The sequence below is a fragment of the Lupinus angustifolius genome, chromosome LG10, assembly GCF_001865875.1.
Source record: "Lupinus angustifolius cultivar Tanjil chromosome LG10, LupAngTanjil_v1.0, whole genome shotgun sequence".
Taxonomy (NCBI): Eukaryota; Viridiplantae; Streptophyta; class Magnoliopsida; order Fabales; family Fabaceae; genus Lupinus; species Lupinus angustifolius.
In genome coordinates this window covers 12,315,185-12,387,273 of record NC_032018.1, presented here as the reverse complement: position 1 = coordinate 12,387,273, position 72,089 = coordinate 12,315,185, and the positions used below count along the sequence as shown (strand labels likewise).

Genomic DNA, 72,089 nt, shown 5'->3' with positions numbered 1-72,089 from the left:
TATTCAATCTTTATACAATGTAATGTATAAAAAAAAGTTTTATAAAACCCCGTCAAAAAAATTTGGACCAGTTTTTTTGTTTGTAAAAAGTGGAAGTGAGTAAGAGGGAACTTTTTTAATTGTTATTGTGATAACTGCACCCTAAAAAATAATAAAAGATGTTTAACATAGCTAAAATCAATAAATTAAATTGTTTAATACGTCAGTTTATTCTCTTGCAATGATAAAATTATGCATATGTACTTTTTATACATTCCACTGTGAAAACCTCTTGTATTGGGTTACATTTCTATCACATTAGTTTATATCAAAATTCTACTATCTTCATCATTATGTGCGAGTATCAGTGGACCATATTTTTTATCACATTAGTTTTGTATAAAAATTTTGTCTATTCATATAATTGCTCGTGTTATTCCTATGTAGCATTTAGTTTTTTTCATCAAAAAAAAGTTAAGTTATTGGTATATAATTAAAAGCAGGTTTCAAATATATATTTAATATAAAGTTGGAGTTGGTAAATTAATGAGAAAAAAGGCATGGCACAAAAACATTAGAAAATAGGCGTGTATTATTTTTGTAGCATTTTATGTGCAACTAACTTGTGCATAATCTGCTATCTTTCTTCTTTTCTTTTCTTTTTCACATTTAGATTGGATGAGACATCTATCATATTTTTTCTACCAACAGGCGTTGATTCATGATGTACATGTTTGATTCCTCTTAAGTAAGGTTTCGGGTTCGAGTCTTGTGAATGAAAAAATGTCCGCTGATAGAGTTAGCCCCACGTACCTGTGGATGTTTCCGACTCGGACAGGATTGCCTCCAGTGCGAGGATACCTGTGGAAAACCAAAAAATATTGTTTTTTTTCTTTTTCTTTGTTAATATAGAAATTTCTTATATAGGAATATCAATTATTCTTTTAATTATTTAATTCTTGGATTAATAAAATTTTAATTGCTCATAAAAAAAACTAGACACATAATCACATATATCAATCACACACTTATCAAGAATGTATAAGAGGGTTACCAAGAACAATGCTTGTTCCTCGCAGGCCCTCATGACACAATTTAAGTATTCATCTTTGACATTTTTTTCCTAAAAAGTGTATTAATCTATGTGTCATTACTTTTTATTGAACACAAAAATATTTAATTATTAATTTTTTAACTTAAATATATTTTTTCAACTAATCACAAGTAAGTAAAACATAGAGTGATACATTTTGTTAAACAGAAAATATAATTTAATTCATCTATAGATTATTGTCTCATCTTTTACTCTTACACTTTTCCTATATTCCCATTGACTTTGACTAGTTTTTGCCTCTATTTGTTTTGATAGGATGAGACAGAAATAATTAATTCATTACAGATGCTGAGAATAATTGTTCAATCTATTGAGGATCTGAAGGTAAGAATGGATAGATTTGGCTTATTAAATTTTTTTCCAACCAAAACGGGAGAAGCATGTGTAGTTCTCAAGCAATCTTTTTCCTGTTATGTAAAGTTTATTTCTTTAGCTATAGAAGTTTGAATTCACCATAGAGATTTTAATTCGTGTATTTTTTTATACTTTGCCTACTTTTTCAGGCTACAACTATTGGAAGGACGGTACGTAATCTTCAATGTCATGGGTCAAAGAAGATTAGCCATATAGCAAAGGAGGTTACTAGGTATGAATCCTGAGCCCTTTCTTGTAAATGCTTATCACTTCATTTCGAATAGTGTTGAAATGTCATTGATATATCTTTCACATATTTATAGCACTTCAACTCTTTAGGAGAATAGGGCATTAGTTGTTTCTAAAAGTTGTTATTTAGTGAAATCATAAGCTCTAAATATATGTTGGACTAGTAGAAAATAAACATTTTAATCTTATTTATAAGAATAAAAGGAACATATAAAATTTACAAACTATAGGAGGTTAAATTTACAAGTCAAGTTACTGATGCGATTCCTATAACAATTGTTGATTCTTTGAATTTACATGCATGATGATATTGGTAGACCCTTTAAAGGGGGAAAACATTGGAGGATGACATAGTTTGTTGTAGTATGGTCTATTTGGGTTATGAGAAACGATCTAATCTTTTTTCAAAAGGATGTGAGTTGTATGCATATTTTGGATTTGATTCAAGTAAGTTCTAGGACTTGGTTCCTCTAAAAAATTGGTCCAATGTCAATAGTATTCTCAAATTAGTGTGTGGCCTAAGTATTATATTTCTATGTACTAAAAAAAGGTTGCTTATTGATCTTTTCTTATATTAGGTTAGCACCCTTTGTGTTAGTTTTAATACTATTTGCTTATCGGAAAAAAATAACTAAGAAGTCACACTATTAAGTTATAGAAAAGGATAATTGAGCAGATGTTGAGATAATAGATATGTATCACTAAAAATCAATTTAGTTTATCTTGGGGAAGTCAATCATGGAGGCTATATATTAGCTATGACGATTGATGAAAAGATACCGCAGGAACCAAGTGAATCTGCAGATGGTTTTCATTGATTCGGAGATCAAATGCATGATAAGGTGTCTATAGAGGTACTTTGGAAAGGTCTAGAAAATAAAGGTGTCTACATTGCCTAAATTCAAGCAACTAAGGGTAAAGTCCAATGTGAGAGTGGAAGATAAGGTCGAAGAAGATTTTTCCTATTGTGATTGACTACACTATAGGTCAACATTAAGTCCTTACTTATTTATATTGGTCTTGGATGCACTTAATCACAATATCCAAGAACGAAGACCATAATGCATGCTTTTTGTGGATAATGATATTATCCAAGTTAGACACTTTAAAGAGAAATTAAGTATAAACTAAAAATATGGAGACAAAATTTAGAAATACATGACTTTTGTATCAGTTGATTAGTGAGACATAGTATATGAAATATAAGTTTAGGATGAGGTGGACAAACCATAATACAGAAGTAAAGATTGGAGATCACACCATATCACAAGTCACTAGATTGAAGTACATTGGGTCAATCATAAAACATGATGGAAAAATTGAAAAATATGTAAACCATAGGATTCAAGTGTGTGGATGAAATGATAGAATATTAGGTTTCATATGTGATAGAAAGATATCACTCAAGCTTAACATGAAGTTTTGCCGAATAACTATAAGACCTGCAATGTTATATGAGACTGAATATTAAGTGATAAAATGGCAACAAAAAATAAAGTTTATGCAACAGATATGAGAATATAGTGTTAGATGAGTGAACACACTAAAAAATATATGATTAGAAATGAATGATTGAGGAAAAGTTGAAGTAACTCATATTATAGAAAAAATTGTAGAAAAAATTGTAGAATCATGTCTTATGTGGTTTTGACATAGAAGATAGATCAAATGGAGGGAGTCTAGTGGAGGATAGATCAAATAGAGGGTAATCCAATTTCTAGAGGAACGAGAAAGGCAGAAAGCAAAGAAAAATCAAATACAAAATAATTAAGAAAGATTTAGAACTCAATATTTTATCAATTAACATGATTTATGATAAAGTAGTATCGTGCTCATCAATTCATGTGATTGAATCCAAATTAAAGTTTAATTGTTATTTTATTCATAATACTATATGTGGGTTGATTTTTAATTATGTGTGATTAGAATTTTCTATATATATGTATGTGTTAAAGTAAAGTCCTTATTCCTTAATAATATAAGTTGTTATTTTAGACAATTTGAGCAATTTTCCCCTTACATTGGGTTAAATAGACCATAGCAGCAAACACATATATATACTCAATCAGGTTACTCTGCATTTTTCTGTGGGAAGCTCTGGTTATGTGTGTATTACGTTACCTACATACATTATACTATATATGTTATGTTTTATATTGTATTATGTAATCGTAATTGCGACTTAATATTATGGTTTTGAGAGTTTTTGTAACAATTTCATTACCACAATCTCGGTTCGGCCACACTGACTGTATTTTCTGCAATTGCCATATATATATATATATAGGCCTATGCCAATCTTAATCTCCATCTTTTATTGCTTTTGAATTTGTGTTTCCGGTTTAAGTTACTACTGTGGTAGATTTTAAAGATCAATGGTTTAGGCGTGGAGCATTAATTAGGAGTCTTTACTCTTTACAAACTGGCCTAGGGTTAAGATGGTATAATGAAGCAAGTACAGTTTTTATTCATAACAAGCAATGGCAGTTATGTGTGGGATTTCATAACAAGCTAATGGATTTTATTGAAAGTGTAGAAATTAAAAATTGCAATTAATTATACTGAACTTAGCCAACAAAGAGATATATATAGCTTCACATCATGAAACAATATAATACATTAAAAAAAACCCTTTTTGTCCATAATTAATTTCTCACTTTGAATTAAATAGCTCTCGAGTTACTTCCCTGATTCAGTTATAATTTAGGATCCACGGTAATTAATTTTATTACTAAGTGTCTCACTATAGCAGGTTATTATTTAGGACCTATATATGCAATGAGTTATAGAAATGATTTTTTGCTGGTATAATCAAAATATTATGATGCTTGAACTTTTTTAATTTCTGCTTCAGATCCTTGTATTATTCTGTAACTCAGATTCACATATGATAATATTATTTTTACTGATCAAAACAAATAATCAAAATATTAGTTCTTAAATGAAGCTATAGCTGATGAAGTACAATTTATTTTTTTCATTTGTTGCAGTGCATTTAAGAGGATCGTAAGTCAGCATCTTGAAGATAATTTTAACCTTTCAGGTTAGTGAGATTAGCAGTAACTCTGCACAGTGGCAAGAAAGTTTTTTAGCTAAACACAGTTTATTATATCATAGTTTCTTATTCACTGTAACAATTTTTGGAATACAAGTATCAGTTTGAATAAGGATCATCTTCAATATTTAAGAGTCAAGTTCTTATTTGACTTTTTGTTTTCAATGACAAATATATTATTTCATTATAATTAGAAGAATCAACATATCATAACAGATTGTATTTCCCTTTGTTTTTTAAAGTATTTGTCTATCCGATACTAAAAATGATCTAGACTCAATAAGTTTTTACATCATCCCAACAACTTTACATGTCAAACAATAATTTGAGTGTCTCTCTATACTATATACTAGAATGTGCTTAATAATAACTTCAGTTGAAGTTACATATTCAATTTATCATACTATTGAAGTACACATCAAACTAATTAAGCTAACATTGACTAACACTGTATACAGTCAGAACTAAAGGTCATGACCCTCCTACTTCACTAGATGAATATGTATTACCTACTCCTCCAATGGATAGAGGAATTCCCATGGTTCATATACCCCCAGAGGAATTTACAACGGTATTTATTACAGATTTTATTTGCATATATAAGCTTAATCTTCTTGTATTTCATGCATGTTTTCTCTATATTAAATGTCTTTATTTGTTTTTTTATGATGCAATGGTGGTCTGCTTTTGTTCCCTGGGTGAAGTTCTTTGATGAATTAGATGATGATGGAAGTGAGTCACTAATCATAACATATTTTTGTTAATAGATTCTTTATTTATTTTCTGATTTCTTGTTACTTGGATTGTAATCCATTAAATTGTTAATTTCTTTATGCAAAGCAGATCCCATTATTAGCAATAAAATTAAGACGGTTCATAAAAATAAGATAAATCAGATAACAGAAAACACAAGAGAGATAAGATTGTTGAATACTAGTGAAGGATCTGCATTGATTGGAACCGCCAGACTCCATAAAGAAAAGGAAGAACTCATGGATAATTTGAAAAAACCAAAAATATCTAGACCTTCACAAGGGATATCTGAAGCTGAAATGAAGCATGAATATGGGAGAAACCCTTCAACCAAAACAAAGAGAAAACATGAAATTCAACCCTTAAATACCAAACATTCCTTATCACAGTGTTATGGAAAACAAAAAGTGGAGGTAGATGTTAATAATGAGAGAAGGATTCAGATGAAGAAGGACAAAGTTAATCAAAGGTCAAATTCTGGTTCAACACAAGTAAGTACAGAACTGTGTTTTTGCTTGTTTTCACTTTCCAACTTTAATATTTAATTATTTTGTCAACTTATTTTAATTTCCTATTTCTTTCCATATATAGTCACGTGGATCATCAAGTGATGCTGCAATAATGGAGGAAAAACTTGAAAACTCAAAGAGGAAACTTCATCAGGGATACCTACAACATGAAAAGGGTATGTGCCTTCTAATTACTTCCATCTTTCTTTTACTTCCAATTAGGTCATAATCTATCTAACCCTTTTTTTTTCATGTTACTCATGAATCAAATGTAATTATATTGAAATCGTGATACAACACAAAAACTCATATTAAATCAAAATTATTGTCATGGTTGTGGTTATAGCCGATACTCTAAAACCCTAAAGCATTTTACTGTTGGACTATACATAATAGAATTTTAAACATTTAAATGAAATTCAGTTTTAGTACTAAATGCATTACAACTTGCCTAGTACTTATCAGCATATATACTATAATAATTTCAATTTTATTGTCATTGTAGTTCTAACAATAACCTCTTTCTCAAAGCATTTACACTTTCTGGCTAAACACAATTTCATCATTCAAGCTATTGCTTTTCACAACTAATAACTGAAATTCATTTTCTATTTCAACAGCTAGAAGAAACACCAAGTTAATAGTTGCAGGGATTTGTGATATTCCTAAGGACAAATGCAGCAGCTCACGCTGGAGGTTTAACAACAACCAAAGAAATTATAGGAATTTATGATAAGGGAAAAAACTAAACTATTTTATTTACTTCAGATTTGGTCCTTCATCATTTATTTGTCCAAAATTGATCAGGATATACAAAAAACATAGTTACTTGATGCAGACTATGGGCATCATTTATATCCAACTTTTACATTATAGAATGGTACATGGTGAAGACCTTCATTGATGTTGCCTTGCTTATTGGATAATTCCATAATTTATATATAGATTATCTAAAGTATAATCTTATTCAATATTATCCTTTTAATGTCTCTCTTGCATCACAAGAAAAGAGGCCATCACCTAATCAAATTGCTTTTTTATAATAATAAAAAAAAATCATCAAGGATCTTCTTTAGCATTATTTAGATAGAGAGACCAGTAAAGTGAGTTTGTCTTTGATAAGAAACTTTTTCATAAATAAAAAGTGAATCTTTGATGTAATATACCAATAAATAACTATGCTATGCTTTGTTAGTGTTTGAAGTGTGATTTTATTATTCAAATGGAATGGCAATGTTTGAATTAAAATACACTGTCAAAATATATTCGATATAAAGTAGGACAATAAGATTTTATGCATTGGATTCGTGCAAGTCATAAAATATCGGAATGTTGTTCTTATTGGATGATTAAGATGCTCAGACACCATTCTAAATGGATAGGAATCTGATTTATGAAGAAACAAGAGAATAACCTATATCTCATCCCAACCTACAGAAAAACATTGAAAAGCAATGGCATTAAATTTGCGGATTCTACCAAATCAATGATAATTTTCCTTTTTTTACCAATTATTTTGAGAGTAGAATTGAAGCTTATTAATCATTTTAAAATTTAGACTAGTGTTTTATCCCGATCCAAAAGACACGTCTGAGCTGGGCAAGAGCGACAATTATCAACCTAAGGCTAGACAATGTAAATTCATTCTGGTCACTCTAGAATTTTAATCGGTCAACCAAACAACTCAAAAAGGTATGCTATTAATAGAACTTCATTGTTTGAGGAATATAAAAAATACTTCTTTATACTTGTGTTATATATATCAGCAATTAGTAATTAGATTTTGATAATTTTACCATATCCAAATATACCCTTATTAAGAATTTACATAATTTGGCTTATATCATAGTCCACTTATTATCAATAACAATACATTTTATTTATTTTTTACTTTTAAATGTTCCAGTTGTTCCATGTCAAATTTATGTAGGGCAGTAATAATCCATAATATTAAATTTATTTAATTAAAAATTAGTGATCGAATGACAAAACGCTAGTATTAATAAAAGGTGTTAACACTTATTTAATATAATTTCATAAAGACATTTAAAAGTAGGATAAAATATTGAATCTCGAAACTGTTTAATGGATTTGCCTCCTCTACCTCAGTCGTTAAGCTAGGAAAGAGGTTACTAAAGTGTTCAAACATTGAAAAAGTAAATGCTTAATACATTTAGAATTAACATACTTAATTTCCCAATATGTTGCAGCACTTTTACCCTAAATATTGTGGTTAAGAAAACTAAATTTATAAATGATAGTAGTGAAGACTAAAGAGTAATTGTAAATTTATTGAAATGCTAGGGTGTTTGCTTTCATTGTTTTCTATTTGACAACATGTTTGTATTATTGTTTTCATTTCATATTTCAAAAAACTTGAGCTTCATTTCCGGAAACATGAATTAAATAACAGAGCATTTATATGTTACTAATTTATTTTAACTTCAACCTTACGAAAAGCACTTGAAAGTGCATGATGCTAGTTATGACATATCACATGTCTATGTAATAGCTAACGATTCAGTCCAACAATTAAAAGTTATTAATATACTTTTAACATAAAATTTGTTGAAAAAGAAAATGCAAGTAAAAAATATGAAGACATCCTATAAAATTAATGATTTGATTATTTTAGTCATTAAAAATTAGACTTGAATTATTTGTAAGAGTAATTACCATCGTTTATGAAGTTTAGGAGGAATAGTTTTAAAAATAAAAATGATAATAACAAACATGTTTTGAGGAAATGAAAACATGAAAATGAAAATTGTTTTTTGAAAATGAAAATATAAATATAAATAGAAATGGAAAAAATTTATGGAAAGCAAACACATCCTTAGTTATCTCACTAATTAAACGTATCCTGAGACTATTTGAGCTATGGTCCGGTCTCAAGGTTAAATTTAACAAAAACAAATAAGTGGGGCTGAATGAAACGATGAGCCAAAATGTCATCTTCTATGAAATACTGAATTGCAAGACTAGTTTTGAAGTCTTCAATACTTGGGAATACATGTGGGAGTCAATCACAGAAGACCTGCAACATGGAAATCACTAATAGATAGACTAAAAGCACAACTATCATATTGGAAAAGGAATAATATCTTCTTCCATGGTCGAGTGGTTCTTATCATTGCGACCTTATCAGCATTACTTGTATATGTGTTATCTTCTATAAAGCGCCACAAAAAATTCAATGATAATTTCTTTGGAGTGGATCTGACAATACAAGAAAAATAAACTGGGTTAAGTGGGAGAGTGTGTCGGGGGAAACACGAGGGGAACTAGGCGTGAAAGACATATGCCTCTTCATGAATGATTATAGAATCTAAGTATGGGAGACACATAATTGAAACAATGAACAAAAACAAGAAAAGTTTGTTATGGATCCGAGACTTGGACAGATTAGACTCGAAGACTAACATTGACAAGAATTGGCTGCAAAATGATATCAAAAGGAAAATTTGGGATGAGAAAATACTAGCTTTTGGCATGATCATTGGTAATTACATTCAGCAAACTTAAGGTCCGATACCACAAGCTTTATAATCTAGCCTTGGACAGGGATGCATTCATCGATGACTTGGGACATTGGTTGAACAATAACTGGGAATGGTCTTTCTCATGGAGACGATATATTTTTGTTTATGAATCTGACTGATTAATAATTTTATGCAGGACTTACAACATGCCACTTTAAGGATAGGAACAAAAGATAGCTGAGAGTGGATCCACGACAAATCAATTAAATACATAGTCAAATTAGCATACCAAACTCTTCTCAGTAAGGTGCACGATTAGACACATCTCCACTCCAAACTTTTGTGGGAGTCCAAAGCTCCCTTGAAGACAATTACTTTTACATGGAGACTTTTCAAGACAAAGTATACATCATGGAAGCTTTGTTTAGGAGAGGAATTTTTCAACTTCGCGGAGGAACAATGTGCAAGTTCTGTGATGAAGAACCATAAACTTCTCAGCAAGTAGGATCATTTATCAACTACGACATATGTTATATAACTGGTTGAGATTTGACATCACTCTTCCACATAAATTGAGAGATCATTTCATGATGCACATGGCTCTTTCTTCTAACAAAAAGAGTAGGAAAATCTGGAGCGTCATTTGGCTATCCCTCATATGATCAATTTGTTTGTAAGGAACAACATCATATTATCCACTCAAACAAGATCACCTTTCAACAAGTTGTGGAGACCGCAAAGGTGAAAACATAGTTTTGGATTAGAGGACAAATTGATTATACATCATTAACATACTATGAATAGAACTATAACACATTTTAATACTTATTACTCATAAACTCTTATTGTATCTATGTGACTACTCACTCTCCCTTATAAATCATGTACAATTCGTACTTTTAATACAATTTTTCTTATAAAAAATATAATATCTATTCTCACATCCACTACTAAATATGAAATTATTATGGACTTTTCTTAGGGATGTAACATTGATTTATACTATTATTTTTTGAATCCATGGTTATGATTTCTCACTTCCTCCTTTTCTCGGCGATCTCGAAGAAAATAAATTCAACATTGATACAAATAAATGATAGATAATATAATAACTATATATAAATCTTTACAATAATAATACATAGATATTATATTCATACAATATTAATCAACAATCTAATACATGAAGCTCTTATGTAATAGATATAGGGGAGATAAAGATGATCCTTACCTTTCAGGAGTATGCTTAATTTTAGATGAGTTGAATTTGTACTAATAAATGTGTGTTGCGCAATAATTTATAATTAATTATTAGTTCTCTATTCTTATTTATCAATTATAAGACTTTTTTATAATTTATTTATTTTATTTTGAGTGTAATATATATATATATATATATATATATATATATATAATATTATTGGTGTAAAGATTTATAGACAATTAGTCTATTGTTCACCATTTATTGGTTTCCTTTTCTAAGAGTCAATATGATTGAAAATAAAAATTAGATAATGGACTGAATTATATAAAACTTTTACACCGTAAATACATACATTTTTTTCAAAGTTAAACTTCGTAATTTTTTTATTTGCATGAATGAAAATAAGGGAATAATTATAGAGAAATAAATAACATATTGAGAAAAAATACAATATATTTAAACCAATTAAATAAACATTTTTGTTAATGTAACGGAGATAATAGATAAAAGAGCCAAAGACCGGTAACTTTTTAATTATAAGTGTAAAATATTTCTAGTTTCATCACATTTATCTCTTCCTATTAATAAAATAATCACATTTGTATTATTATTTTTTAGTTTTTAGAAATATTTTTATATAAAATAATGAAATAGGACACTTGTCATAATTTTAGTGTCAAGATCTTCAAAGATAGTTATTCTCTTTAACTATATACTTTATTTGGTTTTTGTTATAAGATATTTTTAACTATATTGTACCTACCAATAAAAAACTATTAATGTTCTTGTTTTTTATTAGAATATTCCCTTCATTTAATATAGTTCATTATTTGATACCCTTAATAATAGAAAAAAGAGTAAATATAGTCAAATTTTTAATGAAAGGCAATTGGAAAGAATATAATAAATGTTGTGTAAAAATATATCGTAAATTATAAACAAATAATAAAAATCTTTTATAATATACCTTACCATAAATAACAGAGGGGTCGAACCTAAAATAATGATAGAAATTGTCATAAAGCACATTTATTTTTGTTCAATAACATACGTTGATTTCTTCATCCCTCAACTAACAAAAATTCATTAATATCAGTTCTTAGAATATCCCAAAATGATCCCAATATCTACCATCTCCCCTGGACTGAGAAGGTGAACAAATTCATTATCTTCTCTATTCAGTACTGCACACATTGCTCCTTTACTAGTGGAAACTCGACAACACAACACATCATACCTACATTTATCTCTAGGGGCCATCATTGGTTTGTGGTTATTATAGTTGCATTATTAGAAAATGGAATAGGATAGGATAGCTCTTATTATTATTATTTTGATAATTAAATAACTAAATAATTATTATTACACATTAATATTATAATTCAATGCACTAATATAAAGGAATGTTTTTTTTACTTGTGTGATTATTTTAGTATTAAGGTTTTATTATTCACTACTACCACTTGTGGTTGGACCTATAGGTAAAAACACACGTGCCCTCAATTCTAAATCTTAATATTTTTCAGTCAAAATCCGGAAATTCATTACTTGTACAAGTTGATAAAATTATAATATTGAGTTTATTTAAGTGTAAAATCTTACATTAGATATGAGAGAAAAATGAAAGAGCTTATAAGTGACAAATGTTTATGGAACTAATAAGTTTTGGTTCAATACGTTATATTTCACTTCATATATCAGTAACAATGGAACTCTCTGGTGCTTGGAGGCTCCTCTATCACTATCTGATCTGACAAGTGGTATCAGAGCTAATAGTTTAGTTGAGACATTGTGGACTTAAAGGGGAGGGCGAACATGTGTTAAGTGTGTGGTACCCACATTTGAGGGAGAGATTATTGAGTTTATTTAAGTGTGAAATTTCTCACATTGGATATGAGAGAAAAAGTGAAAGAGTTTGTAAATGAAAAATACTCATAAAACTAATGTTTTAATAATAAAACTCCGTTCCTATCATCATATCGTCGGACACAATGCATGCTCAACTCTCCTTAAAGTACATTAAAGACAAGTCCAATTTTTAGATTATAAATAAACATGCATGATTCTGATTTCCATCCCAAACCTTAATTTCACTCTATCTATTCACTCTACTTTCTCGACGAACATTTTGAATGTAGAAGTACAAAAACTTTCATTCAGAAGTTAATTGGGATTCCCTAAAAATGGTTTAAAGAAATGATCTAGCTTTGAAAAAGATTAACAAAATTTATAAATATTTTCCATGTCTATAGGATGAGGTGATGTTTTTTGTTAAAAAATACAAAAATAAAATAAAAAACTTTCAAAATTACACAGAAAATGACATTAGAAGTACAAACGTGAAACACAATCTAAAGGAAAACAAAGAGTTGTTCGTGTTACTCGTGTTAAAGAAACACAGTACAGTAGAAGAGCAATGTTCAGGGAGATGCGACATTCTTACTACACATCTGCATCTTATTAGATATATACCAGGCCTAAAATCAACCTTTTAAAGTTGAAGTTTTTATTAGTAGTTTACTAGTTTAGTTGGATTTTGGAAAAAATGAAAAGCTTAAGAATTATGAAACTAGGGATGACAATGGAGGTACCCGAATATGTGAGTACCCACAAATAACACTCCTAATGGGTTAGATTTGGGTCCATGTTTTGAACCTACAGGTAACTGAGACTCGAGATTTTAAGACACAATATTGAATGGGTCTGGGTCTAAGCAATGAGCTATCTAGACTTACGAGTACTCGGACCCGCTATTTCTTCCTAAATCTATATATAGTAACATAATTGTAATGTTATGGTAATCATAATTATAATGTTATATTTTTAATTCATAATTATAATATCATGTTAATTCATAAATGTGATTGTCGTGTTGTTAAATAGTCATATTATATTGTTAACTCATATGTGTAATCTAATATTATATTGATTAAACAATTTTTACTAAATCGGTTTTATATTATAATATTGAAGTAATGACCTTTTTTTGTATGTTTGGTCGAGTAAAATGAGTTGTGTTTAATAGTCAATATAAAATGTGTTTAAAACTTTAAATTATATTTTATAATTTTTTATTTTGTTAATTACCTAAATAACATTTAAGATTATAAGAAACAAACGCATAATTACATAAATTACTTGCAATTAATTTTAATATTTTTTAAATTTGTGGGCATCCCACGGGTTGGGTGAGTACCCAAGGACCTGCGGGTAACAGACCCAGCAGGTGCCAACATGAGTTTGTGGCAGGTCTAGGTCCAAAAGTGAAGCAATGGGGTAGGTTCGAGTAATACACCTCAGACTCATTCAGACTCATTGTCATCCCTATATGAAACACAATTTTGATATCAATTTGAAATTTTTTCCCTTATTTCTCCTCCAAAATTCATGTAATGGTCAATCACATTGTTATATTACGCAAAAAGGGATCTTACTTATTGGTATTGGTTAAGAAATAAAAATATAAATTTTAATTGAATTTAAATATATCATTTGCTAATTTTAAACAATTGTTTTTAATACCTTAATAAAGTATTTATCCAATATAGGCGGGTGGATTAAAAATGAAGCTATCACATTTTTAGCTGCCTGACTTCTTAGACATTATGTTAATGTAACAACAAGCAATAAGCCAATAATAAGGACATTTCTCATCTTATTTTTTTTAAAGCTAATTCAAAAGTCAAAGACAGTTGTAGCCCATTTCTTTTTACATAGGAAATTAAAGGAATTAATCACAACCAGAACTCCAGACAATCCTTGATGAAGATATTGCTTTCAGTTGTACCAAGAAGATAGAACAATATAAGCCAACTTTAGTGGGAAGCAATGTTATAAAGATTGAACTAGAATGGACAGATTAACTTGTACAGATCTATAACTCATACAAATATTTAGGAAAACAACTATTCCATATCAAAATTAGGATTATGGTGAAACAATCATCTAATCTAATAAGATTAAAGAGATATGAGATCTTGAAGATCACTAGTTACATTTTTAATATCTCATCTATATATCAATCTAATTAAAAAATATCATCTAAGTAAAAAGAAGAATGATAAAAATAGAAAACATTTTTTTATATTACTTGGTAAAATATAATTAATTTGAGATATTAAGATAGAAGTTTTTTGAGACATGTGATCCTTGTTCGAGATAGGAACCTTGTGACATGTGGCTGAAGATGGACAAGCAGAGTGACTCAAGGGTTTTAGTAAGGAAATATCTCATTGTAGGCCTAAACAATTTTGTTTACAATATGAGACATTAAGAGAATTTCACTTTTTAATTTTAGAAAAGCTTAAACCAAGGAGAAAAACTTGTACCAGCCAAGTGTGATTATAAACCCATTTTCTATCAAAAAAATGTGCACGGCTTGATGCATATTTTTATCTTCATTAGGATTAGGACAAGTCCAAGGCTCTATAAACGCTTAATTAAGAGGTACTCACAAATAAAGAGGTCCCCAAACAATAATGGAATTTGAGCTTACGACCTTATGAATTATAGATTCATTCATTACCAACTGGGACACTTTTTCATTGTTAAAAAACTCTGCTGTTGGAACTTACAAGCGTATACCTTTTTTTGTATAAGTATGTGTTGGAATTTGTTAAAAATGATGAGTTCTTGAAGTGATTTAATACACATTAATGAAGTTATTTATGGTGACTTTTGTGTATTGTTTTTAGAAAATTATGACAAAAAAGAATATGCTACAAAATATGGTAGATTCGAGTTTTAGATTGATTGAATATTTATGGAGAAGACTGTAAATAATCCCAATAAAGAAAATATATCAAATATATATTAATCTAATTTATAAAAACATGAGAGCTTAGGAAAATACAATCCACAAGGTAAAAAAATATCAGCAATGTAAAAATGAAGTAGCAATGGGGGAATAAATTTATATGTCGTGTAAAAAAATGCATATATAAAAGCGTAGGGAAAAGGAATTCTGATGTATAAAAGATTTACATGCAAGGTGCAAGAGCTTTTAACAGTGTCATTCATCTTGAATCATAGTTAACTCCTAAATAAAAGTAATATGAATTAATAATAAATAATATATTGATTATGTATAAATCTTTATATTATTATTTGTGATTGAGTGAATGATAAATAATATTATTCGTAATATATAATATATGTCAAATAAAATAGGTAAAGTGTTGAGTGATGATGGTGTTGTGACATTCGTGCGTGACCACCACACCTAGTTTTTCCCTCTTTGCTTCCACTGTTACACATAAAAACACGCCCACTTCTTGGCCACCACCTACCCATTTCTACGTGTCCCCTAAAGCATCTCATCTTCCACCTCAAAACAAACCTTCCCACTCTTGGAGCTTTTATTATTCATAATATATAATATATGTTAATATGGATATCCAAACCCAACTCGGATTCGACTCTCATTTTATAAGAGAGAGAACACATGACCAATCCAAATTAAGAGTTATGTATATTAAGTATCAACTATCAAGGAATCATATACGAATAAGACAAGATATTCATATAATGGTGTAAGGTTTCGCTAGATTTTTAGGATGATGATCAAAATGTTAAGTGTTCGAGCTACACTTATTGGGAAGAGCAGTTACGAACCATAAAAATATGAAAATAATTATTTCCTTACCACAAGGTGATGAAATATTGTAATACCAAAACTATCAAGGAATCATGATTATGATACAACAACTCACCAGCTATAAATATCCAATCTAGATGTGCTCTATGTTAACTCTAGTTTCACAATTACAAACACCTAAATCTCAATTGTGCTTTTTTTCTTGTCGATTCTTAGAGAACCTAATTTCATGTGTTCATTCTTTGAACATTATCATATAGTAAGTGTCAGACATTACCTTTGATGAAGCTGATGCATTGTCCGTTTGTCAAGAAATTCATTCCCTTACTCAAATATATATACATTCTAGCAGGATACATGTAAGTTAGTCTGTTAGACTTAATCCAATCAACTCGCTATTGATTGAATATAGCTGGAAATTAGTGTTGTTATTCCGAACTCAAATCAACGTTATTTTGTTATGGGATAATGTCATACTAAGATTATTAAAAGGAATAGTGATAATGAAGTTGTGGTTGAGAAAATTAAGGAAACCAGTTGAATGTTATGAGTTAGTGAAGAGAACACAATCGTCGATGGAGAAGAAGTAGATTTGTCAATGAATTTGATAAGCAAGGTTGGTAGCAAAGGTGGGGTTGAGAAAAAGAAATGGGTATGAAGTGATGAAACATGTTGATGAAGCAAGCATAATTATCGATGATGGTGAAGGTTACTTGTTGGTGGTGAAGCACATAGTCACAGTTATCGAGAATGATGAAGAGGACTAATAGCAATGGTAAAAGATAAGAGTGCAAAATGTGATGAGAGTCGAGAGATGCATTTAGCAAAATACTAAATTGTGAATACCTAAGTGATATTTCCAAATCCACAAAACTATGTCCTTTTAGTATTTCTAAATCCAACACTCTATGAATTTGTTCAATTTCATGCTAAGTCAAACTCAAAAATCAAACCAAGTCTAGATAGGTCTAAAGAAATGCTCAAATAACTCAATGATGTGAACTAACCTAAAAATACGGGTTAGAATGCTTGGGAAGCCCATTTCACCCCTAATTTCTAGTGAGATACTCCTCATATTATGGATATGAGAATAACAACCTAAAGATGCAACCACCCGGAAAGTTGCTTAATAATCATATGACCACATAAAAAGTCACAGAGTACCACCATTACGGCAAATTTACGGAATAGATGTACTTTGACTTTGTAATTATTATAGTAGTGTAACTTTTTTGTTTATTACCAAAGTGGTGTAAAATTGTAGAATCGTCAACAACCAAGACGTTTTCCCTTTTTTTGTCTCACCTTCACCTAAATCGTCACCCACATAGGAGGTTTATTTTTTATTCATTTTGTACGGAAATCGTCGACATTGTATGAAATTTTTCGCGGGAATCAGGAGTCTCGGAGGTAGAAGTTGCTAGTACTGGTGGTAGTCAACACTCAAGAGTATACACAGTTAGATTAATCGAAAATGGTGTGATTGTGGGGAATTTTAATCATTTAAATCGTCATGTTCTCATGTTATTGCTACTTGTGCATCATTGAACTTAGACTACGACAGTTTATATCACCAATTTATAGGTTAGAGAACTTGCAGAAGGTTTATGGATATGAGTTTCAACCCATTGCAAATGAAGAATATTGACCTCATTATTTAGGTCCAACTTTCATTCCTAATCCCCTTTATGCGTAGGAACCGTACTGGGAGACCAAAAACTACACGTATACACAACGAAATGGATCATTCTCAATCCCAACAAATTAAAAAATGTGGGTGGTGTAGGAGTGAAAGACACAATAAGAAGAAATGTACATTTAGAAGTACCGAAGTTGGACAAAGTTCAAGGCAAAACTAAATTATGTAATATTACAATTTGTGTAATAAATTATGTTTTATTCAGTATATTAAGATTTTCAGAAATTCAATATATTAAGATTACAATCATACAATGAATAAATATATTTTCCAAAAATGTAATCATTAATACAATAAACGCACTTTTAGAAACATACAATGAATAAATGTATTTTCCAAAAATGTAATCATTAAATCAATAACACAATTTTAGAAACATACAATGAATAAATATATGTTCAAAATCATGCAATCATTAATACAATAAATACAATTTTAAAAAAATACAATCAATAAATATATTTTCAAAATCATACAATCATTAATATAATAAATACATTCTAATTATATTTTATTTTAAATTGTGTTGACATATTCTAACATTTTATTTTTTTCCATTTTTTCAGTACAATTTTATCAAAATGATTCGGGATAGGTGTGCTCCTACAAATGTGTTTCCAAATCCGTTGCAGTCATTGAATGACGTCTATCAAAACTGCAATGAGATGATGGAAGCGTTTGCTCAACTACTTCCAACCGCCTTCTCCTCAACTACTTCTCAAGCTCCTCCTATACAAAAGTTTCAAATGCCTTTTGCACCTGACTATCAACAACATTATGAGAGTCAAACTCAGACGTATACTTATGGAGGAATGGATGAATACACTCAAACTCCTGCTCCTTTAGAAACAACAACAACATCCCTTTGGGTTTGACGGTTATGGAGGAATGGGTGACTACTCATTTTCTTACTTAGCATCGTCTTCGCAATTTCAAGGAATGCCATCAATGTTTGGCACTACTTCAAATACTTCATTCTCAGCATGCAACTCTCAACAATATTATCAACCGACAATGCCTTCACAAACAAACGAAGACGATGAAGATGATGACGATGATGACGATAGTGAAGACGAAGATGAGGAGCAGTCACAACTAGTTAGAGGTGGAAGACAACATCAATCACAACAACAACAACAACTAAAAGTCCAACCACCTCGAATGAGAAAGACACCTGGATGTGGAACATCATCTCATAGACGCCATTAGGAATTTTTATTCTTGTTTTCTTTTCGGTAATGTAATGATTTTCAAATTCCTACTAGAATTTATGAAATTTTCTTGTCCTCTTTTCTATGAAATTTTCTTATTAAAATATATGTTAATAATTTTCTAAAATTATCATATTCAATTAAATTTTCAAATTAAATTATCATATTCAATTAAATTTTCAAATTTTAAATTTACAAGTTTAGTTCATTTATACTACTTTTATAAATTAAAAATAATATTAACAAGAAAAATAAATTTCGTGCAATGGTAATTTTGAAATACCCCATCCAATCTCGTGTATTGGGTACACGACTATGGAAGTCGTGTATCTCATACACGATTTCACTGAGGAGAGAGAAGCTCTGTATGGAAATCGTGGATGGTGTCCACGAGTTTCCAGGGAAATCGTGCTTGTGGTCCAATATTTTGGCAAAATCGTGGATGGCATCCACGAGTTTGGTAAAAATACACCATTCCCATAATTACTTGAAAACATACCCCAAACGTAGGATAGTGTAGTCAAACTACACTACCCACGTAAATTTTCCACCACCATCATATACAAACATGATCATTACTGTTACCACCTTATCATTTTATACATTACGATTACCAACATAATATCACCTTGACCACCATTTTTACATCAATCATAACCACCACTACATCGACAACCACCACCTTATGATGGCTATTATCTATGTTATCACCACTATAACCGTAGTTTTCAATCACCACTATAATCGTAGTTTTCAATCACCACTATAACGATAATTTCAAACTTTTAAGTCAAGTTCAATGTGAACTATTTTTCAACTTAAATAGACTCAATTATAGTTCACAAACTTTACTGGGGCTAGTAAGTCCAAATTTATATTGTTGGTTAGCCTAAATGATGGTCATTGGATATATATATACACACGTATATGGGTGTGTATTAACATTTTTAAAGAGAAATTAGACTCTTAAATCTATTTATATAGGAATATTAATTGTATAATATCTATTATATTCAGATATTAATATAAAAAGTAGATATATATAATAATTATAGAATATTTTTAAATGTATATATGATTTATATATTTTATATGTATCAATTTAATTTTTTTTACCATATATATGTATATATATATACTGAAACTATCTTATAAATATAATGAGTTAAACCATATTTGGTTTGCATGAGCTTGTTTATTTAACAATATTTAATTCAAATTCAAAGTGTTTTGTCTATGGATCAAATTTATTGAATTAAATAATAAGTCGATGTTTGAACATATATTAAATTGATTTAGTTAATTATCAGGGCTAATCATATCTTTCTTTGTTGTATACCACCACCCGACATCCACCACTAAAATCTCAACCAATCCCCATGTGCAACATTGGATGGTGTCATGAGATTGTAAAGGTCGACTGAAAGAGGTGGTCACTACCAATAAATTATAGGACAAAGATCTGTTGTTTCAAACTCTGTCCCAAACCCTGTCCTAGATCAATCCTATTGTGCCACATCAGTTAAAAAAATTAAATATTCAAAACTTTATCAATTTTGCTTCAGTGTGATTGGTTAGGAACGTAGTTGAAAACATGGTTGGGAACCATCCTAAATTATAATGCTCACAATAACTTCTAAAATTTGAAAGCGCAAAAAAATGAATTTAATCTATAAACTCATAACCAATTTGACCAAAAGAAGTTGACTATAGTATAAAAATCTTTATAAGTGTACAATAATTTCTAATTACACAATTTAATTAAAAATTATAGTTTAAAACATCACATAATTTTATACATTACCAAAAAAATGCTATATTATGATATGTATACTTTTTAAATTATTTATTATGGAATACTATCTATAAAGCCAAAATATAGTTAACTACCACCATTTAATAGTTTTTAATTTTCTATTTTTCTCTAAATACTTTTTATTTCTGAAAATAAACCATATAATCTAATAACAATCCTATAATATTTATACTCAGCATTTAAAATTATAATACAGTATACACTCAATTTAAATGGATATAACCTTATAAAATGAAATATATAAAAATTGAATATTCAATACCAAAAATGAAAATGTGAGCAAGGGGGCAAAGTTTCTATCAATATGTTGATATTATAAAGACTAGTGTGTTGATAGGCATTATCGTGACTGTCAACATGTTTTCTTATAATGTGTAGTTTGTATGTCATAAATGTCAAATATTATATTTTTTATTAAATATTTGTAATCTATAGTTGAATTTATTCGATTGACGTAATGCTCAATTTTTTTAAAAATTGAACATTCATGTTCTATATTAAAAAACTGGTAGCTATAATGTAAGAAAGATGAGGTAGTTTACCAAATAATATGGAACATATATTGAGTGGAGAGGAACATTAGCTTATGTATAGTTTTTTGGCAGAAATTAGAAAATAGTGATGGGAAATAGAGAACTAGAAATTACACTATGACGAAGTGGTTATATTGGGTTTTCCCTGTAGTAAAGAAATACAGAAGTATAGATATAACATATAATTAGTTAGATTATCATGATTAAAAATGTATCATCTACTGAACCAAGTTAATAGATATAATTTATATAAAAAAAGTACAACATCCTCATATTTTAATATAAAAAAAATCATTGGTTTTAAACTACAAATATCATGTACATAGTCAATTTTATCCGAATCTAATATAATCAGTAATCTAAAATTATTCCATTTCAAGGTACCGAAATGATTTGAATATTTTTATATTTTCCAAAAAAGAACACATTTACTCTTTTTGTTTAATGTTTTTATTTATTATTAGAATTTTTAAACTAAATTTGTTAAGGAGAGATAAAAAAGTTACCCGAGCTTTGTTTAATAACTAAATGATGGTAAAAATGATGCATTCACTCTAAAAAGATGAAAATTTTAATTATCTCTTTTATCTACTAGGATTGAAACAATATATGTTACTTGAATGATCCTTTAAGATATTCTGTTTTCCCACAGCCGTATACCTCTACCGAGTGGAGACCCCACAAAAACCTTCTGCTTAGAACCTCTTCATTCCCCCTATCCTATATCTATATCGCACCACATTCATCACCTACTTTTCCAATTTCTTTCATGCTCCACTCTTTTTTTATTTTCCATTCATAAATTATAAAAAAGATATTTCTCATCAATAATAATTAAATATCTAAAATCTATTAAATTCTCAAATAAATACTTTTATCTACAAAAAGTAATATATGTCATAAAATAATATTCTTATAAGATGATTGGTTAGTTTCTCGTACATCGCACCAGAAACTAAATCATTTGTTGGCAAAATGATTAGAATGAGAATTATGATCAATGTATTCCTTCAAAAAAAAAACAATAATTAATAATAAAATATAGCAAAGAGAAAGAGCGCACACAGACTCAGTATTCCATATCTTCTCTTTGTTTTTCTACGTTTCTCTCTAACTTTCACTCCAAAACATTGTCTCTGATCGAGTCAAAACAACAGCACAGGTAAAATAAAAGAGATCACAATTCAGAACCCTCTTTTCAACACTTACAACAAACAACCCCATTCAACTCTTTCTCTCTCTATCTCTCTTTCAACTTGTCAAACTTTGGTTTTTGGAATAGAACCAAGTTTTATTCATTCATAATCATTGTCACATTACATAGACACAAAGGAGAGACAAAAACAACTACACCAACATAGGTAGATTATTAACATAGAAACATTAGGTTATATGGTTACATATAATCTACAATGTTTCTGATTTATTCTCGAGAACCCAATTTTCCATTTTTAGTTTTTTTATTCATTTTTGGTTTAGAAGTGAAAAAGGAGAAATGGGTCTTTCTTTGTTTGAGGTTTTGGTCTGTAACGCAAGAATCATCTGAAACCACGACATAACATAAGACACGACGTATTTTTGTTTTGTTTAGTTGTTATTCAAACGTTTGTGTTGGTTTCTGGTTCTTTGATTTATGTTGTTACCGAACCACAAAGCGTGTCTCTTTACCTCCCTTACCTGCCGAACATTAATCCAATCCAATCTTGCCAAAACAAAAAACAAATTTGATAAATTTACAACTTTAACCATTGATTATTGATCCTTCGTTCATCAAAATTCACCCCATTTGATTACTTTGTCCTTTTTCAGGACTCAAAATCAAATACAACAACTCTTTGAAGTTTCAAGAAGAAGCATCAAGAGAGACCCTTTTATTAACATTGGACAAATAGTTCAATGACTTCAATCTATCACCACCCATGAAAAAAACTCAAATTTGATATCTGGGTGATTGTTGGAATTCCGTTTTTGTTTTTAGTTTTTGATCTGGCTTTTGTGTTGAGGTTTTTTCGTTGCGAAAGACCATGAAGTCTTTATCACTGGATCACTGGAGGAGTTACTTCCGTTCTGCGAATTCTGATATATTTGAGATAATTGACCATGCTATCATGGTGGCTGCTTCTGATTGTCCTAAAGAGTTCAGGTTGAGAAGGGATGGAATTGCAGAGAGGTTGTTCTCTTGCAAGTTGACTCGTTGCGTTGGGTGTGATATGGTGGAGTTGGCTGTGTCTGCCGATGATGGTGATGATGAACATAATGATGATGATGATGATAGAGATAATGATGGTGTTGAGTTTGAGGCAGGTGCAAGCAAAGAGAGCAAGGTTAATTGTAGCAGAGAGGATCATGGAGATATGGATGTGAACCGTGTTAGCAATTTTAGCTTTGGAGATGCCGAGGCATTAACTGATGAGATTGAAGAAGAGTCTCAATATGTTGGTGAAGTTTTGAGAATCAAAGACATTCTCCTTCACCGTGAAGAACAAGTATATCTCTCTTTCTGATTCTCTCTCTTCTTAGTATACTACATCTGTTTTTGCTTCTTTGTGTTTCAACTTACTTGGATGTTTGATGATTTTTTTTTTGAAAGAATGGGATTTGACTTTTTAAGTGCTTTCTTGGTAGTGATAGTTGTTACAAAGGAATATGGTTTTATTGGATGGTATTTTAATTCTTCTATAAAGGTTTGGTTTTCTTGTGTCATGGTTTCTGATTCATGCTGCTTTGTTTCATGTTGGAATAGTCTGACTCTGTGTTATTTGAGTCATTGAGGAGGCTGCAGCTGATGGAACTCACTGTGGATCGTCTAAAGGTTCGAATTGAATCATTCCCTACTCATTCAATGAGCCTACTATTTGTTACGCATTTTTGGCTCTATTCTCTTACTTTTTTCCAGTGCCATCTAATTATCAGAATTTAACTTTGCCAGGCTACTGAGATTGGAAAGGCTGTCAATCCTCTACGAAAGCATGGATCAAAGGAAATTCGACAACTTGCACGAACTCTTATCGAGTATGAATTACTTTTGTTTTTCCTGATCCATGTATGTTATTTTATAGAGGATACAGGATAGATAAAGCCTTTTTGTCTTCGGCTAGCTGGATCAAAGAATAGGCTTGTAACCAGTTTCTTTGATTCCAGTTAGGGGTCTGCTATTGTCGTATTATGCATATAAGTGAAGGTAAAAACAATTGTTTACTTTAGTTTTGGAGATCAATTTGTGTTTCACTGCCATTGTATATTTTACAAAAAACCAAGCATCCTGAATTCCTTAGATTAATTCATAGATTTAGTTTGTTTGAACCTCAGTTAATCATTTTGATGAGCATCTTTACATAGGTGAGCTGCTTATAACCAATTTCAGTTCTATATAAATTATACTCGTGCTAGCCTAGCGCATTTCATCTAATTAAAAGTTAGCTATTATTGGTTCATATTAGTGTGCTTATGAGGTCGAGAACCTGATTAATTTGTTCAGCATCCATAACATCCGAGTGCTAATTGTTAAACATGTTTTTGGCTTTATGTAGTGACTGGAAAGAGTTGGTTGATGAGTGGGTCAGGGCTACCCCTACTACTGATATTGCAGGTAGAAAAATTTTATCCCCATTCTTCTCGTCTAATGAAATTTTTTCTTGTATAGCAAATAAAAATCTAAGAAGATAATTGTGCTGCTCTTCTCCATTTTTTCAATTAATTCATGTTTGAAGGTTGCTTTATTAAATATTGTAGCTTCAGAAGGCACTCCAGATTCAGTAAATCCTTCCGTTGTTGATGATGAAGAAGAAGGACTTCCATCACCTCCTATGGATGAAGGAGCTTTTTTTGTTGCTCAAGCTGGTTCGATAGAACTTTCACAGGTACTTAATTGCCTTTTTTGCCCTTTCTACTCTTACTTTTTGCAGGCTTTGATATTTCGAAACTGACTTGTATTTCTCTTCGATGTCACATATCTGGATGATGCGAAGTTCTTCGATGGCATAGATGATTATGGAAGTGAGTTGAATTTGCAATTTCCTATGCTTAGTCTAGTTTGCTTCCTCTTCATTTCTGTATTTGAATTGCCCACATCTTAGATTTTTTTTATCAGTAATGAAATCTTTATTAAACAAGAGATAAAGCACATCTTAGGTTGATGATTATTAATCGGGAATGTTGTTTCAGATCCTCGTCAGAGTGGACAATTCAGCGGGAACCGTGAAAATCGCAGAAAGCCATCTGTGAACAGTCACACTATAGAAAAGAGAAAATTGCAAGCTTCAAACGAGGAAAGGATCAATAACAAGGATAGCAAGAGTCAGCAATCCAAGAAAAATGAGGTTGCTTTGAGGTTAAATAATCATGTAACTACAGATTCTGGCCTAGGTACACCACCAAAATCAAGTATGCAGCGAAAAAGCAATGTTGAGCCGAAGATGCAGCAAAAAATAGAAAACAGTACTCTTGCAAAGAGGCCACCCATCGGTCAGCAAGATGTAAGGAAAAATCTCTTTATGGACCAAACTTGTATATTTGATGCCTTTTCTGACCTTCATTTCTCTTCTCACAGAAACCCAAGTATTCGGACGATGCTGCTGTCCAAGTGAAGCTAGAAGCCACAAAGAGGAAACTTCAAGAGCGTTATCAACAAGCTGAAAATGGTTTGTCATTCCCCATGCAGCTATGTTCTATCTGATTTTGAATATTTTTAGATTTCAACCATAGAATGTTGGACTTCGGTGATCAACTTTTGGTTTTTAGTGCTAGAGAGTTGAGAGACTAAATTATAACTAATTGGTGAATCTGTCATTTTCCATTCTTACTTGCAGCTAAGAGACAGCGTACAATACAAGTTATGGAATTAAACGAACTCCCGAAGCAAGCGGCTGTCCAGAGAAATCCACATTTCAAACCTGGAAATCACAATAGGCACTGGGGGGCTAATGCACGACGATAGAGCTACTATTCATTCTGGAGGACCTGAAGATTCTGAAGCATTTCCGGGCTTCTCGCTTCCTGAAATTGGAGGAAGAAGAGTCATAACTTCTTTTACTAGCCACATTCTGTGGATGAAGATTGATGCCCTTGACTTTAGTAAATAACAAGTCCATTGTCACCATTCTTTCTGGGATACAGTTGTTCTGATTGAGAGGGAAGTAAACTCTGAAGCACTGTTTATTTCCTAAGTTATAGAGACATTTAGTATATAGGAATTTTGTTAATCCAATACTGGATTTGAAGAAGAGTCCTAACTTGGTACTCAATTGCTGATTTGGTTTTTCAATGATTGTCTATAGAAATCAATAATTGTTGCCACCCTTTTGTTTGAGAAAAAAAATGTATACATTGACAGTGTATAAATTTTATACATTGTCACTACATTATCTATCATCAATGTTTTATCATCACTAACCTTATAATACAAATGAATGATGAATAATATATTGACTGTGTATAAATCTTTATACTGACAGTCTATCAATATTACACTTATATACCCTTGAAAAGTGCATGTCATATAGCCTTATGTAAACTTTAGATGTGATTATGTAAAGCAGGTTTATTATAAAGTTTATTTGCAATAGCATTGGATTTACACTTTTGAAGCCTTTCTCTTTTTAAATACAATGTTTTCAACAATAGAATGGACTATGTTAAAGGCTGATTAAGTAATTTCAGATGTTATATCTGTTAAAGGCTACAGAAGGAGGTAAGATTATGTTGTCAGAATAATTTATTTAAGTGAAAAAATGAATGTATTGACAGTATAAGAGTTTTATACACTATTAATTTATTATTCATCATTCATTTTCAATTATCATTGACTCTTTAAAAAAAGTAATACAAATAAATAGTGGATGATATGTTGACTATATATAAATCTTTATTCTAATAGTACATAAATATTCCACTATTTATTTAATGTGCTAGATGAGTATATTATTGTTACTGCATCATATTTGTTGACTATTAAATTAATTTTGAAGCGAATTTGATTGTCTACAAAATACCAAAAATGAATTTTGGTGCTTGTAAAACCCAAGAAGTTGGATTCAATTTTTGGATGCCATATATTTTAGAACATGTATTTTATAATTATTTGTTATGAATTTTTTCCCTGAGCCAATTTTGATATATCAATTCTAGGTCATGTTTTAAATTGTAGTTATAGTTATGGTTGAGGTTATAGTTGCAATCCTTATAATTATAGTCATTATAGTTGTTGCGATGCAAATTATGATGGTGGTGACATACAATTTTATGATTAGAAAAAATATTTTTAAATTTGACATGGTCCAATAAGTTACATGGTCAAATTCTACCTAATGGATTAAGTTATATCCTAATGCAAACGTATCATTGTGATTCAATCTTACGCTACTAGGAGATCATGTTCTTATTCTAAGGTAACCATGTTTTCATCCGGCCTCACTGCTAAAAAAGTTGGTCAAAGTGAAGAATATAGCATCTGAATAATCATAAGAGTGACCTTTGATGAATGGCATAGACAAATTGTTGCCATGGTTGAATATTCTACATTCTACACTGTTTTTTATAAATAAAAAATAGAAATAAAATGTGCAATGGAAATTAGATGCTATGAATATAATTACGACCATGACTCTGAGAAAGAGAGAGCACGTGCCAAAGATGGAGGTTTTTTTGGTGTAGGCTTACTATTTTATTCTTGGGTCTTTTCCCATTCTTTTTTAGTTATTGCTTTCTTTAAAGTAGTGGAGAGTGAACCAATTTTTTAAGCATACTCTATGGTTTTGCTTGTGTCACAATACTCAACCATTATATGCTAATGCAACACAATAATAATAATAATAATAATAATAATAATAATAATAATAATAATAATAATAATAATAATAATAATAATAATAATAATAATAATAATAGCTGTCCATTTTGACCACTTTTTTTTATTTTTGGTGAACTATATGAAGATTCTTTATTTATGCTTACATTTCTGTCACACCACCTCATCCATTGCGTTGCAAAAAGTGATCTAAATTGACCATTTTCTTAGTCTTTTTAAATTTTTTATTACAAACAAACTTAGTAAGAAGAAAAATTATTTCATTTATTTGATTTATCATGTGTCTATTTTATGAATTGAATTTTGAATGAGAAATGAAGTTTTAAAATCGTTTCGCAGATGTATTTCATAATTCTTAAACATTCATTTCTTCCCTACCTCACAAATTTAATATTTTGTCATTGGGTGTGTCAAACATAAGCATAGACAAGGTGGCTTACACATGATGAGTTAGAAACTTAGATTCCGAATAATCGCATGAAATCAATATTTTAATTATTGCGTGTGCTTAAAACTTTAAATAACGGTGACAGGAAATATATTTTCATAAAGACTAAATACTTAATTAATTTGCATGAATTTCTTCTATTATCGATAAATTACACGACTTTATTTATTTAATGAAAATGAAATATCTCATAATAAAAATGTGATACGTTTTGTCTTTAGATCCATAAAACAACAATCACATTTTAGTTGAAATGTAATTATGTTACCTACTTTCCGAACATTAATTGACATATCACGTAACACTTTTATGGCTAGGGTTGTAATGATGGACATTTCATATCCCAAAAAATAAATTACAACCACCCATAATTATGAGCATTTTTTTGGTTCATAACTCAATTTTATATGCATCTCCTCCCATGAGAGACTCACTATAAGGTTTGGTATATCTTAAAAAGACCAAAAGATTTAAGGTTTGATTTATTGGAGCAACACATGTTAGATGAGACACTCATACATCTTAAAAGATTAACATATTATCCATATATAATAAGAATATATTTAATAGTACCCAAAAACTATTGTTTTAGTGGTTTGTTTGTCTATATTAAAAGTTTTTATCACTATTGCTTTGTCGACATTGAATATATTAGTTAATGAAAAATACAAAATGGTTTAAATTTGTAATATCGTGATATTTTTTAAACAATCAATAAATGTGACTACTTTTAAAGTATGCATAATTTAGTTGAGAATGTCTTATAATAAGGATAAGAGGGACTTAATATTTGGTACAACTTGTAAAATTTGCTATTTATTTAATCTATTTAATTATAATATTAAAAATTATTTAAAATATTGTATAGTATTTTTATTAGAATTTAATATGTATATAGTGTAAGTGTTTTTTACATTTTTAACAATCATTCATATGTTAATCATCATTGACTCTTAAATAAAAGTAATACAAATCTATAGTAAATAATATAGTGACATTATAAAAACTTTGTACTAACATTGCATAGATTTTAAACTCTTTTTATTAATATATTGAATTCCAAGTTTGTTTGAATTTAAATCAAATTATTCAATTTAACGTGCTTTTATTTTAAACAAGGTAGTGAAGGTAACTTTACAAGTGTCTTTGAGTTTATTTTATCCCGATGATATCTTTTGTTTTATAATTTGCATCACTCTAGTTCTTATCAGCTATTATTAATCATAAAAATATTTAAGAAATAAAATTTTAACTTAAATACATATTTTTTTAACTAATCATAACTTATTACATATATAGTGATACAAATTGTGAGAGATATAATGTATTTTAATATATTGAATTTCGGTGCTTCTTTATGAGTTTTACACCATGTTAGCTTGGTTAAAAGATGCAGAATTTTGATTATTATTTGAATGCAATATTTACGTGTTTGTGTAACGATTTATATGCAGATAGTATATAATTTATTATTTATTTGTATTAGTTTTTTTGAAGAGATAATAATGACTAAATATGAATAATAAATAATGCAATGACAATATATAAAACTGTTAGGGCATATATATTTTTCTCTTATTTTTTTATTCTTAAAACTTAAAATGATGTATAAGGCATTTCTTCTTTTCGCTCTTCACTTTCTTTGCACCAATCATAAACACAAAACTGCTTTCGCTATAGACGTTGAATCATATGATCAAACACCATTATATGTCATTTAATTTGCAATACCAGAATAAAAAACCACCAACATTATTGAGTACTACTGTGACACGTACTAAACAACTCCATTGTTCACCTAAAATCAAATATTTAGATTCTATTGAAGAAGGTGAAGATGAGAAGGAATTTATGACGAATTTGAAGTATTACTATAACCACCAACATTTATATATTTGTATTTGTCATAGTAAGTGACTAAGTGGAAGTATTACTACAACCATCAAAATTTATGTATCTTTCATAGTAAGTCATACTAATAGTTTTTTTACATTAATAATAATATATTATTCACTATTTATATCTAATCATCATTCACGTTCAAATATAAGTAATACAAATAAATGATAAATGATATATATATTAATTATATAAAAATCTTTATATTGGTAATCATAGATGTTATACTCGCATGATATTATGGATGATAATTCAATGAAAGCAAAGGAAATGCGTTGAGATTGTTGGTTTGGTGTTGATGTAATGTGCAAAATCATCTTACGAAATTAAATGGACGTGGTGACTATTAGGTGGGTTAATGTATAGGTGTTGCATCACTCAATTTTTATATATTTTTCTTCACCAACTTTATGTGAGGTAAGTGAATCACTTTTTGTAATACAAAAACAATTTCCTTCATATTTTCCTTCATTGGGATATCTATAGGGGGTGGCATGGCACCATAGGAGAAGAAACTAGCCAAATCAATGGCCCACCAAAACAGTTTTAACTTTTAATTGTACAATTCTAACTTTTCTATCTTTTTGCCAAGGATTTATTATCCCAAATTGGATCTAAACCATGTCTCAAATCAATAAAAACATGTCATATTAATTAAAATATTAAGTATTTATTTATTTATTTTGTTTTCTTTCAATATCATTGGTTCGAGATATAGTTTGAGACACTATTTAGGATAACATACCTGGTTTATAGCCATCCATTCCCACTCACATTAAAAAGGTATTCTCTTCTCTACCCTAGTGGGAACTGGTATTGATGAAGAGGACAAATAAAAGCTACTTTATATTCCAACTATAATAATCTAATTCACACTTGTATTAAGATAAGGGTCTGAAATGTTGGTATGGTATATCATACCTTATCCTTAACCACCAACAAATATAACAAAATAAATTAATACTTTCTTGTATAGATGATTTGAAACGTGTATTTGCTATAATTTATCTTGTATACGCAATATCTGAAGCTAAATTTCCATAACACTTTATGCACATACATTTCAAGCAAAGTCAAAGTTGATAAGGTCTCAAGGAAATATACCACCGAATAATTAGGCATTTTTACCAAATTGTGTGGCATGAAGCTAATGTATTAATAGGGCTTTCTCATTTTAGTTGTGTTGTCTTAACTTGTGAATTTTGATCTACTTGTGAGCTGTTTATCTCCCTAAGCTTGCCACATTAACCTTGGTATTGTTACTTATTGGTGGGGTTATAAAAAAATGAATTTAATATTATTAAATATATACCATCAATATAACAATCATTCGTTTATATTCTTTATACTTAAAAGTTAGTATATAAATAATGAATGATATAATAAAAATATAAAAAACTATTACGATATTGGTGTATACATATTTTTATCTAGAAATAGTGTGCTGGAACAATAGATACATAAACCAAGAATGAAAACAGAAAAAATAAAGAAATCTTTTCTTATATTTTTCAATTTGAGATGTTATAATTATTTAATATTTCTAACTCAATTTACGTGTTCATTCATTATAAGAATGTAAGTATTTATTGAGAATAAAATTTATCTACTTATATAAATTTTATATATTATCACTGCATCATCAATTATTTATATTTAATTATTATTAATTATTTTAAAAAGTAATAAAAATAAATAGTGGGTAGTATATAAATATCAAATTTTTATTATTTAGTTGATGGTGACCCACCTGCTTATTGAAACCAGGGTTTAGCTGCCACACGTTCATTTCGAAACCAAAGTACATTTACTACACATCAATTAGTCAATTTAAGATTAGTTGGTAAGAGATAAGTAGAATGCAGTTCCATCAATGAAACCCTCTCCACCTATTTATTGACTTAACTTCTTCATCATAGGGTTCTATTTAATTTCTTCTCAATGGACAAAATGATAAATAATGTAAACAATTTATATTTATGAAAATCTCATTTTAAAATGTGACTTTGCTCATAATTGATATAATTTTTTTTAAGAAAACATTCATGACTTGTGTGAATGTAGAAGAAAATTTTAATTCCATATTTTTGGGTAGGAATTTCTTTTTCATATTACATTTGCCATAATGTGCTTAAAAACATTCCATAAACCAAACAGTACTTTTCCATAATAACATATTTTATCTATTAGCCATAAAAACACAAGTTGACGCTTTTTTACAATGGCAATTGGGAAGAGTTGACAAATTAAAGCAGAGAAAAGAAGGAAAACTTCAATGTTAAGGAAATGAAAAGGAGAAGAAAAAAATATATGTACAAACAGTGTATAAGTTTGATAGTTGTCACTACGTTATTCACTATTTATATTTAATTATTATTGGATCTTTAAAAAAAATAATATAAATGAATGGTGGATAATATACTGAATGTGCATAAATCGTGAATATATATTACATTCATTGAAAAATGCCATGTAACTAAGAGAAATAAAGTGAAATAATTATTACTTCATTAATGAGAGGGTTTACTTATTTAAAAGAGAATTGTCATGAAATATTGATATCTATGACGGTGTTGTATGAATTGTCAAAAGACTTTAGTTATTTATTTATTTAATTATTTTAACATAAGGTTCTTTTAATTGACTTAACTGATTCGCCATCAGCTTATGCAACGTTGAAGTTATAGTACAGTCTAGATACCTATGTATGGAGTTAACTTCTTCGTCATAAAGTTTTTTTATATTTCTTCCTAGTGGGCTATATGACAAATTTCATGAAATGATTTTATATTTCTGAATACGTCATTTGCAAATATTTTAAAAAATCAACGCTCATGAATTTGCAAACATATTAAAAATTGTTATTTTCAAATACTAAAGATTAGATGAAGAAGTGATGTTATTCAGTGCTCTTAATGAGAACTTCATGCTTTCACAAGATTCGATGAAATAAATTGGTTTTTTCCCCTTATGCATATGAAAGTTATTTTGTAGATAAACTTTATGCATAATTATGTAATGTGGATATTGATTGGAGAGGATCAAATATCAATCAAATGCATGAAATTAACTTTATTAGTCGAGATTACAAAGTTGAAATCAAATGCATGAAATTAACCAAAGCATAACATATTTTTAAAACTATCAACTACTTTCTATATGAGGAAAGTCTTAACTAACTCAACTTTTACACTTTTATCTTACTCTAGCTTGAGTTATCTTTCTATTTTAACAGTCCCTTCTAATTCAAGTCTTGGGTAGGATTCAATTCATGTGTCGAGACTACTCCACTTCGTCTTCTTAGCTTTGCAAATCTATCTGTTTTGAGTGCCTTGGTAAATCCATCTGCGAGTTGTTCTCCTGTTTTGCAGTGTGTTACTTTTATTCTCTCTTTGTTTACTAGATCTCTTAGAAAGTGAAACCTCACCTCTATGTGTTTACTTCTGCCATGGCTCGTGGGATTCCTTGATAGATTTATAGCTGATACATTGTCTATCTTCAATGCATGGCTTTTGCACATCAATCTTCATTTCAGCAAGCAATTCTTCTAACCATACTGCTTGACAAGCAGCATAACATCCATATATATATCCAGCTTCACAACTTGACAAGGCAATAACATCTTGCTTCTTTGAACACCACGAGATGGGTGCATGATTGATCAAGAACAAATAGCCTGAGGTGCTCTTTCTTTCAATCAGATCTCCTCCATAATCTGAATCAGAATAGGCAATTAGATTCAATGCAGAGTTATCACTTTCATTTGGAAACAAAATTCCATAGTCAATTGTCCCTTTGATGTATCTTAAGATCCTCTTGGCAGCTAGCATATGAGACCTTTTGGGCTTGCACATAAACCTGCTCACTACACCAACACTGAATGCTAGATCAGGTCTGCTATTGCATAGAAATCTAAGGGACCCAACTATTTGCTTAAACTGAGTTTCATTCACATGCTCTCCTTCTTCATCTCTATTCAATTTTGAGCTTGCTTCTGCTGGAGTTGATACAGCATTGCAGGCCTTCATGTTGAACTTTTCTAGCATTTCTATTGCATACTTCCTTTGGTGCATTAGTATCCCTGCAGTGGTGTATGAAAATTCCATCCCAAGGAAGTAACTCAGCTTGCCTAAGTCAGTTATGTCAAATTCTGCTTGCATGATCTTTTTGAACTCTTTGATGGATTCTGAGTTTAATCCTGTGATTAACAAGTCATCTACATATAAGCAAATGATTAGTAGATCTCCAATCTTCCCTTCTTTGACATAAACACCATGTTCAACAGTTCACTTTTTGAAGTTTAGTTTGTGCATGAAGGAATCAATCCTTCTATTACATGCCCTTGGGGCTTGCTTTAAGCCATACAAGGCTTTGTTCAATCTGTAGACCAACTGTTCTTTGCCTCTTTTAACAAAACCAGGTGGTTGTTGCACATACACCTCTTCCATTAATGGCCCATGTAAGAATGTAGATTTTACATCAAGCTGAAACATGGACCAATTTCTAACACAAGAAATTGCAATCACCATTCTGATGGTTTCAATTCTAGCCACAGGAGCAAAGACTTCTGAGTAGTCTAGCCCTTGTTTTTGTAGGAATCCTTTAGCAACTAGTCTCGCTTTGTATTTTAATACTAATCCATCAGGGTTTATCTTCTGTTTGAAGATCCACTTCACCCCAATGTGATGCTTACCTTCTGGTAATTCTACTAGATTCTAGGTCTCATTCCTTTCAATAGCATTGATATCTTCCTTCGTAGCTTGCTTCTAGACTTCCTGTTTTAGTGCCTCTGTGTCATTTAGTGGAACTGCTTCAACCATCAATGCTAGGTGAATCAAGTCACCTTCTTCAGTGATCTGATTATCTAAGTTTACTTCATAGTCACTGAATCTAATGGGTCTTGATCTATGTCTCTGTGTTCTTTGATATGGGTCTACTATTGTTGGCTCATGTTCAATTTCTTCTAGTTCACTTGTTTGCTGAGTCTCAAAGCTTGTTGCCTCTTCAATGCCACTAGGGATCACCCTCTTTAGACTAGTGTGCATCAGTTTCTAGTCCCACCTTTCATGCTCTAGAACAAGAACATCTCTGCTGATTGTGATTTTTTCTTTGATTGGGTCATACAACCTATAAGCACTTGTGGGGTGATAACCAACAAACACCATTACTTCACTTCTATTTTGCAGCTTTGTTCTTTTTTGTTCTGGGACATGTCTAAAGGCTAGTGAGCCAAATACCCCGAAATGACTAACTGATGGTTTTCTTCCAGACCATATCTCAATTGGTACTTTTCCTTCAATCTTCTTAGTAGGGCTTCTATTCAGAATATAGACTGAAGTTGACACTGCTTCTGCCCAGAATTTTTGAGGGAGATCCTTTTCTTTGATCAAGCTCCTTGTCATGTTCATTATGGTCATGTTTCTCCTCTCTGCTAGACCATTGTGTTGTGGTGTGTATGGTGAGGTTACTTCATGCTTGATCCCTTGCTTCATGCAGTATGTTTCAAACTCATTTTATGTGTATTCACCTCCTCCAGCTGTTCTAAGTATCTTTAGTTGTCTACCACTTTCCCTTTTAGCAACAACTTTGAAATTTTGGAATGCTTCAAGTGCCTTTCCTTTTGTTTTCAGCACATCAAGCCAAGTCATCCTGCTGAATTCATCAACAAATATTATGTAATACCTGTTGTCTACTAAGGAGTTTGATTCGAAGGGCCCACAAATATCTGAGTAGACAACGATCTCATACACACATATACTTTGAAGGGATTTCTGGTTTGCTTTCCAACCAAGCACACTTCACATATATTTTCAGATAGTGAGGTGATTGGTAATCCAGTCACCATCTATTTGATCCCTAGATTATGTAGACTTCTAAAGTTCAAGTGCCAATACCTTGAGTGCTATAGCCAACTTTCATTAGAGGCTTCCATCATGGCTAAGCACTGTACTTCAGCTGCTTTGATGTCAACCTGGAATGTTCTGTTTCTTATTAGTCTGCTTCTAATGATCAAGTTTTTGTTAGTATCAAACAATTCAAGTTTGTCATCCTTCATTAGAACACTGAAGCCTTTTTCCACTAGCTGACCTATGCTAAGTAAGTTACATTTCATGTTAGGCACATAAAGAACATTTGTGATCATTGCCTTGGAGCCATTCTGTCTCTTGATTATTACATTGCCCATTCCTTCCACTTCTAATGAATTATCGTCAACAAATTTCACTTTGCTTTTCTTTGATGAATCAAAGTTGGTCAACCATTCTTTATGCTTGGTCATGTGAGTTGAGCAACATGAGTCTAAGTACCAAGATTCAGTTTGTGAGTCCCCACCACTTGTTGTGACCATGAGGTTTAGAGGTTCTTGATCTGAATCTTCTCGTGCTGCATAGACTTCTTCATTGCCTCTTGCCTTCTCTGCATGGCACTCATAGGAATAATGTCTCATCTTGTGACAGTTGAAGCACTCCACTTTCTTCTTATCAAACCTTTTTCCTTTTTTATTCATTCTTGACCCTCCTCTAGAAGATTCAGGCCAATCATGATTTGGTTTGTTCTTTTCTGATTTCAGAGGCCACCTTTTCTGATGATGTTGTTTTCCCTTCCATTTCTTGTCTCTCTTTCTATCATCTTCTGTGAAGTGGCTAGCCTTTAGTGCTTGTTCTGATTTCTTGATTGGATTTCTCTCAAGCATCCTCATTTCATGTGCTTCAAGTGAACTTTGCAGTTCCTTAATCTTCATTGCATTCACATCTTTTGATTCTTCAATTTCTACAACTATGAAATCAAACTTTTGAGGCAAATATCTCATGATCTTTTCAATTATCATGAGATCTGTTACTTGTTCTCCAAACCCCTTCATCTGATTGGTGATATTTAACACCTTAGTGAAGTATTCTCCTATCCTATCTCCTTCTTCCATGTACAACAATTCATATTGTCTTCTTAAGGTCTGAAGTTTCACCTTTTTTATCTTTTCTCCCCCAGCATGACTTCGAATCAGAGTGTCCCAAGCTTCCTTGGCAGTGGTTGCATTCTGAATCTTTTCGAAATGCACATCATCCACACATTGGTGAATCAAGAACAGAGCTTTATTGTCCTTTTTCTTGGCATCTTTGAAGGTTGCTCTTTGCAGCTCAGTGGCTTCCATTTGTAAGGGAGGAATTCCATCTTCTACTACTTCACTTACTTCTTGAAAACTGAAGAGCACTTTCATTTGTGTTCTCCATCTATCCCAATTTTTCTCTGTGAGAATTGGGAGCCCTATTGATGGCAGATTGTTGCCATTTCCCACCATCTTGGATTTTGTCGAGGGATTGTTCTTCAATTCGTGAATCTGTCATTCACCTGCAACCTTATGGACTTCACCGAATTGCTTCACTCACTGATTCCTTCGAACTGAACCAAGAATCATTCACCTTATTGTGAATCTTTTCCTTTTGGCAGGTCCCTCTTTCGTATTGCTCTGATACCAGAATTTGTTGGAGTTGTTAACAGAAAGAAGAAGAAGAGAGTGCAGAGAGGAAGATGAATTAGAGAATATAAGTTGTATGAGTAAAAACATAGAGTTGATTGTATTGATTTAATGTATGTTATTTATAGTAACCAAGACATAACAGATTTTCAAAACTATCAACTATTTTCTATATGAGGAAAGTCTTAACCAACTCAACTTTTACACTTTTATCCTACTCTAGTTTGAGTTATCTTTCTATTTTAACTGAAACCACAACTAGTGTGTGACTTATGGCAGTCATAAATTGATAATAACAACTTGCATAACAAATTTCCTTCTACATGCTACAAAGATCAGTGCCTCACCATACATGTTACAACTCACAAAACACGATAATGTGAATAATAATCAGAAACAACCTATGAAGACATACATATAGTTGAAGTTTAAATTTATATATCTCAACGTTTTAACATTTTATAAGAATTAACTTTAACTGTTTCATCGTAGGTTTTAACAGGTCTAAGCAATTTTTCACCAATTCATCATTAGGTTTTCAAAATGGATTTTTTGATGGTTGGTTTAGGGCTGAAATGAACCGATATATGGTTCAGTTTAGTGGTTGAACTGACCCTTCTATTTAGTGTTTTTAGCAATGCTTTTTATTCAATAATATAGTACACTTTTAAAATTGTATTTGCAGTTATCTTTTTTTGGTAAATAAATTGTATTTGTATTTATTTGTTCTTAATTTTGGAGAAGATAACTTATATCTTAATATGAGGAGATATTTTATTCTCTTAATTAAATTAAAATTTGAAGATCTAAAGGTAAAAATATAAGCTTTCACCTTGAAGTTACATTCAGTTTTTGTTTAGCAAGACTAGTCTATAAATTATTTGAAAGCTCATAACTAGTTGATTGAATCAAAATGGTTTCAAAAGATTAGTTAATATATAAGTGTAAAATGACATAAGCCTAATTTATAAATTATCTCAAATAGCTTATTAAATTGGTTTACATATAAAATAAACTCATTTGTCAAAGAACCACATGTAACTAAAATAATAAATCTAGTATATTTTTAAAGTGTCAATCTTACATAAAAATCAACAAGTCAACTCTAAGAATACCAAGTTTAATATATATCCAAAATTCAACATTAATAATTAGTTCCTATCATTGCAACCAAAAATTGTGTGTTCTGCCTATATGCATATAAAATTTGGTTTGGTCTAGTTCCTATCATTGCAACCAAAAATTGAATTGATTGGATTAATTTTTTTTAAAACAATCTATATCATTTAAACAAATTCAGTTTTAAGGTTTCGTTTATTTAATCGGTTTTTTATTTTTCTTTTAGATCGGTATGAATCTAAACACCACTAAAACACATAATCTTTTCTAGGGTACTAACTCCTTATTGAGTGAGTACTTTGTGGTCTATACTATTTTAGATATCATGAAGCTTGTAAACGCCACTAATAAGCTTGTAATATGGGTATCAATACTTGAGTAAAGTTGAACTTTGGGGTGCTTTCTATGGTCTTCAAATAGCAGTTACTTTGCCTATTCCAATACTTACCCTATAAATGAATTTTGTCATGAGACACATCATTGTATGTTTTGGTTAGAGAGATTAGATCCCTCTTACAACGTAACAACAATAGCAAATTACTTTGAATCATATCTCCAAAGAGGGAAAGAAGTTAGCTGATCATCTAGATGGCCCTGCTAAGGACAAGGTAGCATTGTTTTAAACTCCGCCAAATTTTAGGATGGGTTCAGTCAGGTTCTACATTTTGGGATTGGGTAAGTACAAACGTAACCCCAATCTATCTTGTTGTCATTCCTAGGTATTAAGGTCATCTTCTCTGTTCAGTATCCATAAGATGTAATTTTCATTTCTGAGTTTTAGCCCCTTTTTAAAAAAATATAAAAATATTGACTAATATAATAAACTAGCCAAAAAATTGATTTATTTAATATGATTACATATTGTTTTAATGACCAATAAGGCGTTGATCAAGTGATATAAGGTCTAGCTAAATCCTTAGGATGACCAAAAGATTAATGTTTTGATTCCTGTGAGTGACATTTATTGGGATGAGCAGACACACACCCCAAGAAGAATTAGTTCCTTACCCATAGAGTGAAAAGATACCACCAAAAAATATTAATCTTAATGACAATTAATTAATTTAAACCATAGAAGAAATTTTATCAGAAATAACTATTTAGGATTAAGTTTTTAATATATTAATTAGAATTAATTTTTTAATATATTACCAATATATTATCGGTCATTTCTATATAAATATAAATATGTTTCTATACAACAAATTCGAAGATACTTTCTCTGAATTAATGGATTTCATACTCAATTATGTTCAAGTAAAAGAGAATCGTTGATTTATTATTAAAAAATTAATGATTGAGATTAAATTGCTACTATAACAACTTTACCCTAGCTTTTATTGTCTTCTTCATCAGCCCACTGCATCACTAATAGCATCGCCCTCTCACAGTTCCCTTCACCGCAGCTCTATAGCATTATTTTTGGGATAGTATGTTGTAATCCCAATAAAAAAATTACTATGCTTAACCAAAATATTCGTGGGAATGATTCTGAAACAACCACTCTCAATTGAAGCTATTAAAATATGATGAGCTTTGATGAAACATGTGGGTTAGGTTAGCAAATATTAATATCAAACGTAATTTAACATCGCCTGAAAATGGGAACCCTATTTTGAGTCATGTCGGGCCATTGGCCAAAAACTAAGTTCACTTTTAATAATTTAATCACCTACCTCCTAAGAAAATCCGATTATTTAGTGCAAAAATAAACCTACTTGGCAATTGGACTAGTTTCTATATTTATTTACTATTGGCCCGAAACTTTGTTGTCAAAGTTTCTTACATTTATTCATCATATAGGTTTAATATCACGTCGTGTAACTACATCATACTTGAGAATATCAGTAACATTGTTCATAACTAGATATTTTCATACGCTCTTCCGTATTAAAATTAAGGGACCATGAGAATCAAATTTTGAGTCGCAGACATTTCAAGAATCAAATTTAGAGAAAGGTCATGCATGAGATTAACAAAAATATCACGGAAACATGATGCAATGTACTAAATAGGAATAACACACAGGCAAATATAGAACAAACAGATAGGTGCTGCAAGAATACTTTAAAACATGTACCCAAACTCCCACTACCATTAACCTCTATTGCCCACAAATATTAGAGAAGGAAAATAGGCATTTCCAATCTCCATATTAGTCTCATCACCAGCCCTCAAAACATACTACTAATTACAATCTTTCATGTAGGAGAACAGATTAAACACACTTTGCATCATATAGCATAGTGCAATAAGTAGGAGAGACCAGACTAGTACTTATATTTGGCCCCTTCACATCATCTCAGGTTCCTCTTCTTCATCTTCATACTCCCCTTCCTCATCAGCAGTGGCATCTTGATACTGCTGGTATTCCGACACGAGATCATTCATGTTGCTTTCTGCTTCTGTGAATTCCATTTCATCCATACCTTCCCCGGTGTACCAGTGCAAGAAAGCCTTTCTCCTGAACATGGCAGTAAATTGCTCACTCACTCTCCGGAACATTTCCTGAATGGAGGTTGAGTTCCCAATGAAGGTGGAGGCCATGGAAAGCCCCCGAGGTGCAATGTCACAAACACTTGACTTAACATTATTGGGGATCCACTCAACAAAGTAGGAAGAGTTCTTGTTCTGGACATTTATCATTTGCTCGTCCACTTCCTTGGTGCTCATCTTACCCCGGAACATTGCTGATGCTGTAAGGTAGCGTCCATGTCTAGGATCAGCGGCACACATCATGTTTTTGGCATCCCACATTTGCTGGGTCAGTTCTGGGACCGTTAATGCACGGTACTGCTGGGACCCACGGGAGGTAAGGGGTGCAAATCCAACCATGAAGAAGTGAAGGCGAGGGAAGGGGATGAGATTTACAGCCAGTTTTCGGAGGTCAGAGTTGAGTTGACCTGGGAAACGAAGGCAGCAAGTGACCCCACTCATGGTTGCTGAGATCAGGTGGTTCAAGTCACCAACTGCAACATACAATCACACTGAGTAAACTACAGACGCCCAATGATACACAACAGGACAAAGTCACCCAACTCATTATTAAAGGAATAATAACCAGATCAGCTACAAATTAAATCAATAACTCATTAAAGGTTTTGAATTAAAGAACAAGTTCATAATAACTAATAATTTAAAACAAATTTAACTGGTGAAGCATTCATACTAGTATATACTAGTCAACAGTATGCATTTTTAGAGTATGTCATATCTCATCTGACCAGATTAGCAATTTAACACATTCTCAAGATAAGCTGAGTATTCAGTACTTACAGCTAGGAGTAGTCAATTTCAGAGTCCTGAAACAGATATCGTAGAGGGCCTCGTTATCCAGAACCATGCACTCATCGGCGTTCTCAACCAATTGATGAACGGAGAGAGTGGCATTGTAAGGCTCCACCACAGTATCCGACACCTTGGGCGAAGGGAACACAGAAAATGTCAGCATCATCCTATCAGGATACTCCTCCCTGATCTTAGAAATCAAAAGGGTACCCATCCCAGACCCAGTACCACCTCCCAGAGAGTGGCACACCTGAAACCCTGCAACAAAAACAAATGACAATTCACTAGTTACAATTTAGTCCCAGAATTTACAAAATTCTTATCAACTAATTCATCTTTAGGAATTAACCCATACATATAATATAATTAAAAAAGTAACTAAATCATAATTGGAAGATGGTCTAACTACCAACAATCCCCAAAATTATTGCCTAGTTGCACTTCAGTCCCTGTTTACAAATTCATATCAACCCATTCCTCTTTAGGTTCTAACTATTAGATATCACTAAAACCATGAACTAAACCTCATTTGTAGTTAGTTGCTTCATTTGAATCTTCATAAATGAAGCAACTAACTACAATGATAGAATTATTTAAGCAACTAAATTGATAGTTTACTCATTCAATTCCCCTTTACCTTGAAGGCAATCACAATTCTCAGCCTCCTTTCTCACCACATCAAGTACAGAGTCAATGAGCTCAGCACCCTCAGTATAATGCCCCTTGGCCCAGTTGTTTCCAGCACCAGACTGTCCGAAGACAAAGTTATCTGGCCTGAAGATCTGGCCATATGGGCCAGTGCGGACACTGTCCATGGTACCAGGCTCCAAGTCCATAAGCACCGCACGTGGGACAAACCTCCCGCACGAGGCTTCATTGTAGTAAACATTGACCCTCTCCAGCTGCAGATCTGAGTTCCCGACATACCTCCCGGTTGGATCTATGCCGTGCTCATCACAAACTACCTCCCAGAACTTGGAACCGATCTGGTTCCCGCATTGCCCTCCCTGCACGTGAAGGATCTCCCTCATTTTTTTCCTACAACTCAAAAACATAAAATCAGAACTTACAAACCTTACAACTATACCAAATCAAGATTATATAGTTTTTATAATAACATTGTGAAATTAGCAAATAACAATACATCAAATTACGATTATATAGTTTTCATAGTAAAATCATAAAACTAGTAAATCTTACTAACATAAATTTAGATGAAGGAATCAAAATTAGAAGCTAGTTAAAGATCATGTAACCACTTCAAAATGTAACATGTATTTCTCTTCAAAGAATTCAAATAAGATCCAACAACTGAGATTCATTCTTTCCACAATCCACCGTAATAAGTTGTTATCATCTCATCTCATATACTAGTAAGTTGAATGTTTCGGTAATTCGAAACACGAGCTCATAATTCAACTACATTGGAAATTTAAACATTGAAACTTAAACTACGATCTACGTGAAACGAAATCTAGTTCTAAATAACAAAAATAGTAATAAATTGAAGGAAAACGAAAAATGATATTAGATATAATGTATGAATGGATCTAGAGAAGGTTAATACCTGTGATGAAGAAATAGGTGTGAGAAATGGAGAGAGAAAGTGGTGAAACACGTGAATGGAGTGTTCTCGAGAGTGAAGAAGGAGAGTGAGGTAGTAGCTATTTATATAAGTGAAGAGTGACTATCAACGGTTCAGAATTGTTCCCACTCTTTGAGAAGCGAAGCGATGTGAGACGTTGGATGGAGTATGTGGACGGTGGAGATGGAGATAGGTGTGTAATTTAATTTTTTATTTATTTTGTGACGGATATACCCTTGTTGGTAAATGACGGAATCGTCCTTTTAATTTTGGAAATGAAGACCAGATGAGTAAAGATGAAGACTGTTTGAACGCTGTAACTTGTGTTGACGTGTTGTCGAAGGACTGCGATTCACTGACAGTATTATAATGGTCAGTAACTGTATATTTTATTTTATATTTATAATTCTTCAAGTTAAAAGAACATTAATATCCTTTTTTCTCATTAAGGATGACAAGATGGTGGCGGGTAGAGTGGCCAAAGAGGTAACTAGAACGTGGTTGTGGTGGTGATAAGGATTATGAGGAGTGTGTTGCTATGCTTTTAATACTTTAGATCTTAATATAGATTTGATGGATTAATATTTGAATTTTTTTATGATTAAATTGATATTTTCATTTTGTGGTGATCATATATATCCTACTGTTCCATCCTGGTTATCTGGGCATTCTAACTACTCAAAGGTAATCTTATATTCGACCAAGCAAGGCCGAGTATGACTAGTCATTGGGCTTGTCTGGAAGCCAACCCCTTAACGATCGGATATTCTAGGTCAGGCCTAGGACCACTCCCCATTTGACATGCCGCCAATAACGCACTGTCACACTACCTTACAGCCTCACATGCCTTTCTGCCACACAACAAGAACAGAGTACAATATGATTGTTAGGCCTACGACAAGCTATAAGTCAACTACGCACAGAGTACAACCCTACTAAAGTCGTCTGACATGGGAAAGCAGCCTTTGACAAGACAGGATGGTCGGCCATGCCAATAGTACCCTCTAGGGCCACGTCATCCAACTCAACCACTATAAATAGGGGTCTCCCCCAACAAGAAGTAGGGATGGCAACGAGACAGAACGGGCAACATTAAAATAAATAGATGGAAGACCAAAAACCTTATATATATACATAATAAGATGGATGAACTAATGTGAGATCAAATAAAAAATGTGAATTTACTACGCCAGATATAGTAATAAACAACGACATTCAATAGTGCAATTTTGAACGACGTTGTCGACAACGAGGCGGAAAAACATCAACAGTGCATACTAAGGCAAGCGCTATCAATGTGTGTAACTTCGATAGTGCATTCTTGACACAACGCTGTTGAACATCAGTAACGTTAGCGCTGATTTGAATGAGTTATGTGTAACAACGTATTTAATTGAAAGTGTTATTAATGTTAATGAATTCCACAACGCATAAATAAGAAAGCGCTGTGGAAGAGGACATAGTAACATCGCTTTCTTAATTATGCGTTGTTGATTTTATACGACTTTTTAAGTCTCACAAATATTAATGGTTGAGTAGTTGTGCATCTCTTCGTTTGTTGCAATATTAATGGTTGAGTGGTTATGCGTCTATTCGTTTGTTGCAATATTAATGATTGCTCATCTATAATTATTATAGTTCACTTCATGTTATATTTCATTAGTAAGAGTATGTGTTTCTATAGGAGTATGTTCATGAAGCTAAAGTTGTTTTTCAGTTTCAGAATCATGTCAATGAAGTCTTTAACATATTTAGATTTGGTAAAAGGACCCAGATTTCATAAGGAAAGTGACTATTATACAAGATTTGTGTTAGATAAAGATTTAATTTGTAAATTAGTTCATTGATCTCTTTCATTCAGGTAATTCATTTCCCTCATTGAAATATTTTGATTTTAAAAAAGGGCCTAAATTTCAGAAGGAAAGTGTCTGTTATATAAGATTTGTGTGAGATAAAGAATTAATTTATAAATTATTTAGTTCATTGATCTCTTTCATTCAGGTCATTGATTTCCCTCGTTAAAATCTTTTGATTTTCAAAAAGGGCTCAATTTTCAGAAAGAAAGTGACTGTTGTACAAGATTTGCATGAGATGAAGAATTAATTGGTAAATTAGTTAGTTCATTGATTTTCTTCATTTAGTTCATTATAATCTACCAAATCATTTAGTTCATTATAGTGTATTTTGCCTATTTGAATGAAAAATGAACAATTATTTTGGATGTTAATTTCTATTTTTTGTTATTTATTTGGATGGTTATTTTTATAATATTTTTGCAGTTGCATATTAATAAACACAATAAATAATTTAACAAAACTTAATAAACACAAAAAACAAATTAACAAAACTTATTGTTTAATATTTTTGCAGTTTCATATTAATAAACACAATAATATAGTAATATACATAATGACAACTTCATGTTATTTATTAACGTACATTCATGTTGTGACTCGTAATATAAAATGTTAATTTAACAGGGCATAATTACAAATATGTTATTAATTTGGAAAATGAGTTCAATTTAACAACGCATAATTAAATAGCGCTGCCAATATATTCTATTCAACAACGCATGGTTGAGATAGCGCTGTCAAATAGATTCTATTCAATAACTCATATTTGAGATAACGTTGTCAATTAGATTATATTCGATATCGCATCATCTAGGAAGCGATGTTTATGTGTTCATGAAAATGAGTAATAAACAGTTGGATATACAACAACAGCACAACCCTTAAGAAGCGTTGTTGAAGATGTCAATACAATAACGCTATCTTTAATATGCGTTGTTGAATTGTTACTACAGTTTAAATATCTAAAAGATGAATCAGTTTCCTCTACGCTCTCAAACTTACTCGAAAAAAATCCCCATTCTCTCAGCAAACCCTCATATTCTCATAAACTCTTATACTCTCAGAAACCTCAAAAAACTTCATCAATGACTTCCCAAAGTGACAATCATTGTTCTCACAGTGGTGACGAAGCTACCCTGACTCTACAAGACAAGCAATTTGTTGTTCGAAAATGAACTACACATGGAATGACTTCTATGAAGAATGACATTCGGTCCATAAGTAAGGATGTGAAGATAGAAGTTCAATGGAACTCTAAAGGCCAACCATTAAACTCGAATGGTGGCAAGTCATTGGTTAGCTACATTAGGGTTATGGTTAGGCAGAATGTGAAGTTAACATTCAACAAATGGAGTGATGTAGGGAATGTCGTGAATGAGCGTATTTGAAATGAAATAATAGTAAGTTTATTTTTCAGTTTTTGTGTTTTCATGCATTGTATGTATATGTGTTACGTTCTCATGCAATGTATGTATATGCATGTGTTTGCATGCAATATAGTTAATGTATATGTGTTTTCAGTTAACTTTTGATGTTCGTGACTCGTGAGGATGATAAGAATTATATCCTTAAATCGGCTGGCAAGGCTCTCCGACAATTCCGAGTTGATGCCGGAAAATTACTCATAGATGTTGATGGAAATGTCTACCTAAAACCTCCAAAGAAATATGCAAATATCGTTGAATTAGAGGATTGGAAGACTTTGTCACCCTATGCACATAAGACGAGTCTTTCTTGGTAAAATCATATTCTTTGTATTGACTTTTGTATATACATATATATGATTGGTGATATTAATGTTGTTTGTTTTTTCAAAAAATAAGTAATGAAAATCGCAAGAGGGCATCCAAGCCTTTATGTCCATACCGAGCTTCTCGAGTGGGGTATAGAGGAATCAAGGAAAAAATTGTAAGTATTATTAATTTGAAGTACATTATTGGTTATGTTTTGTATGCATATATATCTAACTACATTATTATTGGTTATGTTTTGTTAGTTGGAGAACAAATGTGATACACATATGTTTCCACATAGAGTAGAACTCGATGTTTTATGAGTGGATGCCCGTAAGAACAAGGATGGTGTCATCGACAATGAGCAAGTTCAAGAAGCGGCAAGACGTGTTGTAAGTGCTTATTTTTTTAATTATACTTGATTTTCATTCTTTATTTATCAAAATGTGATCAATTAACAATATGTTTTTTCTTGATTTGTCCGGTTGCCCTAAAAGAAAAGGAGACACAACTAGATAGTCACATAATGTTGGAGCGGAAGACCCATGGAGAAAATATAATAGAGAAAATGACACCGAGAATTTAATGTGGTTTGGCAATTTGCCTATGTCCACAGCTGAAGAGCAACAAAGATTATTCCACTATGATAAAAGAGAACTACAAGTGTTTCACTCACTTCCCAAAACCCAAGTACACCCAATTTCACTCCCACTCAAGTATTTCTCACACAATTAGAACAAGAGAACAACAAGAGAGAATATGCACTAAGCTAAGTATTTGGTGTGTCTTACAATGGCATGGAGCACTCCTATTTATAGCTAAAGCTCTTGAAGATTATGTGGCCAAAGGGAAAAGTACATTAATGTTGGTTTCATCATAGCCACTTCCTTTTACTTGGCTAGAGATTCGCCCTTTCTTCAAGATGATCTTTAGCCACTTCTTTTTTTGCTTGGCTCAAGAAAGTCTTTTCATCATCTTATTCTTTTAGCCAATAATCAATAAATCTCCACCTTGGCTAAAAGACTACCATAGTTATTACCATGCTACTCTTCTTCATGTTCACTAGAGATTCTGAACATTAATCAAGTCTAGACAATGTCTGAACTTGGTAGTTGGAACTGACGTCATCGTCATGTCCACCGGATTATCTGCAGTGGGTATTTTCTCCACTCTAACAACTTCTCTCTCCACTATGTCTCTGATAAAGTGCATCTGAACATCAATATCCTTAGTTCTTTCATGATACATTGGATTCTTTGTCAGATGTATAACACTTTGACTATCACAGTAGATGTTTGTTTCTTCGAGTTGTATACCCAACTCTTCAATAGACCTTTCTCCCAAATGGCTTCCTTTACAGCTTCTGTTACTGCGATGTACTCTGTCTCAGTTGTAGACAAAGCAACAATTGATTGCAGTGTTGCTTTCCAACTAATAGTACAACCACAGAGTGTAAAGACATATCCGGTGAGTGATCTTCACTTATCTAGATCTCCAGCATAATCCGAGTCAACAAATCCAGTAATCATGTTTCCAACATCTTTGACTTTGCCATACAAAAGCCCCATATTTGTGGCACCTTTCAGATAGCGCATAAACCACTTCACAGCCTTCTAGTGAACTTTACCAAGATTTGCTATATATCTGCTTACCACACTTATTGCATGAGCAATATCTGGTCTAGTGCACATCATGACATACATGAGACTGCCAACCGCACTAGCATAACGTACACTTGACATCTCCTTTTTTTCATTCTTACTTTGTGGACACAAGGCCATTGAAAGTTTGAAATAAGTTGCCAATGGAGTAGTGACTGGTTTAGCATTTTGCATGCCGAAGCATTCCAACACTTTCTCTATCTACTTCTTTTGTGATAGAAAGAGTGTCCCCTTTTTTCTATCCCTCTGAATCTCCATTCCCATAATTTTCTTTCCAGCTCCCAAGTCCTTCATTTCAAACTCTGAGCTCAATTGAGCTTTCAAGTTTCTAATGTCTAACATGTTCTTACATGCGAAACATGTTATCAACGTATAAAAACAAATATATGAATGACTTGTTTGCAAGCTTCTTGTAGTAGATGCAACTATCATGTTCACTTCTAGAATATCCATTTTCAATCATGAAGGTGTCAAATCGTCGATACCATTGTTTGGAAGATTGCTTTAGGGCATATAAAGATTTCTTCAACAAGCAAACATAATCGTTCATCCCTTGAACTTCAAATCCTTCAGGTTGTTTCATGTAGATTTGTTCCTCCAATTCACCATGCAAGAATGTCGTTTTGACATCTAGTTGCTCAAGTTCTAGATCAAAGTGAGCTACAATTGCAAGTAGGATACGAATAGAGCTATGTTTTACCACAAGAGAGAAAACTTCATTGAAATAAATGCCTTCTCTTTGTGTAAAACCTTTGGCCACTAATCGCGCCTTGAATCTTGCATCTTCAACTCCAGGGATTCCTTCCTTCTTCTTAAAGATCCATTTGCATCCAACAATCTTTTGAGCCTTCGACCGCTTCACAAGAACCCAAGTATGATTCTTATGAAGAGACTCAATTTCCTCTATCATGGCAGAAATCCATTTGAAGATTCTTTATTATTGATAGGTTCTTCATATGACTGTGGTTCACAATTACTGATATCATCAACAACATTTAGAGCGTATAACACCAGATCAGCATAGCCATACTTTTCTGGAGGTTTTATATGTCTCATTTGCCTGTTCCTAGCCAACTGATAATGTTGTAATTGGGAGATATCACTATTAGTACATGCATCATGCACTTCTTCTTCTTGATCAAGTGTTTTTTCTGTTGGCTCCACCTCAAACTCCACCTTCTCCAAGATATTGGGATCTTCATTTTCACTTTATGACTTTGTATGAGGCTTTAGCATTTCAGCTTCATTAAAAGTAACATCTCTACTAATAATGCATTTTCTTTTCTCTGGCCACCATAACTTATATACTTTCACACCATCAGGATATCCAAGAAAAATGCATTTCAATGTTCTTGCATCAAGTTTTCCATCTTTGTTATGAGCATATGAAGGACACCCAAATATCCTCAAATTTTCATAATTTGCCGGAATACCCGACCACATCTCTTCTGGAGTTTTGAAACCAATGGTCATTGATGGACATCTGTTGATCAAGTAACAAGCTGTACTGACAGCTTCCGTCCAAAATTCTTTTAGCAATCCAACATTTGACAACATACATCTTGTCCTGTCAAGTAAGGTTTTGTTCATTCGTTCTACAAGTCCATTTTGTTGTGGAGTGTGCCTCAGAGTATAATGTTTGACAATACCATGATCTTTGCAAAAATTTACAAATTCTCTGCTGCAGAACTCTAGACCATTGTCAGTTCTCAGTCTCTTGATCTTTCTCCCATTTTGCTTTTCGGTCAAGGTTTTCCACTATCTGAACTTGAAAAATGCTTCACTTTTGTGTTTCAAAATGAAAATCCACACCATCCTTGAATAGTCATCAATGAATGTTAGCATGTATCTGATACCACCATGAGAAAGTACTTGGAAAGGACCCCATAAGTCAGAATGTACATAATCCAATGTGCATCTTGTTAGATGAACTGTAGGATTTTATTCGACATTGCTTCCCAAAAATGCAATGTTCACAGAAGTCTACCTTCCCGACTTGTTGACCACATAGCAATCCTTGCTTGGCCAACTCGGCTAGACCTTTTTCACTAACATGACCCATTCTTAGATGCCACAATTTGGTGACATCATAATCACTTGTTGATGAGACAGCAGCAACACCCGTGATTGTGTTTCCTTGTAGCATGTAGAGACTATTCTCTTTCTTTCCTTTCATTACAACCATAGAGCCTTTAGATATTCTTATAGATCTACCTTCACCTTTGTAGCTATAACCTTTTGAATCTAGTGTTCCCAAGAAAATCAGATTTTCCTTCAATTCTGGAACATGCCTGACATCTGTCAACGTCCTTACGATTCCATCGAACATTTTGATTCTCATTGTGTCGGCCAATGACCTTGCAGGGAGCATTATTTCCCAAAAGGACCTTGCCCCCATCTAAGGGTTGGTAAGTTGAAAACCAATCCTTAATGGGACACATGTGATATGAGCATCCAGAATCAAGTACCCATTCATCTTTTGAATCGTGCTCTGAGACTATTAGTGCATCAGCACTATTATAGTCATTTGCTACAGCCGCATCTCCATATTCATAAATCTTTTCCTTGCCTTTGCGCTCTAGACAATTCTTTCTTATATGCCTTTCCTTGTGACAATGAAAGCATTTATACTTTCTAGGTTTAGTATTAGACTTGAACCTAGATTTCCCTCTTTCACCAAATTGATTTCACCTCTCTGTTCTTCCTCTAGCAAAAATACTATCACCTGTGCCTTCAGATCTCGAATATGATACTCTTTTCTTTAGTTTTTCGAGTGCAGCGCCGCCTTTACTTTGTCTAAGGTCAGATCTTCTCGATCATACATCATGGTGCCGATGAAGTGCTCGTATGAACTTGGAAGGGAACATAGTAGAAGAAATGCTTGGTCTTCATCTTCAATTTTAACATCAATATTCTTTAGATCAAGAATAATTTTGTTAAATTCATCCAGATGATCTTTTATGGGTTTTCCTTCCTGCATTTGAAGGGTATATATTCTTTTCTTCAAATACAGCCTGTTGGTGAGTGACTTCGTCATATACAGGCTTTCCAGCTTCAACCATAATGAAGCAGCCGTAGTTTCATCTAACACTTCTTGTAGAACTTCATCTCCCAAGCACAACAAAATTGCACTATGTGCTTTTTCCAGGTTTTCATCCTTCTCTTCCTCGGTCAGACTTTATGGTAACTTGTTTCTACCTTTCAAGGCTTTTCCCAAGCCTTGATGAACTAATAGACCTTTCATCTTCAATCGTCATAGGTTGAAATCATTTTCTCCATTAAATTTCTCCAAATCAAATTTAGCACTCGCCATGATAACCGTATATCGGAACAATATCATAGTTCGTGAACATACACCGGGAAAGTTCCCAAGAAAGAGAGGTGGGTCTTAACAGACACGCTTAAATACCAGGTCTTTCCTAAGACAGAACTTTCCTAGACATGCACTTTCACACTATTATACCTTTCTAGTAACAAGAACAATTCTTTTCTGGTGTGTAAGATCAGACAATGTTGCGAACACAAAGCATACTAAGAATTTTGTTTTAGATCGTATGGCTTAGCATGCAAGAGCTCTATGAGCTCTGATACCAGTTTGTTGGAGCGGAAGACCCATGGAGAAAATATAATAGAGAAAATGACACCGAGAAATTAACGTGGTTCAGCAATTTGCCTACGTCCACGGTTGATTATTCCACTATGATAAAAGATAACTACAAGTGTTTCACTCACTTCCCAAAACCCAAGTAGACCCAATTTCACTCTCACTCAAGTATTTCTCACACAATTAGGACAAGAGAACAAGAAGAGAGAATATGCACTAAGCTAAGTATTTGGTGTGTCTTACAATGGCATGAAGCACTCCTATTTATAGCCAAAGCTCTTAAAGATTATGTGGCCAAAGGGAAAAGTGCATTAATGTTGGTTTCACCATAGCCACTTCTTTTTACTTGGCTAGAGATTCTTCATTTCTTCAAGATGATCTTTAGCCACTTCTTTTTTGCTTGGCTCGAGAAAGTCTTTTCATCATCTTATCCTTTTAGCCAATAATCAATACATAATACTTGACAAGGCACTAGAACTTCCTATCTACTCTGGCCGTATCCAAGGTGCATGATTTGAGGTTAGTCAGCGAACATTTGTACCCCATCCTTAGCGTGCAACCAAAGCCCAAATGAGCCAAGTTCAAAATCATTTGGATGGTCTCATGCAACGTTTTAACGAATTTGAGCAATCAATGAAGGTGAAGGAAGCTAAGTGGCAACGACTAGCTAGTGTTGTTGGCACTATTCCTTCAACCATCAATGAGGATTGCACACCTCCACCTTACAACATTCTCATTCTGATTCTCATTCCTAAGGTAATTTCATTATCTTATTTTAATTTAGTCGTTAACTAAATATATGTTTTAACTTACATTTATGGAATCAATTCTTGCAAACTTTTCCTGGATACCCCAACTAGCTGAATTGTAGGTGTTGGTAAATTGCATAAGTCGGACGATGTTATGCTGCATAATGAATGTATCCCACGCTATCATGTGAAGGTCTCGATTGATGTTGCAATCGATGATGATGTGTTGTTGTCAATTCCTCTCGATGAAGATATCTTCACAGTTGGAGGGGCTATATGCACTTTTGTGGCTTGGTCAGTAGACCTTGTACAAGTAATTCCTTCTAAGGTTTGATTTTTTACTTATGCTCACTCATATTATATATATTCATCTTAAATTGATATGTTTTTTATTGAATATTTCAGGAAAATGTCATTTCACCTCCAGTAGCACCCAAAAGACTAAGCCATCTTTGGGGGATGTGAGTTTGATGCCATCTACCGGAGATGTGGGCTCAAAGCCATCTACCGGAGATGTAGGCTCAAAGCCATCTACTGGGGATGTGATCTCCAAGAAGACTACCAACTACTGTACTCAGTTGTTTCAACATGTACAGAAGTTGGGAGATGATATAATAACTATATCAATTCCCAATGAAGTCTTCGAGATTGATGTTGAAGAATACGTTAGCATCAATGAATTCGAGGATGTAACTCAAGATGAATGTATAGGTGCAATTGCTATATGTGTATATATGAGGTAAATTACGTTTTCTTAACTTTTCGCTTTTGCATGGCGGTGTGTTATAATTAACTAACATTTGTCTTATATATGTTAGGTACTTGTATGAAAATGTTGTTTCGGTAAATAAGAACAAGGTGATGTTCATATCCCCACACATTATCGATTTGGTGTCGAGTGACAAAAATAAGATTGAGGAACAAAGAAAACAAATAGCAGATAATCTTCTCATTCATAAAGAAGCTACAAATTTATTTCTTGCACATTTTAATATTGGGTGAGCATTTTTTTAATTATCTTTTATATTTCTGTCTTTAGTATGTTTGTTGTGTTTGACATTTTCGAACCATGTACATATGTTTTGTTAGGCATCATTGGCTTTTGGTTGCCATCAATCGGGTCAATGTAGAAATATGCTACTTTGACTCATTGGCACATGGTGATCCGGACAAGTACACCGTTATGAAAGAATTGTTTTCTAAATAAGTGGACTACTCATTTAAAATTTAGTTACACTTTTACTATCCTAGTTGTTTCATAATTAAGTAAATTTTCTATTGTTTAGTGTGCTGAGAGTTTACAAAGGCCTTAATCGTTCTAGAAAACCGATACCACAACACAAAATCAAGTGAACTCATATAAAGATATTGACACAAATCATCTCAAACAATTATATGTGTAGTGTATTCATATTTCAACTAAGGTTATATTTATATGTTTACTTCATTTTAATTGTAGACCCCTTGCCAAACAAATGAGGTAGATTGCGACTATCACATGCTGAAATTCATGAAGAAGATCATTCAGCAATGACCAACTAATGAAATCAAGTTTGTTGGCAAAGCATATACAGATGGTCAAGTCAACCAGATTCAAGAACATTGGTCAAAGTTTGTACTTAGTTTTGTTGGCAAATAGGTATAGTAGATTTTTGCATAAATTGTAGCTTAGGGAATTCAATTAATATTTAGTGTAATGTATATGATTTGGTGTATATAATATATGTTTATGTAATATTACAGTGTAATTAATGTTCAATATATAAATTTAGTTATGTTCATATAATTGTGATTTGGTGTTTCTATGTGCATTCAGTTTGTTGTTTTATTCTGTTTTTGTATGCATTTAGATTATTTTCTGTTGTGTGGTTAATTGTGTAGAATTAAGAATAATGGTCTTCAACAACGTTTTTTTATGAATGCATTGTTGTTATACATATATAACAGCGCTTTTTATAACAATGTGTTGTTAATTACGTTGAATTCTACAGTGCATTCATAAAAAACATTGTTGAATATTTATCTCTCATTTATTTTCTTTTAGCTATACAATAGTGTATTCGATAAGAATCGTTGTCGATATTATCAATAAAACTATTTCCTCTACACTTAATCGCTTAACATAGTGCTTAATTGATTAACATAATACTTAGTCGATTTCTTAATCGATTAACGGGTTCTCATTTCTTAGATTGTTTGAATGTTATATATTGACATTATTAATTGTTCTATATATATATATAATTAATTGTCATTAATCGAATGTCATAATGTAATTACTAATTTGAATTTCATTAAAAAAATTAGTAAAAAAATTAGTAGAAAATTAGTAAAAAAATTATCATATCTTCCATAGCGTTTCCTTCAGGTTGCGCTGTGGAACACGTACCTTCTTTATAATTGAATGGGGAGTTCTTCCACAATGCTAATTTTAGGATGCGCTGTTGATTAGGTATCATTGACAGCGCCATCATCATTATGCACTGTTGATTAGGTATTAATGACAGTGCTGGCTTAATTATGCGCTGATGAAGATGCTATTAGACCCTAAAAAATTAAATTGTTCCCGCAATATTCTCAAACATTCAGCTATCCTAACACTCATTTACTCAGCATTAAAACTCATTTACTCTCAAAATCGACCTCGACAAACCTTCAATCTCGTAATCATTCACTCATTCAACACCGAATATCATTCACTCATTCAACACGAAAATCCTTCTTCACCGATTTTGAAAATCCTTCACTCGTTTAACCTCAAAATCACCATTCATGCATTCAACACCAAATTGAAAGTGAGTTTTCATTATAGTTATTTGCCTTTTTAATTACATTATATTTAGTTTGTATTGAGTTATAAATATTTTCCTTATAAATGAGTGAAAGTGATTTCACTCATTTTGCTTGTATTGAGTTGGGGTTTCCAAGTTTCGACCATTACATTATGAGTTAGGGTTCCCCATTTTTTAACTACATAATAATGTATTTGATATGCTTGGTGAGCTTCACTTCAAGCTTTATGGATTTATGCTCATTAGATTTTTTTGTTAATAGAAAATGGATCGAAAATGGATGAGTCTCAATCGATTGACGAAGGAGTATGAAGAAGGAGTGAAATCATTTGTTAGATTTGCAATTGAGAATGTTGAAAATCATAATAGAATTGTATGTCCTTCCTCAAGATGTTGTTACTCAAACTGAATTACTCCAAATTAGTTAAAATTTCATTTAGTGTGTCACGATCAAAGTTACACATGTTGGTCAAGACATAGTGAGAAGAGAGGCGTTCTGATGAGATGTATATGAAAGACAACTACACAAATTCATATGAAGACAATCGTTTCGAGGAAATGACAAATGTTGTGGAAGAGGATCTTCATGATTGTCCTGAGATGTTTCAGCGGTTGATAAGTGATGCTAAGAAACCATTATATGATGGTTGTACTAAATTCACAAGATTGACAGCGGTGTCAAGGTTGTATAAGTTGAAATCTGTTAATGGATGGACTGATAAGAGTTTCACCGACTTGCTTGCACTTCTAAAGGATATATTGTCGGAAGATAATGTGCTCCCTTCTCAAAACTATGATGCAAAACAAATGTTACGCTCCATAGGCATGGACTACACTAGGATACATGCTTGCGAAAATGATTGCATCTTATTTTTAAACGAGTTTGCTTCATTAAAGTTTTATCGTAAATGTAATGCATCACTTTTTAAGAAGGAAGACTCAATTCCCAAAAATATTGTATGGTATTTTTCCATCAAAGCAAGATTCAAGCGTATGTTTAGCAATGCCAAATATGCAAAGAAGTTGACATGGCATGCTGAAGAAAGGATTAAAGATGGCAAGTTTCGACATCCTACAAATTCTCCTCAATGGAGAAAATTTGATCACGATTATCCTAGTTTTGGTCAAGAGTCAAGAAATATACGCCTTGCATTGTCAACGGATGGAATTAACCCACATAGTGTTCAAAGTTGCTCCCACAGTACATAGCTAGTGATGTTGGTGATATACAACCTACCTCCTTCTCTATGCATAAAGCGCAAATACATGATGTTATCTATGTTAATATATGGACGTAAACAACCAGGAAATAACATAGACATATATTTGACTCCATTAATTGAAGACTTGAAGCAAATGTGGGAGACAAATATAAATGTATATGATGTGTATGTGGAAGAAAGCTTCAACTTGATGGCTTTGTTGTTCGGCACAATTAGTGATTTCCCTGCCTATGGTAATTTTCCTGGATATAGTACAAAAGGACATTTTGCATGTCTTGTATGTGAAGACAATACTCATTCAATGAGGTTGGACCATTATAAGAAGAATGTCTTCCTTGGCCATCGTAGATTCTTGCATTCATATCATCACTATTGACAATGGAGAAAAGCATTTGATGGAAACAATGAAGAAGGTCGTGCTCCTTTGCCATTGATAGGTGACCAATTATTTTAAAAGCCAAAGAGTTTTAATACTAACTTTGGCAAACCTTTTGCAAAAGAAATTGTCACAACGGGGTGGAAGAAAAGGTCAATATTCTTTGAATTGTCATATTAGAGTTCATTATATGTAAGACATTTCCTTGATATTATGCATAATGAAAAAAATGTGTTTGAAAGTCTCTTTGGTAAGACCAAAGATGGCTTGAATGCAAGGTTGGACTTGGTTAGTATGGGATTAAGATAGGAATTGGGGCCAATAATGAAGGGAAAACGTACATGTCTACCTCTAGCAGCTTATACTTTGTCGAGGAAGGAGAAAATGAAATTTTGTGAATTTCTTCATGGTGTTAAAGTTATAGAAGGGTACTCTTTCAACATTCAAAATCTCGTATCAATGAAAGACCTCAAGTTAAAAAGTCTTAAGTCTTATGATTGTCATGTACTTATGGAGCATTACTTGCCTATTGGAATACAATCAATTCTACCCAAAAAAGTTCGAGGAACCATAACTAGGTTATGCTTCTTCTTCAAGGCACTTTGTAGCAAAGTGACTAACCTTGAGAAATTACTTACATTACAAAGACAAATTATTTTGACTTTGTGTGAGCTTGAAATGTATTTTCCACCTTCTTTTTTTTGACATAATGATTCATCTAAGCATTCATATTGTTCGAGAAACACAACTATATGACCCTTCCTATATGAGATGGATGTACCCCTTTGAGCGTTATATGAAGACATTAAAAGGGTATGTGAAGAACCGATCAAGACTAGAGGGTTGTATTGTCAAGCAATATATTGTTGAAGAAGCTCTTGATTTTTGTATCGTATACCTTACTGATGGTGATTTCATGGGCATTCAAAAGCCTCGATATGCAAAAAAACATTTGGTGAAGGTATTAGTGGGAATTAAATATTGACTATAACAAGAACCATATTGGAGTAAGCACACGTATATGTTTTACATAATGCCAACGAGGTTGAGCCATATGTTTAAATACACAAAGAGACGCTAAGGAAGTCTTACCCAAGTAAGAATGAAAATTGGATTTCCAAATAGCATAATTGGTGTTTCACACAGTGGCTAAAAATCACATTGATGAGGAGTTGAATATAAATGCACATTTGGTTTCCGAAAGATTGAAATGGTTAGCCAATGGTCCAAGTATTCATGTCTTATCTTAACTGATTACCTAATTAATGAGTTCATATTTTATACGAGAAAACAATATGATCAAAGTAAAATGCAAAATAGTGGTGTGACTCTTATTGCTCGAACTTCACACATGTCAAGTGCAAAAAATAGAAACTCAATATATGCGAACATGTCATACTTTGGAGTGAATGAATGAATATGGGAATTTGATTACACATTGGATGCCAATTTTTTTGTTATATGTGGGTTGATAACAATAATGACTTCCGAGTTGATTAGTTAGGGTTCATACAGGTGGATCTTAATAGGTCAGGATATAAAGATGAACCATTTATTCTAGCATCACAAGCTCAACAAATATTCTATGTTAGTGACACAACTGATATGAAATGGTCCATTGTTTTTTTAACTAACAAAATAATCGTCAATAATATTGATGACCAAGAATATGAAGATATTGAAGAAGACGATCTTTTTTTGGGATATATTAGTCGCGTGAGAGCGGACCAACTACAGATGATGATTTATATACAAGGATGATCACGATGAAGGGCTTTGGGTAAATCAATATGTTCCTGCAAACAATGATGACCTTACAAGCCAAAAACAATCAAAGAAAAGGGAAAAACAATAGATGCAAATAGTCTTTGTATAATTATAACTTAATTTTGATTGTTTGTAATTTGTATAATTTTTTTTATTTGTAATTTGTGTAAGTTTTTTATTTGTTATTATGTACTATGTCAAAACATAATTGACATAATATTCATTGTTTGTAGTTTGTATTGTATTGATGTTAAAAAACAAACTTTTGGCCTGTATTAATGTATATGTGATATTCAGAGTGTATAAATGTCTGTGCTGTTGAGAATGTTTGTTCTGCTAATAAATGTATATGCATGTATTAATTTATACAAATCAATAGTGAATTCTCGGGGAAGTCCTAACATGCTTTGTTGTAAAGGATAAATACAATATTACTTTTTATAGACATCATTGTTGTACATTCTTAATACAACAACGTTATGTGTGTGCTGCGCTGTTATATTAAGGTGTTGTTTGAGAATATTTATTTATAATACAACAACGCTTTTCTATTAATGTAATGTTATATATATAAACTACAACATCGCAATGATAAGCGTTATTAATAAGACCTATAAAATGCGTTGTTTATGTAAGACTTATATGACAACACTTTGTGGACGATGCACTGTTGTATTTATGCACTATATGACAACGCTTTTCGTGTGATGCATTGTGGTATATATTCAATACAACATCGTTTGAAAAGCGTTGTTATTGATGATAATATACTACTATGGTCAAACAGAAAGCATTGTTATACATATAAAATAAGCATTGTTGAACTACAACTTTGGCGTAGTGATTAGAACTCCATGACATAATTGGAAAAATGTCTATTATGAGTTTGGATGTTTTTGAGAGTTCTAGGGGATCCTCTAATAATTGAGGTGACTTATTTGGCTAGTTTTCACTTGTTAAATTTATAATGTAAAATTAGTTGTTTGCGTCATTTAATCAATGATTTATAATTTAGTTATTTTCCTGTGTAATCAATAATGTATAATTAGGTGTGTGCCAATTTAACAATTAGGTACTGAAACTTCGCTTCATGTAAGACTAGATACAGAAAGTCTTGTAATGCAATGAAACCTTACTTCACTTTATGTATATGTTAGGAATGTGATTCCTTTGATAAGTATGTTAGAGTTGGAACACGGTCCTTACAAAGTAATGAAGCAAAAGCACAAAGTTATAAAGAAAGAAGGAAGAAGTTGTCATATTCTGTTTAAGTGTTGTATTGGGCTGCTTTATTAGTTCTCAGGCCCGATTTTCTATTTTTAGTTTTATTTGGTATTAAGTTAGTTACTTTGGTTAGGCTAACTACTCTATTTAACTATATATAGTTTCATTATCTTCGTTCTTGTAATTTAATCAATCTTTGATAAATAAAGAATTAAGAGGTCATTCAATTTTCTTTTGATGGGATACCATGTTCTTTAACATGGTATCAAAGCTTGCATAAGCTCTGATACTTTCCCCTTTTCCGCTGCCAAGATCCCACGATCTTCAAAACAATCATTCTCTTCCGCTGCACACGCCATTCACCTTCATTTTTTTCCTTTTTTTCTTTTGTGACAACATGGAGAGTAGAGCCGTAAAACCCCTGAATCCTCTGCAAGATCCTTGTTCTCATTACTACATACATGAGCCCAAATGAGAATCAGGATTCCATCCTTGTTTCCAAACTTCTCAAAGGCAATAATTATCATTCTTGGTCTCATGCAATGTGGATGCCTATCAAAATGGAGAACAAGCTTCAATTTATTGACAGATCTCTCCTCAAACCTTCAAGCAAGGATCCAAATTTTAGTGCATGGAACATGTGTAATAATTTTGTGGTCTCATGGTTAACTCAATCAATAGATGCTTCGATGGTTCAAAGCATTCTCTAGATGGAAACAATTCTAGAGATATGGCAAGATTTGCATGAAAGATATTACCAAGGAGATGTGTTTCAGATTTCAGATCTGCTGTGTGAAATCTACCCCTATAAGCAAGGTAATCTTAGCATAGGATCTTATCACACTCACATTAAAGGTTTATGGTAGGAATAGGATAACTTCACACCAATTCATGCATGTTCCTGCACACACAAGTGTAAATGCAGTCTGAGACCTACTATAAAAGGCTATAAAGAAAATGATTATGTCATTTGCTTCCTCAATGGTCTCAATGACGAATATGAAGGGATGAGGTCACAAATTATGTTAATGGACCCACTCTCTTTAGTTAAAAAAGCCTTCTGCCTATTAACCCAACAAGAGAGACACGTTAACTCTTAATTTGGTGAGCCAAGTGTTCTAATGAATGCATCTAGTAGTGAGCATTATTATAGTGAAATTGGGAGATATACAAGAACCAGTAGAGGAAGAGGCAGATGGAGAACTTACCATGGAGGAAGAAGCTTGGGCATATCCTAAATTGGAACTAGTGAAGTTCACGCTTATGATTCTAGCTCCCAAGATCAGATAAAGGAACAAGTGGAGGAGCATCATGAGTCAACATTACTCCTCAACAACATCAGACTATATTATCCATATTGCAGCCTACTATTACACACAACACAAACCAATTTGCTACACACTCTACATATCATAATCAATATGATAAATGTATGAGACATGTATTGAATTATCATACTAAGACTTTTGCCTAGTTTCTTGACACATGAGCCACCGATCATATATGTATCACCTTCTCAAAATTTCAAACTTAAAAGAAAATCACTACAGCTTTTGTGAATTTCCTAGTGGCAGTCATATATCCACCAAGATCTTAGGAAGTGTTATGTTTTCCTCTCATCTTTACTTGGTTAATGTGCTATACATTCCATGTTTCACTTATAACTTGATTTCTATTTCAAAACTATTTGAAACTACACCATGCCAGCTAGCTTTTCTTAAAAATGTTTGTCATATTCAGAATCTCCCATCATTGAAGATGATTGGTGTAGCTGTATTGAGAAGTGGACTATATGCAATGAAGAACTATGTGAAGACCTTATCCATCATACATAAAGAAAACTTTAGTAATGTTGTTAATAGTATTAATACCCATGACACTAGTATTTGGCATAGTAGGTTAGGTCATCTTTCCCATAATAAAACGTTAGCAATGCATAAACTTTTCCCTTCCATTACTTTTACTAAAACTATGGATCCTTGTGACATTTGTTATTTGGCTAAACTAAGAAATTTGCCTTATGATAATAGGATCTCTAAATCTGCTTGCATTTTTTATTTACTTCATATGGATATCTGGGGGGGCTTGCTACTCCAAGTACTCTTGGTCATAGATATTTCTTGACAATAGTTGATGATAAATCTAGATTTACATGGCTTTATTTCTTAAAACTCAAGTATGAAGTGCCTGAAGTTATTAAGAACTTTATTTGCCTTGTTCAAACTCAATTCGACATAACAGCAAAATGTATGTGAAGGGATAATGGAAGGGAATTTTCCCTTCCTGACTTCTATGCTAATAAAGGAATAGAACACCAAACAAGTTGTGTTGAAACACCCCAACAAAATGAGGTGATTGAGAGAAAATATCCACACATATTTAGTGTTGCAAGATCTTTGATCTTTCATTCCAAAGTTCCACACTTTTTTTGGAACTATGTGGTAACACATGTTGTTTGCTTAATCAATCGGCAACCAAGTAGCTATCTATCCAATAACAGCCCTTTTAGTGTCTTGTATGGGGAATTACCGAGTATTTATAACCTAAGGGTGTTTGGATGTCTTTGTTATGCTACTACCATTACTTCCCACAGAAAGAAACTAGACCCTAGTTTAAGAAGGGTGTTTACTTGGGAGTAAAAGGGGGTGCAAAGGGACATGTGATTTTCGATACCAAGACTCGTGAGATTTTGTTTCTAGAAATGTCTCATTTTATGAACACATCTTCCCCTTTGAAGAAACTATTGATACTGATCAAGATCCCAAATTGACTTTGCCCAATAACCTTAATACTGATTCAAGGTGTCTTGAGGACATCAATGAAGAGTCCACCATACACTACTCTAATGATCATGTTCATTCTGGTGAGACTTGTGAGAATACAACAGATAATGATAGCAATAATACTCAATATGTTACTTCAACCAGTGAGCACAATACTGCTACTAATGACACTTATAATCCTAGAAAGTTTCTTAGAAATAGACATATACCTCACTATCTACAAGACTATCATTGCAACCTAATTGCTTCCACTTCTCATTCAACCTCATCAAAATCTTCAAAGGAAAGGTATCTCCTATCTGATAGTATTTCTTATGAACATTTGTCTTTGACTCACAAGCATTTTTATCTTAGCATATCTTCTAATATAGAACCTAAGACTTATAATGATGTTGTCAAGCATAGCTCTTGGAGAAATGCTATCCAACAAGACCTAAAAGCTCTTAATCAAAATAATACTTGGATATTGACCATTTTACCTAGCACTAAAAGAGCAATAGGATGCAAGTGGGTTTTCAAACTAAAATACAAATCAGATGGGTCTATTGAAAGGCACATAGCAAGACTTATTGCCAAGGGCTTTACCCAAACTGAGGGAGTGGACTATATGAAAACTTTTAGCCCTATAGTCGACCACCATTACGGTCATTCTTGCTTTAGTTTCAGCCAACAAATGACACCTTCATCAATTGAATGTCAACACAACTTTTCTTCATGGTAATCTAAAGGAGGAGGTATACATGAAAGATCCTCAAGGACTGATAGTTGACAATCTTAGTATTGTATGCAAACTTGAGAAATCACTATATGGACTTAAGCAAGCCAGTAGGCAATGACATGCCAAATTAACAAGTTTTCTCCTTCAATCAGGTTATCGAAAATCCTATGCTGATCAATCTCTATTCATTAAATCCATTGAATTTAGTTTTACATTTATACTTGTACATGTTAATGATCATGTTTTGGTAGGAAATAGTATCACTGAAATTAATAACATCAAGCACCTGCTTAATAGTGAATTTAGCATAAAAGACCTTGGTCAATTAAAGTTATTTTTAGGGATGGAAATAACTAGGTCAAACAAAGGGATTTCCTTATATCAAAGGAAATACACCTTTGATCTCCTTGAAGACACTGGTATGGTAGCTTGCAAACCCTGCTCCACCCCAATGGAATATTTAGGAAAGTTGATAGTGCAAAAAATGGAAATCCTTTATATGACCCTATTACTTAAAGAAGACTCATTGGTAAGCTGATCTACTGAACTCGTATTAGGCCTGATATTAGCTTCTTAGTTGGCCATTTAAGCCAATTTGTTTCTAAGCCTACTAACCTCCACTATGAAGGAGCCAAGAGGGTGCTAAGATACCTTAAGGGTTCAATCAATCTTGGAGTATTATTTTCTGTAGATTCTGATTTCAAGATAAGAGAATAAACTGATTCAGATTGGGCAGGATGCCCTTATTCTAGAAATTTTGTTTCAAGATATTGCTTTTATCTTGGAAATGCCCTCATTTTGTGGAAAAGCAAGAAGCAGCAAGTTGTGGCCAAATCTTCTGTTGAAGCAGATTACATAGCCATAGCTTTGGCCACTTCTGAAGCACAATGGCTGGTGTATCTCATAAAGGACTTGAACATTGTTCATTCAGAACCTATACTATTGTTTTGTGACAATAAATTTGTAATCCAAGGCTCTATCCGCATCTCTTTTTCAGAAGCTTCACTCGAAGCTTAGAATGTTAGATATGCACATTCCAGCTTATGGGGAGCTGTTAAAGTAATGAAGCAAAAGCACAGTTATAAAGAAAGAAGGAAGAAGTTGATGGCTATTTTTCTGTTTGATTGCCATATTTTATTTAAGTGTTGTATTGGGCTGCTTTATTAGTTCTTAGACCCAGTTTTTAGTTTTTAGTTTTGTTAGGTGTTAAGTTAGTTATTTTGGTTAGGCTAACTATTCTATTTTACGATGTATAGTTTCACCATCTTCCTTCTTGTAATTTAGTCAATCTCTGATAATTAAAAATTCCAGAGGCCATTCAATTTTCTTTTGATGAGATACAATGTTCTTTAACAAAATATAATGAGTTGAAATGTTTAATTTGTGCTTGCTACTCACGTTTCCTCTAGGTAAGATAATCTCATGCATCGTAACAATTCCTTTACCGGAAACAAAAATGATTACTGTTAGATGCAGAGTTGACTATAACCGTGAATCATATCACATAATTAAGTTAATATGTTGTTTTCATTGCTCTATTATATGGCAATTGTATATGGATTATATTTTATCATGGAAGGTGAGTATATCATAGCTGGCTTGGCTTTGGAACTAACCCAAGTAACATGCATATATTGCTTGTTTCTACGCCCGAAACATAAAAACATGATGGATTAATATTTTATTTTATTAACCATCTCACAAATAATTGGACCAAAACTTATTAAATTGAAATCCTTGCGGGAAGACCGAGCAAAGCCAAATCTGGAACTCTTGAAGGGTCATTAGATCGGACTATTGAGTTAGTAAAAGAATAGAGTTAATTACACTGATATCCCTTGAGTTTTAGTGAAATTATACAAATCACTCTTCACTTTTCTACACTTACGCAAACTTCCCATAGTTTTATACTTTCGTTACATTGACCACCCCGCATGATAAATAAGTGTAATATTTTAAACAAAAAAATGTGAGGAAAAATCCAAATAATATACAAATCAATGTATCTTTATTATTTTTTGTTATAAAATACATTAACAATTCTACAGAGATATTGTTTAAATTGCTTTTATACTATATCGTGACGAACCAAAAATAATAATGAGGTACCGACTCATATATTATTTGGACTTGTCTCCACAATATACTATGTTTTGTTTAACTTAATTGCATTTACCATATTTTTGTTTAAAAAATTACACTTATTTCTCATACATGGTGGTCAGTGGAATGAAAGTATAAAAATTATGGGATCTGTGTAGGTGTAAAAAAATTATAGGTAATTTATGTAATTTCGCTAAAACTCATGGGGTGTCGGTGTAATTTACTCAAAAGAATATAAAATAAAAAAATAAACACAAGGTTCATCTGTTCCGTTATCCTTAACCAATATAATGTAATATATGCTGAATTGAAGAGTTAACTCTAATTGTTAACGCTTAGGTATTCTTGTCTAGCTATATAAATGGAATTGCATTGTTTGGGTGAGGATTTGAAAACCCAATAACTCATACATGAACCTTATGTTATAACTTGTTTAGTAATATGGGTTGTCTGTGTCTTTTTATGGACTAAATTGTTAATTTACTCATTAATAGTGATTTGGAGTAAGAAAACTAGATATTTGATTAACTTAGAGACAATGGTTTCCTTTATCAGATTGTTGACCTCAGTAGTGAAGTGGGAGGTGTATATACAAAAACACTTTGATGAGTCAATAGATAGTAAGATGGACCTTTACTATCCGTAGCAAATAGATAAATTTTAATTTGGATCTTAATAGAAGAATAAAAATTCATTCATCAATCCATATAAATTTATTTAAATTATATTATAAATTATCAAATTCTTTCAAATCCAATCTTATTGGACGCTTTCCAATCCATCAGTCACTCCATTTTTATGGATTTGGACAGATAAATATCTAATTTATTCGACTTTTTTAATTGGAACTAAAAATATTTTTAAAAATAATAATTCATTTAAAACCATTATTTCAAAAAAAAATCACTTTTTAAAAACATATTTTGAAAAGAGGTTTTGTAAGTGATGTGCAGAGTTTTAAAAGTGTTTTTTTAAAATATCCTTTTAAAATTGTTTTTTAAAGTGATATCACCATTTAAACCCCTTTTTAAAATATATTTTAATATCTTACAAGCATGTAAAAGTAATGTTTAAGGTTTTAAAGTAAGAATTTTTAATAGATTATATATGTTATGTACTTAAGAACAAACTTTTAATATTAACTATATTTGTATGTTTTATAATTAATCTGAATTTAAAAAAAATTAAAGTGAGAGTGAGAAATACTACAACAAAATAAGAGTTGAAATAACCAATGAAATTGAAAAGCAAATAACATCATTTTTTTAATGTTGATTTTTTCCATGAATTGGTAGTCACCCAAATGGATATATCCAATTATATTCATTAGATACAATGAATGAATTCAAAATCATTCATTATTAAAGTTATTGATTCAATTATACTCATTAAATGAGAGGTAACAATCATGCACTTAGGTTGGGGTGAGCATGGGTCGTGTTGGGATGGGTTAAGACTTGTCTTTACTGGCCCCAAATATCGGTCGAGTCATTTTTTGAACTCGGACCCGACCATAGACTAGAAGCTAACCTGATCCTTAAATATCGACAAAGTCAATCTTTAAACTCGACCTGACCCTAGACCTGACTAAATATCATATATACTCATTTTAGATAAAGTCTTCTAGAATCAATAATATTTTCGACCAAAAAATTATTATTACTTTGTACATATTTGAATATAAACAAATACAAATATGTTGAGTGAGTGATCATGGGACAGGTCGGGTCAGGTCATGTTTGGTCCTACACGACCCTAAATATTGACCGAGTCTAATTTTTGAATCCGAACCTGACCCTAGACCTGATGAAACTCGACCATATTTGGACCTAATCAAGATCAAGTTGTACTGATGAACGGGTTGGGTCAGGTCCTGCTCACCCCTACATTCAAGCTAGCATGGATGGTCCAATTTATTCTTATGAGAGAAGTTGTTGGTATAATGACTTTATTCTCAACCCTAGCTAACCATTCAAATGTTTTAAATTACACTTTCTAACTATAATTATGGTTGTAATAATTAATATTTATAGTTTTAGGAGTTTCTCTACCAACATCACAACCACATCTTAGCACTATTTTGTTAAACACATTATAAATGTAATCATGGCAGGTCATGACTACAATTTAAAATATTAAGTTGTGTCTAAGTTCACTCGAAATGATTAAAAACAATATAAAAAAATAGGTAAACATATAATAAATTATAGTTTAAAATTATAACCTTTCTTTTTTAATTAATAATGAAACAAAAAAATTTATTTTAGAGATAATCTTATCCTTCAAAACATGATATCATTTTTCTCTTATCATTTTTTGTCTAACTAAATAAAAGTGTAATAGAAAAATATTTATTTCTTTTTCTTTTCTTTCATTCTTCTCTTATATTAAATATTATAAAAAAAAAATATTTTATTTTTCTCTTCTTATTTTCTTCTGCACAACCAAATAAAGGAGAGAAATCGTCATAATTTAGAGTTTAATAATTATAATAAACTAGTTACCTTCTAATTAAGAACACTACTTGACATTTAAATAAATCATTATATATAAGTGTTTTTTTATTAACAGTTATAAACTTGAACTATTATATTATAATGTTTGAAAATTGTTCGGAAGTAATAATTTTGTTTGAGATTTTGTGTCCTCTTTTCTTCTTCTTTTTTACAAAACGTAAGGAAAATTTTATACAAAAAGTCTTAAAAATAGTATGCTATAAATCAAATAATTAAGTTGGATAATATAAATTTTGAGTAGTATGTAAAGTTTGAATCCTGTGCTGTGATTCGTCCCTTTCCCATTCTATTTCTCCTACAAAAGAATGGGAACAAAACAATAGGGAAGGGTTATTTAGAGCATCTATTATGGCAGTTCATAACTTTTTTAACAAAGTTCATAATATCGTTTACCAATGTTGGAGGAATTCCTATTAAAAATCCATTTCTATTTTACAATTTTATTAAATTTAAAATTATAAATAAATGATAGATATTCACTATTAAAATGAATTTTGGCTTAGTTTCTAAATTATTGAGAAGAATAAACAAATATAAATAGTGAGACCCAGGTGAAGCCATGCGGTTGACACTTCAAATGGAATATACACAATGTATGAGGGGCATAAAAGGGCAAACAGGGAAATAACAATAGGGGCAGTATAGTAAATTCGGAAGAGTTGAGATATTGCATTCCGTGATTGAAATCCGACATATTACCATTATTTTCAATTTTCGTTTTAAAAAAATTCAGATAATGAAGCTCAATCCAATAACATTTGAGCAAGTAGCGCGTGCTACCTCGGTCTGCTTGAGGTTTGTGAAGTAGAGAAAGAAGATTTTTCCAGATCTATATAAATTACTCATAATTTAAATTTATATAAATATATTAACTTTGTTGGGATGAGTATAATCTTTTAAATAAAAAGGCCATTAGTATAGCTAAATTAAATTCTAAAAGGTTGAGTGTAATTTAATGTTACTTAATTAGCTAGAATGAATTAATCATTTTAAATTTGTATATAGAATTTGATTATGATAATGAATATACTATTAGTTCGTTTAAATCATTTATTGGGTTTCTAGCCATATTGACTAATTCAAGTCTTCATGATAAAATGAAATATAATGAGATTCACTTTGAGTTTGAGTTTTTGGGTACGTATAAACAATTATATATGTTAATGATTATGGTGATAGAGAAAAAATAATACAATTTTGTTTAATCTCACAATATCTCCACAAAAATATGGTATATTATAGAGTTAAGTCCAAATAGTATAAAAATTATTATTTGTTCCTTATTTTTAGTACTATACAAAATACATCAATAATTTCGATGAGATATTATTTCAATACACAAAAGAGAAAAATGATATCTCAAACTCTATATCTAAATTTACAAACACTTTATCAAGTTAATGTGTAATTCAACGTAAATTACACATAAATTTCTTAGAGTTTAATCTAATTACACTCACCATTCTTCTTAGTTTAAAATATTATACACATCACATTTATAAGAATGGTCAATATAATGTATGTATATAAATTATAATTGTTTATGTAAGCACAAAAATAGAAGAATAATTCATGTGATTTAACTTAAACTAAGAAGTACTTGTGTAATTTACTCAAAAAAGAATGAATAAACTAGTTTTTGTTACATTAAATAAACCAGTTAATAAAAGATGTGTTAATTTTTTATTTACTATTTTCAATGTAAGTTATTTTTTTTTTATAATATGACTATAAGTTCTTTTTTAACTAGGTTGTTTAAATTCTTCAGCAAAATAAAATAGTTTTTAAAAGTTATTTTTTATTTTCAAATTTCTGGTCTTTTAAATTAGTTTCTATTTTCAAGTTGACCTTATACATTTTTTATTTGGGTCTTTAACATATTTTTTGTTTTGAAATTGATCATTTAAATTATTTTATATTTTTAAAGTTATTTTCAAGTCGTAATTTCTATAGTTTTATAGTCTAAAATTCATTTTCCATGTTTCAATTGGGATAAATCAATAATGAAATTTTCTAAAAAAATTATTTTTTAAAATCAAAGTAATAGTTTTACAAAAAAAGAAAGAATGGGTGAACTAGGAACTGATAAAGTGTTCTTAAAAAAACTACGAGGGGTTAATGCGCGTGAGATTGGTGTTTGGGAGAAACAAAAGTTGTGTAAGAAAATGGCCAACCCACGTGAGATAAGTTCCATTTTCATGTGACCTGCCACACTGCCAGCCAATACCTATGGAGATAGATACATTTTTTTTCAGAAAAGGGGTAAAGAGATTAGAAACTGTGTGAAATATTAATGATTAACCATGGTTAGAATTTGACTTTAGCATCTTGTTTTGGTTGATCCAGCTTTAGCAGCTAGCATGTCCTTGATGCAGTGATGCTTGCTTTAGTTGGGGGTTAAGCATCACAGTCTCTCCAAGATTGCAACTACTACCCATTCATTATTCACCAAAACTAAAACTATGACACTTTGATCGATTAGTTAATGAGAAAAAATGTATGGCCATAATCCATTATTTATATTTAACTATTATTAATTTTTCAAAAAATATAATATAAATAAATAATGTAATGAATGTGTTTAAACACATTCAATTTGGTTATTTATTTTTATAGTTGCTCCAACATCGTCTATTAGATTCAAACGACCCAAGCCAAATAAAAAATGAATGCACATATGATGACTAAGCATGTGTTTGTTATAGATTATGTTTTTAGTTTCAGTTTATAAATTATGAGATTATAATCTATTAAGATTAACATATTATAATATGTTTATGTTTTTATATCTTAGCTGAAAACTGAATATAAACTA

The 72,089-nt window shown here is 31.7% G+C and overlaps 4 protein-coding genes across 7 annotated transcripts; 2 read left to right on the top strand and 2 right to left on the bottom strand.

Annotated features, from left to right (window-relative positions):
* Window positions 18,883-19,203, top strand: LOC109358026 (nascent polypeptide-associated complex subunit alpha-like protein). Its single transcript, XM_019602092.1, has one exon. It carries the CDS (start codon window positions 18,883-18,885, stop codon window positions 19,201-19,203), a length of 321 nt encoding a protein of 106 aa, XP_019457637.1.
* LOC109358686 (probable mediator of RNA polymerase II transcription subunit 26b) lies at window positions 22,591-26,852 on the top strand. Of its 4 annotated transcripts, none has more exons than XM_019603073.1 (10): window positions 22,591-22,716; window positions 23,364-24,040; window positions 24,298-24,366; window positions 24,484-24,566; window positions 25,085-25,143; window positions 25,287-25,414; window positions 25,523-25,550; window positions 25,719-26,029; window positions 26,104-26,194; window positions 26,363-26,852. In XM_019603073.1, exons 2-10 carry the CDS (start codon window positions 23,579-23,581, stop codon window positions 26,488-26,490), a joined length of 1,359 nt encoding a protein of 452 aa, XP_019458618.1. In that variant the 5' UTR covers window positions 22,591-22,716; window positions 23,364-23,578; the 3' UTR covers window positions 26,491-26,852. The 4 variants fall into 4 exon arrangements, 3 of the variants coding, with proteins under 3 accessions (XP_019458618.1, XP_019458619.1, XP_019458617.1); XM_019603074.1 differs by lacking the exon at window positions 22,591-22,716 and adding an exon at window positions 22,723-22,915; XM_019603072.1 differs by lacking the exon at window positions 22,591-22,716 and adding an exon at window positions 22,723-22,941.
* On the bottom strand, window positions 36,609-38,000 carry LOC109358025. The gene has a single exon (XM_019602091.1). The coding sequence runs from the start codon at window positions 37,998-38,000 to the stop codon at window positions 36,609-36,611; it is 1,392 nt and encodes a 463-aa protein (XP_019457636.1).
* Window positions 41,245-44,285, bottom strand: LOC109358490 (tubulin beta-6 chain). Its single transcript, XM_019602747.1, has 4 exons — window positions 44,152-44,285; window positions 43,222-43,622; window positions 42,573-42,842; window positions 41,245-42,265 (listed from the first exon to the last, which is right to left on the bottom strand). Exons 2-4 carry the CDS (start codon window positions 43,613-43,615, stop codon window positions 41,589-41,591), a joined length of 1,341 nt encoding a protein of 446 aa, XP_019458292.1. The 5' UTR covers window positions 43,616-43,622; window positions 44,152-44,285; the 3' UTR covers window positions 41,245-41,588.

What these genes read in the sequence shown, in the direction of transcription:
- LOC109358686 (XM_019603073.1), top strand. Translation starts at nt 23,579, where the DNA reads ATGAAGTCTTTATCACTGGATCACTGGAGGAGTTACTTCCGTTCTGCG. An exon ending in TCCTTCACCGTGAAGAACAA is followed by an intron (nt 24,041 to 24,297) that starts GTATATCTCTCT and finishes ATGTTGGAATAG; the next exon opens with TCTGACTCTGTGTTATTTGA. An exon ending in CCCTACTACTGATATTGCAG is followed by an intron (nt 25,144 to 25,286) that starts GTAGAAAAATTT and finishes TAAATATTGTAG; the next exon opens with CTTCAGAAGGCACTCCAGAT.
- LOC109358025 (XM_019602091.1), bottom strand. Translation starts at nt 38,000, where the DNA reads ATGGTGGGAAATGGCAACAATCTGCCATCAATAGGGCTCCCAATTCTC.
- LOC109358026 (XM_019602092.1), top strand. Translation starts at nt 18,883, where the DNA reads ATGGGTGACTACTCATTTTCTTACTTAGCATCGTCTTCGCAATTTCAA.
- LOC109358490 (XM_019602747.1), bottom strand. Translation starts at nt 43,615, where the DNA reads ATGAGGGAGATCCTTCACGTGCAGGGAGGGCAATGCGGGAACCAGATC. An exon ending in GAATTGTGATTGCCTTCAAG is followed by an intron (nt 42,843 to 43,221) that starts GTAAAGGGGAAT and finishes TTTTTGTTGCAG; the next exon opens with GGTTTCAGGTGTGCCACTCT. An exon ending in GAAATTGACTACTCCTAGCT is followed by an intron (nt 42,266 to 42,572) that starts GTAAGTACTGAA and finishes TGTATGTTGCAG; the next exon opens with TTGGTGACTTGAACCACCTG.